The sequence below is a fragment of the Chlorocebus sabaeus genome, chromosome 29 (assembly GCF_047675955.1).
Source record: "Chlorocebus sabaeus isolate Y175 chromosome 29, mChlSab1.0.hap1, whole genome shotgun sequence".
NCBI lineage: Eukaryota > Metazoa > Chordata > Mammalia > Primates > Cercopithecidae > Chlorocebus > Chlorocebus sabaeus.
Genome location: NC_132932.1, coordinates 1,710,515 through 1,775,592, shown reverse-complemented (window position 1 = coordinate 1,775,592; position 65,078 = coordinate 1,710,515). Strand labels below are relative to the sequence as shown.

General features: G+C 43.8%; 2 protein-coding genes across 3 annotated transcripts; one reads left to right on the top strand and one right to left on the bottom strand.

Annotated features, from left to right (window-relative positions):
* Nucleotides 1-5,771: 5,771 nt before the first annotated feature.
* Nucleotides 5,772-28,904, bottom strand: DAD1 (defender against cell death 1). 2 transcript variants are annotated; one of them, XR_496905.3, is made up of 4 exons: nt 28,600-28,889; nt 15,654-15,828; nt 7,953-7,986; nt 5,772-6,000 (listed from the first exon to the last, which is right to left on the bottom strand). XR_496905.3 is itself a non-coding variant. In XM_007990770.3 (3 exons), exons 1-2 carry the CDS (start codon nt 28,808-28,810, stop codon nt 15,698-15,700), a joined length of 342 nt encoding a protein of 113 aa, XP_007988961.1. In that variant the 5' UTR covers nt 28,811-28,904; the 3' UTR covers nt 5,772-6,000; nt 15,654-15,697. The 2 variants fall into 2 exon arrangements, 1 of the variants encoding a protein (XP_007988961.1); XM_007990770.3 differs by lacking the exon at nt 7,953-7,986 and having other exon boundaries at nt 28,600-28,904.
* An 8,959-nt stretch (nt 28,905-37,863) lies between these two features.
* Nucleotides 37,864-52,180, top strand: ABHD4 (abhydrolase domain containing 4, N-acyl phospholipase B). The gene is made up of 7 exons (XM_007990771.3): nt 37,864-37,959; nt 41,250-41,338; nt 42,963-43,335; nt 43,498-43,652; nt 45,652-45,763; nt 48,938-49,124; nt 50,091-52,180. The coding sequence occupies exons 1-7, from the start codon at nt 37,937-37,939 to the stop codon at nt 50,178-50,180; spliced, it is 1,029 nt and encodes a 342-aa protein (XP_007988962.1). The 5' UTR covers nt 37,864-37,936; the 3' UTR covers nt 50,181-52,180.
* The last annotated feature ends 12,898 nt before the right edge of the window (nt 52,181-65,078 follow it).

The window sequence follows — 65,078 nt, the reverse complement described above, 5'->3', positions numbered from 1 at the left end:
AAGCGTAAGAAGACAAGGTTGGCAGGACCTAAGTCTAGGTAGATGAAGGAATATGGTTTACATAATGGGGAGCACCTAGTCTCCATTTCATGCCTCCAGCCTCGATGGGAGGAAAGTAGGTAAACCTTAAAAGGGACTTCTTTCCAATGGAGGCTGCAAGATTCTATTTTTACCAACCTCTAAGGTGTCCACCTTATCCTTGCTGACCCAAGTTATTCCAGTGACTTACCAAGGGACATGGGTGGAACGACATCCTTATCTGGACTCCTTATTAACAATACCCTGCATCTGTACAACACCAAAGCAAACATCACCTCTTTTGATCAGAATGATAAACCCAAGTGGTAGGCAGAGTATTCTCTCCCCTTTTACAAATGAGATGCACATGGAGCGGCTTGCACAGGATCACGGTGAACTAGGCCCTGATCCCCACCAGACTCAGATCCCAGTCTTTCCACCAAACTCTGTGGACTCAGAAATACCAGGTGGTTCCAGATTCAGCCATCAGAGGAAGGAGCATGAACTGAGTGGCATTCCAAGGCCCCCGAAGACTAAGTGTCTTGTTTCCTGCTTCCGTGGCCCTTCCCTCTTTCTGACTCTGCCTGCGTGGATTTGATCCCCCTTCAGGATAAGATCAGAATGGCAAAGCACAGTTCTGTACCTTTAGGAGGCACTCCCTCAATAAATATCTGATGTTGCCAGGCGCAGTGGCTCACGCCTGTAATCCCAGCACTTTGGGAAGCCGAGGCGGGCAGATCATTGAGGTCAGGAGTTCAAGACTAGCCTGGCGAACATGGTGAAATCCCGTCTCTACTAAAAATACAAAAAACTAGCCAGGTGTCGTGGCAGGCACCTGTAATCCCAGCTACTCGGGAGGCTGAGGCAGGAAAATTGCTTGAACCCAGGAGGCGGAGATTGCAGTGGGCCTGGGCAATAGAGCAAGACTCCATCTAAAAACAAACAAAAAATAATTATCCACTACTCACGCATATGCCAATGGGGATAACTAAAGTAATATCCAGACACACTCCCCATGGCTGGTCGCTTCGCTGACTCTTTCTCAGCTGTCAGATCTCAGCCTATAGGTCACCTGGTCAGAGAGGTCCTTCCTAACCACTCTAAGCAGCTCCCTCCCCAGCCCCATTTACTGTCACATTATATTGTTTACTGCTTCTTTCCTTTACTCCACTCACAACAAAATTATTTCATTTATGTAATAATTTGGCTCTCTTCCCTACGGGAATTTAAGGCTCAGAAAGTGAGGCGCCTTGTCCGTTCTGATCACTTCTGTAGCATTTAACTCAAGGTAAGCAAAAATTGAAAGGAAGGGGTAAAACAGAAAGAATAAGCTCTGCCATCAGATGTCTCTTATTTATACCCTGACACTAGATTGGGGTTAAATGTTGATGATCATTGAAGCTGTTAGACATATGGGAGCTTGCTAGCCTTTTGACGTGTGTGTATACGCACACATGAGGGAAAATTTCAATTAAAAGTTAAAAACAAAGTTGTTTATCCCTGGGTTTTAACAGTCCTGAATAGCAGGCCTCAAAGGGGGCTCCTAGGGAGGTCTCTCCCCTTCTCCCAGGGACAGCCAGGCCTGCCATTGGCCACCACAGTGCTTTAGCTGAAAGTCAGTGAAATGGATGTGTAGCTGAGGGAGAAAAGCAGTATGTCGTGGAATCCTCAGAGCTTCTGGTGAGCGCTGAAAGGAATGAATGACACATTTGTAGAGCAATTACATTAACATGTTTTCACGTACGTTTTGTTGGGATAACCACAGTATGAAGTATTATTATCCCCATGCTTATTTTATGATTTATCTCATTCAAAGTTTAACCCAAATGCTTTCAGCTAGACAGAAATAAGATTCAAACCTAACACTTGCTGAGTCTCCATCTCCTCATCAGGAAAATAAGAATGCCACCCACCTCCTTCATGCAATGATAGGGAAACGTAAGTAACAGGAGGGTGCTTAACAGTTTGCCAGACATGTGGCCCACGCTCACTCACTCCTCAACAGGAAGGGCTGTGTCTTATCTTTTCTAATGCCATGCACTACCTAGCACAAAGCCTAAGTGTGTAATTATTTGCTAAATTTCAGAGGCAAAAGGTCAACAGACAGTAAGTAGCAGAACAAGTCCTTGAATCAACACTTTCAGATCAAAGTGTTTTCCACAACACCAGGCTGCCTCTCTGGTGGTTTGAAAATACTTTTTTAAAATCCCATTGACAGAACTTGGACCTACCTATAAATTCAATGTAAGCAAATAAAATACTTTGTTTAGTCCTTCAAAAGCTTCCTCCCACTTTTTTCCTACTCCCTCCTCTAAGATCCTTGTTCTAGAAAGTGTTTTCTCCCACAGGAGAAATCCATTTTTTATATTTGTTAAAAACTTTTAAATAAACAGTAGTTATTAAGTCATTTCACACTCAAACTTTTATTATAGACTCCCACAGCCGAGCTGCAACCCAACAAGACAGGAGAGCAGCAGAGTCTCCCGCTAAGTCTGTAAACAAGCTCCCTGGCCTCTATAACCTCCAACACCGGGGAGCACGCCTCTGTGACTCCCCAAGTATTCTCTAGCCATCACAACAAAAGTGTTTTGAAGCCCAAGATGAAAGGATGTGATCACAAGAGGCCGAAGGTATAGGCTGCTAAGAGAAGAAAACAAGAGAGATGGTTTCCATGTGATAGGGGCCAGGAAATGTGTGGGCAGGAGGTGCTCAGGGCTGGGCTTCCCACCACTGCAAAGAATGGCAGGGAATAGACTTTCCACAGTGTTTGTGGTGAATGGCTTCCGGCCCCATAAAAGAGCACAGAAAATAAAAATAAACCACCCCACAGAGGTGTTAAGCAAGGGGGAGCAGGAAATGCTAGGGTCTACCTCACTCTCCATGCAGTAGTACTCAAAATCAAATCCTTCAACATACTTCAGCTGAAAAAACACCAAAGAATCAGAAACGCAATGGGGCTTGGGGGTATGTCTTTAAGTTCGAGACAGGGTCTTGCTCTGTTGCCCAGGCTGAAGTACAGTGGTGCTATCATGCAGTCTCTACCTCCTGGGCTCAAGTGACTCTCCCAACTCAGCCTCCTGAGTAGCTGGGACTACAGAGGTGCACCGCCATGCCCAGCTAATTTTTTTTGTTTTTGTACAGACAGGGACTCACTGTGTTGCCCAGGTTGGTCTTGAACTCCTGGGTTCAAGCCGTTCTTCCGCCTTGGCCTCCCAAAGTTCTGGGATTACAGGTGTTAGCCACTGCACCTGGCGTTTTTTCAGTGTTGTTTCATTTTTTTTTGTTTTTTGTTTTTGTGACTAAGTTTCGCTTTTGTTGCCCAGGCTGGAGTGCAATGGCACAATCTTGGCTCCGTACAACATCTGCCTACCAGGTTCAAGCGATTCTCCTGTCTCAGACTCCTGAGTAGCTGGGATTACAGGCACAAGCCACCACGCATGGCTAATTTTTGTATTTTTAGTAGAGACGGGGTTTCGTCATATTGATCAGGCTGGTCTCCTGACCTTAGGTGATCCGCCCACCTCGGCCTCCCAAAGTGCTGGGATTACAGGCATGAACCACCACGCTTGGCCTTTTAAGAACAGGGTCTCACACTGTTGCTCAGGCTGGAGTACAGTGGCTACTCACAGGTCCACAGTTAATTCTTCAGTACGTGTGAAATTGAGAACCATAAAGCAAATCAACAGAAGCATAAAAACAAGACTTACCTATAATGAGCCTTTAACTAAATCTAATCCCAAGACTTCGAAAGCAGTCTGTAGGTTTTACCCCTGAAGCGAATATTGAAGACACACCAAAGATGAATGTTCCCTGTTGATGGTAACTGGCTTGGGTAAATCACAACCTCTGAGACCACAGCTGACCTGGCAAATGGGAATTTAATGCCTGTCCCATGTACCTCAAGATCATTATGAAAAAATAAACAAAACCTGTATATTAAAGACTCTGCAATTACAATGTCTTCCTTCATAAAATTACTATTATTCCCAGTTTTCAACCCATGTCTCAAAGTTCAGATGCTTATCTTATTCAAAATTCCAATTTCTCTAGACTAAAAATTATCCAGAAGCCTCCTGATAAGGTCTATGACATCTGTATATAAAACAGATTAGGCCAGGCACGGTGGCTCACACCTGTAATCCCAGCACTTCGGGAGGCCAAGGCGGGCGAATCACCTGAGGTCGGGAGTTTGAGACCAGCCTGACCAACACGGAGAAACCCCCCCCTTTACTAAAAATACAAAATTAGCAGGGTGTGGTGGCGCATGCCTATAATCCCGGCTACTGAGGAGGCTAAGGCAGGAGAACTGCTTGAACCCAGGAGGCAGAGGTTGCAGTGAGCCAAGATCGCACCATTGCACTCCAGCCTGGACAACAAGAACAAAACTCCGTCTCAAAAAAAAAAAAAAAAAAAAGCAGATTAAACTGCTCAATCATAATCTCAGTGAACTAGTATCACTTAAGAATGGCAAACCATGACCCACATAGCCACAGCCAATTTTCGTAAAGTGACAGCGGAACACAGCCATGCCCATTTGTTTAAGGAAAAGCTTGCTGACTCCTGACTCAGTGTGTTATCAGTTAGGCAAAGAGCTAATAAGGAACACACAGGCCCAACCTTTTCACCAAGTTCCTAGGTAATCTTGAGACACACCAAAATGTGAGAACCACTGCTCCAGATCAGGGCTTCTCAAATCTTATTGTCCACATAAATCACCTGAGGACCTTGTTAAAATGAAGATTTTGCTTCTGTAGCGTTGGGGGGGGGGGGGGGGGTGGCCTGCGCTCCCAGGTGATGCCAATACTGGTAGTCAATGACTACATTTTGAGTAGCAAGACTCCAGAGCAGTGTTTCTCCGATTTGCTGTGCTCTGGAATCACCTGGGTAGCTTTACAAACTACAGATGCCACCCCGAGAGATTTTTACTTAATTGGTCTGGGGTGTGGCCTGGACGTTGGGATTTTCTTTTTACATTCCCCAAGTCATGCTAACGTGCAGCCAAGTTGGAGAAGCTCACATCTCATCATTCTCGGTAGTTGGCTAAATTTAAGTAGTGGCATTCTCAACATAGCTTGCACCCCATATATAGCAACCCGACAGCACCCAAGATGAAAACAGGGCTGCGAGCATGACACACATCGATAAGCCCAGACTTCAGCCAGGAGACCTACGTTCTACCCAAGCTTTGTCATGAACTCTGATCTTAAGCAAGTCACAAATCTGAGTTTAAATTTCCTCACCTAACTAATGAGGACAGGAACCCCTAAGGTTATTGCAAGAATAAAATGAGAGAATATTTGTGAAGGTGCTTTGGAGAATATCGTATCTTATAAGTCAACATACACATAACCCCCATTTTTCACTCTGTTTACATTGCCTAAGAAAAACATACTTCACTTTTACCAGTAAAACATGTTGAAACAGATGTAAATGTGGAAGCACATACTTAGTTCAATTTCTGGCAAAGTGCTTAATGATGCAGTTCCAGGAATGCACTGTCATAAGAGTGGAAGCACCTGTAATAATCGAAGGATTAGTAAAGGATTACCTGCTCCAGGAAGAAGACAAAGGACTGCCATTTCCCAGGGTTGTCAGCACTGCCTTTTGCCATTCACTTCAAATACTCTTAATGAAAACAAGGAGGCAGGTTCACAGATGTAAGTTACCAACTCATAGAGTTCAGCACAGAGGACCGAAGGGAAAAAAAGGATTCTGATACCAGTAAAGAACAAAAACAGAGCCAGAGGCATAAGGAGGAGTGGCATGGAGTTCTTTAATTAGGAAGGCAAAAGGTTACATTTAATGAAAGGCAGGTTGGATTAATAAATGTTTGTTAGAAAGTTGTTCTGACACAGAGTGAACTCTGGGCTTTTCTCTTGCATAAAAATCAGAGCTAGCAGTAAGTGCAAATCTGAAGAAAATCCATGTGTCCAACAAGCTGCCAGCTCCAGAACTCTTATCCAGGAAATTCAAAGAGTGAACCTAGAAGAAAAAAGCAGCAAGGTAAAATGTCTTATGATACTAGAGACAGGGCCCCAAATCCTTCCATCTAAAGTCTAACCCACAAGACAGTTACGGGGTTCCTACACTCAGGACAATATTTAAACCAGGCGAGAAAAACTAGAAAGAAGCAAGTATTTCTCACAGAACATTTTATGGGAATAGTATCCAGAAAAATTAACGTTCAAAACTGAATTTCAAGCACACCAAGGCAAAACCAACTAGGAGCTGGGAGACGTGTGTTCTAACTCCAGCTCTACCATTCATTAGCTGCACGACTTCACAGAAGTCACTCTGACTTCCCTGGCCCACAAATTCTTTGAGGTGAGAGGGTTGTAGTTCAACCTAAAGAGCTTTCCGGAATCTAAAATGCTTATAAAGCACAGATTTCCATTGGCAGGGAGGCAGGGTAGGGAGTAAGGATTCAAGAAAGAAAGAAAAATTCCCAATCTCAGCTGTAACAAAGGACCAAAATACAAGACATAATTTAGTTCTCATTTAAAGATAAGTTTATTTTTGGCAAGAAAAAGGTGAAGAAAGAGTAACCCCAACATAAGTGGCTACATTGCTGCTAGAGCCAAATGGAACTGAGATCTGTGAGTTGTAAGGTGGAACCCTCACCACAAGATACAGGCTTCCTTTAGTCCCTCAAAGCACAGCCTCTCACCTACTGGACTCCAGCACAGGCCTGGCTGGAAAACCTCCGGCCCTAGGGGCTCCACTGTCTCCAGCCATAAGCAACTGATTTTCCCAGTGTGCCATAAAAATACTGTTATCTCCTATGTGTACCATGACTCAAAAAAGGCTGGGAAATACTACCTTTCAGAAGAACCGGGCTGCCCCAGGAGGTAAAAGGGCACTGCCTTATTTGGTATATTGGGTCAAGTAAGTAACCTGGAGATTCTGGCATCAGAGCTTAAAGGAGAAATGTTAGACTTTCAGCCAGAATGCGTTTATTTCACTAACAATGGTATTTAGAGAAATGCTACATAATTGCAGAACATTGCTGAATCAGTGGTATTATAAGAAATGTGTAAAAGAGTGAGCAGTAACAGGAAGCAAAAGGTGTTCATAGTGCCAAACAAAACCAAACAGACCTATTCAAACTCAACTATTCATTCCATCAAATTTCTTAAAGCAAACTCTCTGGCAATAGACTATAAACCAATGCAACATTACAGTTTTTTTCAAGACAGATTTTTGTGCTTATCGTCCAGGCTGGAGTGCAATGGCGCGATCTCGGCTCACCACAACCTCTGCCTCCTGGGTTCAGGCAATTCTCCTGCTTCAGCCTGCTGAGTAGCTAGGATTACAGGTGTGCACCACCACGCCCAGCTAATTTTTGCATTTTTAGTAGAGATGGGGTTTCACCATGTTGGTCAGGCTGGTCTCGGACTCCTGACCTCAGGTGATCCACCTGCCCCAGACTCCCAAAATGCTGGGATTACAGGAGTGTGCCACCGCGCCTGGCTACATTACAGTTCTAATGGCCAAGGTGAGAGAGGACTAGAGCATAAAGCCATTTTCAGGGAACAAAGCCTTGCCTGACACTTTTAGAAATATAAAAGAAATCCTAGTTTAGTACAAAATCAAAGTTTCAAGATTTTATGATATTAAAACATTTAAATATAAGATGCTGAGGCCAGTCCACATGAAAGGCAAAAATTGACTCATGAGAGTAAGTCTCTTTGACAGTGGTTTTCAGAAAATCCTATTTACAAAGATCTGTCCCCCTCTTTTAAAGCAGATCTATTTACCAGACACTATTCTAAAAGCAGAGGTTCTAGGACTCTGAAATGTTAGCTCACACAATTGATTATTCAACAGCTAAGAAGAATGGTTTCAGCTGTTAACCAGAGCATAAAGGTTTCAGGAAACTGACTAATAAAATCTCCTCCCCTGATATCAAGACATGCAAAATGGATGATACCTACTGAGAAAAGTTAGCGTGACTTCAGTCTATTTCACCTGTGCAGAAAAGACAGTGCCATTTAATCAGTTTGTTGTAATCATCTTAAAAGAAAGCAAGGCATAACACAAAGAACTGTTAAAAATGACTCTATAGAGATAGAAAAGATAGTGCCAGCCAGGGTCATTTCTATCTGGAATCTGTATTCTTCTCCAGCAATATCTCTATTCAGACACTAGCAATCGGCAGACAGGTTCAAATACTGATTTTCCTTCAAATTCATCTCATCCTGGATCCTCGTCACCCAATTAAAACTGAAATTAGAAATAATGTGAATCAAAGACCATTCTGCAGAAATTCTAGGTTTACAGCTCAATTTGAATCACCAGTTTTAGAAGGCACAGACTGTATATTTCTAAAAAATGAAAGGAGCTTTAGCGATCAGCTTCTTTAATCCTTTCATTACAGAGATGAGAAAACTGTGACCTGACAGTGTTGACAAATTTGTCCAGAGCTGTGCTGTCCAACACCACAGCCATTAGCCACAGGTGACTATTTAAACTTAGTCAAAGTTAAATTAAAAACTCAATTCTTCAGTCTGTTGGCCACATTTCAAATGTTCAATAACCACATGTGGCTAGTGGTTACCATAACGCACAGTGCAGACCCTGAATGTTTCCCCACTGCAGAAAGCTCTATTGGACAGTGCTGGTCCAGGATCACCCTCAGTAGCCAAAGTCAGGTCTCCTGACCTGCATTCTCCTCCATTTCTCCTGGACCATATTAAGCATGGCCAACTATGCAGAAACATTTGAGATAGCCAGCCTTCATCCTTTCCTATCAATCTCTCCCAAATTTTTCCCATTTAAAAAAGAAAAGCATCCAGTCTGATGGTTCTGATGAAAATTTAAAATAAATAAAAATTTCTTAAAGAGAAAAGCAAATTTAACATTTTTAATGAAAACCCTCTAACATGACATATATATAAAGCCATCATCTGAAAGTCCTAAACATAACAGGAAGGAATATAAAGGTTCAGAGTCCAAATGTCTGTTATCCAGTTCCCCCTCAGTCACTTATTAGTTCCAGGGCCTGGATACATCAACTTAAGTTTCACCAAGGTGTAATTACCTAGGTGTAAAATGAGAATACTACTATTTGTCTATCTCCACATCACTGGGTAGGAAGGAAGAATCACATGAGCTGATGTATGTAAAAGTATATGTGGAATGTATGTGAATCCTACAAGCTTGTTAATGTGGGAACTATAAGACATTTTACAAAGGTTTATTCTTGTAAAAGGTTTCATACAAATATATGCATCTAGTTATAATCACATTTAACTTTCTACCTCCTATAAATTGATAATGGGAATCTGAAAATATGAATAAAAAGCAACAATTAAGGAGAAAACAGAAAGCAAAGCCCAATTGAGGAGCCACAAAAACAGTACAATCCTCCTCAAACACAAAAGAACCATCAAGAATTATGCTGAGAGGCATTAACAGTGGCAAGGGACTTTGATGAACATCCAGGCCAATCCTCCCACAGTGCAGACAGAGAAACTGAGGCTCAGAGGTAAGTTTATTTGTCCATTCAACTAGTTAACAGAGCAAAGGCTACAATACAAGTCTTCTGATTTTTTTTTTTTTTTTTTTTTTTGAGACAGGGTCTCACTCCATCACTCAGGCTGGAGTGTAGTGGCATGATCACAGTTCACTGCAGCCTTGACCTCCCATGCTCAAGCAATCCTCCCACCTCAGCCTTCTGAGTAGCTGGGACCACAGGCACACACCACCATGCCCCTCTAATTCTTTTGATTTTTGGAAGAGACAAGGTCTTGCTATATCGCCCATGCTGGTCTCAAACTCTCGGGCTCAGGCGATCCTCCCACCTTGGCCTCCCCAAGTGCTGGGATTATAGGCCTAAGCCACCGCACCCAGCCCCTCCTCTGACTTCTTGTCTCATGCTCTTCCCCACTCCAGAGCCTCTCCCATGAATCTCTGCCTTGGCTTTTCTTTCGTAGCACTTTCCATGTTTTAGCATCCAAGTAACTTAATAACATAACTTTTCCTTGCAGTTAAAAATTGTCTATTTGGTCGGGCACAGTGGCTCATGCCTGTAATTCCAGCACTTTGGGAGGCTAAGGTGGGCGGATCACAAAGTCGAGAGATTGAGACCACACTGGCCAACATGGTAAAACCACATCTCTTATAAAACTACAATAATTAGCCAGGCATAGTAGCACATGCTTGTAGTCCCAGCTACTCGGGAGTCTGAGGCAGGAGAATCGCTTGAACCCGGGAGGCAGAGGTTGCAGTGAGCTGAGATGATGTCACTGTACCACAGCCTGGGCAACAAAGCGAGACTCCATCTCAAAAAAAAAAAAAAAGAACAAAAAAGGTTTATTCATTCATACACTCATTCAACAAACACACACTGTTACTGTTCACAACTGAGTCCAGTGGGAGAGAGAAGAAAGTGAATGAATAGTTTCATAACAATGTGATAAGTGCAGCATTGGAGGTATGCAGTAGACTAAGGGCCCAGAGAAGAGGCTCTTATGCAACCTGAGGGGTGGGAATGACTTGGGTGATAGGAGTCATCCAAGCTGGGAGGATGGAGAAAATAAGGCAGGAGAGTTAGGGCAGCAATGAAATTCATAAATACAATTCTATTTCAATATTCTTTTTTTCTTTGGTAGTCTTAAAAAGTAGACCAAATATAAAATAGAGTTCAATAAACAAGTAGAGTCATCAATTAGCACTTTTTAGCAAATAAAACAGTAGATTCAAAGTTTTAAGAATAAAAGGTAAAGAACTAATCTCAGAGCCAGGCACTGTGACACACCTGTAGGTCCAGCTACACGGGAGCCTCAGGCAGGAGGATCACTTGACCCCAGGGAGTTCCCAGCTTGGGCAACATAGAAAGACCCCATCACATAAAAATATATATATAATTAATCTCACCTTCTAAACAGAGAAAAATGAGTTGAAAAAAGTTATGATGTGACCACCTCAGAAGATTTCCTACAAATTTAGGACAGTTCCCTTGGAGAGGGCTTATTTGGTGGCAGGACCTAATTCAATATAAGGTGGAAATATCAAAGAGAAAATGAAATAAAAACTAAATGGGGCCCTCCACCAACAAAAAATTAAAGATTATTGCCTGTAGGAGGTCACTACTGAGTATAAAAGATGTAGAACAAACAAAAAAAGGAAGCTCTCAAACTGACAAGGTGAAAAAAAGAAAACAAAGGGTCTATGTGCACAGTCTTGGTCTTCCCCTATGAAACAAAATCTAGGGCCACTTTAGGGTTCTATGCCCTTTTGTTCCTAACTCAACATTGCCCACTTCTGGCCAGAATGTAAAGCAACCCCCAACCCAGCATCTAAGCCCACCTGGACCTCTGCTGCCCCCCAATGACTGGAAAGAAACTAGGTTTTATAACACAGGTATCAGTAGCTTCTTCCCCCAAATTCAACTCCTCTTATGTTTTGTAGCAGTCTCTCAACACATGAAACATGCAATCCACTAGGTGGCAGCAAAGCCTACAGATTAACATCAAGATCCCCTTCCAGAGGTAATTTTCTAGATTACTATACTTAACTGAATTCGAAAAGCCAACACAATTGCATGTTTGTAAACAGTGCTGCCAGTCAGTTTAAAATGTTCTGCCCAACCCTTGTTCCAGCTAGGATCAAACACTGAATTTTTTAAGACTTATGGGAGAATGGTATCCATTATAAAAACAAAACCATGCTAACCAGGCACAGGTATTTGGCAACTATCTCCCTGGGAGTTGAGCACATTTTCAAGCAAGGTTTTGTCCCTTTGGGCCCAGTTCACGCTTCCTTCTGATTCAGGGACCAATTCATCAGGAACTTTAATTCTCAAACTGTGATCCAATACAGTTCTGTCCTTCTTTTCCTCATTACCCTTCAGAACACCTAAGATGGACTGAGATTTTTTTTAAAAAAGAATTTCACAGGCCAGGTGCAGTGGCTCATGCCTGTAATCACAGCACTTTGGGAGGCCAAAGCGGGCGGATCACGAGGTCAGGAGTTCGAGACCAGCCTGGCCAACATAGTGAAACCCCATCTCTACTAAAAATACAAAAATTAGCCAGGCATGATGGCAAGTGCCTGTAGTCCCAGCTACTTGGGGAGGCTGAGGCAGGAGAATTGCTTGAACCCGGGCGGCAGGGCTGCAGTGAGCCAAGATTACACCACTGCACTCTGGCCTGGGCAAGAGAGTAAGACTCTGTCTCAAAACAAAGCAAAAAAAAAGAATTTCAGAAAGAAACACAGAAAAACAAACATGGAAAAAACTAAAGTATATAAATTTTTAAATACTGAAATCCACTGAGCTTCTTTCTGTCATGCATTCATTCAAAAATATGCTGCCGCCTACACACCAAAAACTGATCATCATTTCAGGTGTGCCCTGGGATTTCTGGGAGTCAGAAGCCCACTGGGAGCATTTTTGCTTTTGTATTTTCATTTGTATAGTCTAAAAAATACTGAGTCTTTCTTGATGACCTGGATAGAAACATTAGTTATAAGATTTCTAGCAAGGCGCTCTTTTTTTTTTTTTTTTTTTAAAGACAGAGTCTTACTCCTGTCAGGCTGGAGTGCAATGGCGCAATTTTGGCTCACTGCAACCTCTGCCTCCTGGGTTCAAGTGATTCTCCTGCCTCAGTCTCCCAAGTAGATGGGATTACAGGCACCGGCCACCACGCCCAGCTAATTTTTGTATTTTTAGTAGAGATGAGGTTTCACCATATTGGCCAAGCTGGTCTCGAACTCCTGACCTCAGGCGATCTACCCGCCTCGGCCTCACAAAGTGCTGGGATTACAGGCGTGAGCCACCACGCCCGGCCGTCCTAGCAAGGCTCTCTCAACTTCAGTTCCTCATCTGTAAGTGAGAACAGCAAACCTATCTTCGTGAAATTATTCCGAAAATAAAATGATATAGAACAAGAAGTACTTAAAGCATAGCACACACTGAGCACTCATTCTCTGTTAACTTCCTTACTTCCCCTTGAATTATTTTTTTTAACCCAATGCCATTTTCTTTTGATCTTCCTCTTTCAGAGTAGTTCAGAGTTTGTCACCCCCAAATTCATGTAAGATCAGCTATATTACAGATGTTTATTTTTTTAACATCAAACTCTCAACTTAGTTGGAAAATAGGAAGACGTTCCATCTGTTTTGTTCTACCTTCTGAGCTGGTATAAATATTGAGAATTTACTTGGAACTGTTTTGAAAGTGCTATGGCACACTGCACATATAGCTGAGTTAAAAGCACATAAAAGGAGCAAATAAAAGTATATTTTTAAAAACTGAGAGTAGGACAGTGTAGTATATGTCAAATGAAGGATCTCTATGAAAAATAATCTGGGCAATCCCCCAGAGAGAAGGATTTTTCTATGAACATACTCTCCATAGAATGATTTAACACTGCAATCTGGGATTGAGGATTTTGCTATGCTTTGGACCCATAATTCCCAGCTGAACAGGTGGTCCTAGGTTGTTAATATGGTCTGCAGTACACAGTTTCTGCTGAGACTGCTTTTTTGTCTCTGCTTTTGTCGTAATTTTGAAATACTAAGCTCTCTGCAGTAGAGTCCTCCTCCAATCATGACAGCCCTAAGAAATAATTTTCCATGATTTGGTATCTCCCTGAGACTAGAAAACATCCTTGAAATGTTTGCTCTGTCCCGTTCCTAAGTACACACCATGACTCATCTAGAAAAAAAGAACTTCAGAAATCTAGAGTAAGCAATCAGAAGACTTAAGACCTTTCCAGAAGGCTCTACCAGGAAGCCCAAGGGTTACTCATAGTTGCAAGCGTGAGAAGGTCAATGTTGGTGGGTCAGTTTTCTACCTGCATTCAAAGTTATCCACTGGTAACAGTTAATTGTAACTGGCAATAGTTGTTATCCATTGGTCAGATAACTCATCTGCTGCCCCAGCTCCCAGATGGTACAGCTGCTCTCTTCTCTGGATTTATTGCAGCACTTTGTTCAGACCTTTACTGAGGCCCTAACTGGGCTGTATTTTAACTGTTATGTTTACATATTCTCCCCACTAGACTGTACATGTCTTGGAAGACAGAAGCCAGTTTGGGGTTTTTTTTTAAATTGAGGTAAGGTCTTACTATTTTGCCCATGCTAGCCTCAAATTCTTGAGCTCAAGCAATCTGTCCACCTCGGCTTCCCAAAGTGCTGGGATTATTAGGCATGAGCCACCACACCCAGCCAACAATATTGTTTATATTCCCAACAACAAGACATTGGCTGGTACATAGAAGGGGAGGGAGGGAGGGAGGGAAGAGGACAACTCAAGTCTTAATCAGGTCTCTAAGGAGTTAAACTGTATTAAAATAACAGAACAAAGTGGTTCTTAAAAGTTTTTCACTGAAATAAACCTCTCTGTCAACTTACCACTACCAAAATGATACCTTACCTGAACTAACAGAACCGTTTTTGAGGCAGTATCAAAGGAAAGGATTTATGTAACATATTATAAGTAAATGACTAACTCACGTCAGAAAATGAAGTATAGTCACTGTCACATTATTGCATCCACTTTGCACACAGATGCTCTAAAACTCTTGTACTAGATTTCTGCTGATTAGTATAAAAATGACAGCTTTCCAAGTGGTGACAGGAAGAGGCTGGTCCTAGGATATCCTTCCCCCAAATAGGATGAGATTTCCTAAGGTTCTCTTTTCTCTACCACCCAGAACATTAAATTTTGCAATGCAAAGGCAAATATTGCATGCATTCATCAGTAAGCTACATGGGATACCAGAAGGAGTACTGGGCCAAGAACACCGCTAGACTAGGGCACTTCACTGCAAACACTTAACTATGCCACCAGGGAAGGCCCATGGATTGTTCTAGGCCTCTGTTGTCTCATATATAAAGTAACAGTGTTGACATACGGTATGGAAACAGCCAGGTATTTATTAAAGCTTTAGAACTCTGCTTGGGAGGGAGGGATGCAGGGGAGGGCATACCATACATGAAGAGAAAGGCCAAGCAGAGAGGGCTTTTCAATTTCTGTCCATCAAAAAAACTCCAATTCTACCTCTGCTTTACATACCAAGATTCTTTTTGTAAGAGTTTGTTTGGGAGAAGGGAGAAAGAACTCTACTGCTAAAAAAATGGAAAATGGCAAATGAACCAAGCAGCATCCCATCTTACATTTTAAAGTCTTCTCCCAAGTTAACCCAATTTCCCCATTTATTTCTACTTTAAGGCACATATTAGCAAATGCCCACAGTCATTCATTCAACATACACTGGATGCTATCAAATTTAAGTGCTATGAAAACAATGGTCCAGCATTTAAAGTCATCTGAGATCAAAATCAGAAAAAAAATAACTAACAAATCTAAAGGCAAAACCTACCATTTATGTCTCTTCCAAAATCTCTGAGTTATTTTCATGGAGTTATTGGTGCAGAAATTATTGTACTAGCTACAAACACTAATTTCCTGTTATCTTAATGATTTGAAGAACAATAAGACAAGCCAATGACCACGAGTGGTAGCACTGATTAATTATGATATTAATGCATATTTTGCAGACCAATGGAAAATTCTGCAAATGTCAACAGCAGTATGGGAGACTTGCCAACCACAATCAAAACCAGTCCCATCCAATTTCTCTTCCTAAAATCAACATTACAGGACAAGGACTATGATCATCACTTACATTCTTTTAGTCTCCTACTCCTCAATTATGTAAATGGGAATGATTCAGCCAACAAAGTTCATGACAACAAGGTGCAGGATGGTGCTGGCAAAGAGAAAATCAGCAAAGGCTCGCTCTGGGGAGATGCCTTGGAAGTCCGCTTTGTTCTGTGGGTTGATCTGTATTCTCAGGCAAACTGCACAAGAAGCAAAACAAAAAAAATGATTATATGGAAGTATGAAATAAATATGACTGCTAATGAATACAGACATACCCTAGGACCCAACAATTCTACTCTAACAGAAATGAATGCATACATAGATCAAAGGGCATATACACAAATGATACCCAGATAGCCCCAAACTGGAAGCAATCTAAATGTCTATCAACAGTAAAATGGATAAATTACGGCATATGCAAACAATAGAATATTATACTGCAATGAAGAAGAACTTCTGCTATACACAAAAATGGATGAACTGCACAAGTAAGTGGGGCAACACAATCAAAACTTTATTTTTTTGGAGGGCGGGGACAGAGTCTTGCTCTGTTGCCCAGGCTGGAATGCAGTGGCACAATCTCGGCTCACTGCAACTTCCACCTGCCAGATTCAAGCAATTCTCCTGCCTCAGCCTCCCAAGTAGCTGGGACTACAGGCATGCACCACCACGCCTGGCTAATTTTTGTATTTTTAGTAGAGACGGGGTTTCACCATACTGGCCAGGCTGGTCTCAAACTCCTGACCTTGTGATCCACCCACCTCGGCTTCCCAAAGTGCTGGGATTACAGGTGTGAGCCACTGCGCCCAGCCAAAACTTTATACACACTGGCTGGCCAAACCAACTGGAACCCGGCAGGTCACCCAGAGAAAGCCAAAGCCAGAAAAGCCCGGCTCCCACACGGAGACCACAGGGCAGAACCTAAGTAAATATGTTGGGGGAACAAATGTACCCCCTCAATTAGATGAGGAATATTCTGGGATGCAGCCACATGGAGCCACTGTGAACTTGGCAGGAGACAGGGTCTGGTTATGATGCCCAGGCTGGACTGGAACCCAAGCGATCCTCCCACCTCAACCTCCCGAGCAGCTGGGACCACAGGCATGGGTGAACGCGTCTGCCCAGCTCCATGGTATTTTTAGTGTGACCTTCTATTTATGGATAATGATTCAGGTTCTCCATTATAAGTTTATTTTAAAAGTACATTTACTACAGTTTAAAAATGAATCAATTTAATTACTTTGTTTTTTAAGAAATGCACAAAAACCCTCGTATACAAAATCAAATTATTTTCAACCAAAGTGACAAAACCACTCAATGGGGAAACAAGTCTTCTCAACCAATGATGTTGGGAAAACTGGATATCCACAGGCGAAAGAATGAAGCTGGGCCCTTACTTTATACCATATACTACAAAAATTAACTGAAAACGGATCAAAGACCTAAATGTAACACCAAAAACTAAAAAACTCTTAGAAGAAAACAGAGCAAAAATTTTATGGCATTGGATTTAGCAATGATTTATTGGACATGACACCAAAAATACAGTCAACAAAGGTAAAAATAAATTGGACTATATCAAAATTTAAAACTTCTGTGCACAATAAACGTACAATAAAGAGCACAATAGTGAAAAGGCAATCTATGGAATGGGAAAAAATATTTGCAAATCACATATCTGATAAAGGGTTAATATCAGAATATATTAAAGTACCCCTACAATGCAATAACAACAAAATAATAACCAGATTTTAAAATGGGCAAAGGACTCGAACAGACATTTCCCCAAAGAAGATATAGGAATGGCCAACAAGCATATGAAAAGATGCTCAACATCCCTAATCACTAGGGAAATACAAATCAAAATTACAATGAGATATCACCTCTCAGCTATTAGGATGTCTAATATCAAAAAAACAAGAGTTGGCAAGAATGCAGAGAAATTGAAACCCTTGTGCACTAACGAGTGGGAAAATTAAATGGGGTAGCACTGTGAAAAACAGTACGGAGTTTCCTCAAAAAAATTAAAAACAGAATTACCATATGATCCAGCAATTCCACTTCTGGGTACATATCCAAAAGAAGGGAAAGCAGCATCTCGGCCAGGCACAGTGGTTCACGCCTGCAATCCCAGCACTTTGGGAGGCTGAACCAGGCAGACCACCTGAGGTCAGGAGTTCAAGACCAGCCTGGCCAACACAGTGAAACCCCACCTCTACTAAAAATACAAAAATTAGCTGGGCGAGGTGGGAAGGTGCCTGTAATCCCAGCTACTCGGGAGGCTGAGGCAGCAGAACTGCTTGAACCCAGGAGGTGGAGGCTGCAGTGAGGCGAGATCATGCCATTGCACTCCAGCCTATGTGACAAGAGGGAAATGCCGTCCTGGGGAGTTGGGAGGGTGGAGGGTGGAACCAGGCTCTCAAGCGATATTTGCATACCCATATTCATAGCAGCTTCAGTCACAATAGCCAAAAGGTGAGAGTAACCCAAGGGTCAGCAGAAGAATGAATAAGCAAAGTGTGATGTTTACATACAATGGGATACTCAGCCTTAAGAGGAAGGAAATTCTGGCACCTGCTACAACATGGCTGAATCTTGAGAGCATTATTTTAAGTGACATAAGCCATCATAAACAGACAAATACTACATGGTTTCACTTATATGACATCAAGAGTAGTCAAACTCCTAGAAACAGAACGTGCAACAGTAGATCCCAGGGACTGACAGAGAGGAGGATGAGGAGTTATTGTTTAATGGGGATTGAATTTCAGTTGCAGAAGACAAAAAAGTTTTGGACATGGACAGTGATGATGATTTTACGGCAATGTACATGTACTTAATGCCACAGAACTATACACTTAAAAATAGTTAAAATGGTAAATTTTGTCATGTTTTATCTTGATTAAAAACAAGAAAAAAAGGCCGGGTGCAGTGGCTCACGCCTGTAATCACAGCATTTTGGGAGGCTGAGGAGGTCGGGAGTTCAAGACCAGCCTGACCAACATGGAGAAACCCCATTTCTACTAAAAATACAAAATTAGCCGGGCATGGTGGTGCATGCCTGTGATCCCAGCTGCTTAGGAGGCTGAGGCAGGAGAATCACTTGAACCCAGGAGGTGGAGGTTTCGGTGAGTCAAGATTGTGCCATTGCACTCCCGCCTGGGCAACAAGAGCAAAACTCCATCTAAAAAAATAAAAAATAAAAAAACAAAAATAAAAAACAAGGGCCAGGCACGTGGCTCACTCCTATAATCCCAGCGCTTTGGAAGGCCGAGGTGGGCAGATCATCTGAGGTCAGGAGTTCAAGACCAGCCTGGCCAACATGGTGAAATCCCATCTCTAATAAAAACTACAGAAATTAGCTGGGCATGGTGGTACGCACCTGTAATCCCAGCTACTCAGGAGGCTGAGGCAGGAGAATTTGCTTGAATTCAGGAGGTGGAGGTTGCAGCATGCCAAGACGGCGCCACTGCACTCCAGCCTGGGCAACAGAGGCTCCATCTCAAAACAAAACAAAACAAAACAAAACAAGTGTATGCTATATGATTCCATGTACAAAAAGCTTAAAACTTGGTAGAACCGATCTATGGTAAGACAGTGGTTTTTATCTTTCACAGGGAGAGGATGACTGGGAAGATGCAAGGCGGCTTCGATGGTGCTGATCATGTCCTGTATCTTGATCTGGATAGTGGTGAGATAGGTAAATTTAAAAATTCATCAAGTTGTACAATTAAATTTTGTACTCTGTTAAAGGAAGAAAACATTTGACTGTCAGAGTTATACTGAAACCTAGAGGCTTTCTCAGAGAGAAAAAAAAAAACGTATAAGCAAAAAACCCACAAAGCTCTCTTATCCCCTGATTTAAAGGTTTCTAATTATACCTAGATGGGGATGCACTTGAGGCAACAACAAAGGGTCTGGGCTGAATGATACAAAGTTACAAAAATGTGAATTATTTTCTAATAGAATATTCACTTAATGGGTAGCAGAGTTTATAAAGATAGCACGCTCATTCACGAGGACCTCACAGTTCTCGATAAACTATCTTTGATCTCGAAGTTCCAGCAGCTGCTTATTTGTCTCAAAAAAGGCAGAAGACCTAAGCAATATAATTCATGAGAACTCTCCACTGCCACACTCTATGCCCTTGAAGATCCTTACAGTCACCATTGACCAAAAAAAAAAAAGGTAGTTCCAGGAATACACTCTTCCAAAGTATCTTCATGCCTGTGATAAATTATTACGCTGCTTAAGAAAACCTAAACTCGCTTCAGGCTAGCATCATCCCATCATTAACTAAGAAAACGCAACAAACAAATCTAATCCAAAGGCCAGAAAACTATCAGACTAGTTCTCCAGAGCCTGTCACCATGGCGACAGTTTTCATTATGCTTAAACATGTAAACACCATGGAAGCACCACTGATCTTTTCAGGTATCCAGGCCCTTAAAAATATTAAAGACAATGACTGAAGCAAGGGTACCAAGTAAACCCCTGCTGTAGAAAGGACAGATTCATTCATCCATTTGGGAGAGCAACTAGCAATATCCATTAATATTTAAAATGATTTTACCTTTTGACAAAGGAATTTATCTTACAGAACAAAGACATTCTGAAAGTATGTTTGTAAAGTCAAAAAAAAATTAAAACAGTCTAAACATCATATACTACTGACATGCAATGAAATCCCATGCAATTATTCAAAAGAATAAGGTAAATTCTCTGTACATTGACAGCAAACATATCTAAGATTTATTAAGTGAAAAAAAGCCAATCTTTTTTTTTGTTTTTTTGGAGACAGGGTCTCACTCCATTGCCCAGGCTGGAATGCAGTGGTGCAATCATGGCTCTCTGCAGCCTCCACCTCCCGGGCTCAAACAATCCTCCCACCTCAGCGCCCCGAGTAGCTGAGATAACAGTCATGCACCACCATGCCTAGCTAATTTTTTTGTTTGTTTTGGGTAAAGACAAGGTCCCCCTACAGTTGCCCAGCAATCCTCCTGCCTCTGCTTGCCTAAGGGCAGGGATTACAGATGTGAGCTCCCACACCCAGCCCATTCCTTATTTCATTTGGCCAGAGCATGGTGGCTCACAACTGTAACCCCAACATGTTGTGAAACCGAGGTGGGAGGATCGCTTGAGCCCAAGAGTTTGAGACCAGCCTGGGAAAGATAGGGAGACCCCCGTCTCCACAAAAAAAAAAAATGTTCTAATTAGCCATGTGTGGTAGCACACACCTATGGCCCCAGCTACTGGGGAGGCTGACATGGGAAGACTGCTTGAGTCCAGGAGGCAGAGGTTGCAGGCTGCAGTGAGCCACGGTCATGCCACTGCACTCCAGCCTGGGAGACAAAGCAAGACCTCGTTTCAAAAAAAAAAGTAAAATATTTCATTTATATATGATATGCATAATTATCTTGTCATTTCAGTTAGAATCTAGAAAAAAAATCTGAAGAAACAGAAAACTATTAATACTGGTTATTGGGGTACAGAACAAGGTGTTGAGTTTTGAGGAAATACGAGGGAAAAAAAGAAAAATTATCCACGAAGGTGGATAAGGTAATAAATTGATGTTATCATTATCGTGATCATGGTAGCCAGATTATTTCAATGAAAACATAGGAATCAGAGTCCCACAAAGATGAAAAGGACCTCAGAGGTCATAAACACCAACACCCCATTTGATGCATACAATGCCCAAGACATGTTGGGGTGGGCATGCTGGGGGAGGCTGTACTAACCACGCAGGAAGCTTTCCAAAGTATACTCACCATGTACAGAATCTGGTAAGCTACCTCCAGATGGAGAATTATCAACTTTCCAGAGCCTGTGTTACTGATAAGGGTATCACATCTCTCAGATGCATTGGAAACAAAAAAAGCAAAAAAAAAAAGCCTGTTCAAAATGCTCCACTACAAACGATCCTTCAGTCTCTCCCTGGGCACTTCCAAAGATGGAAATGTACTACCTCTTCAAGCAGCCTGTTCCATTTTAGCAATTCTGATTTACTCTATCCCCTTAAATGTCCACTTATTCCAAGAAATATTTACTAAACATCTACTACATGATATGCATCATTTCAGGTGCTAGGAATATGGCACAGAACAAAACAGTCTGGCTCTCAAGGAACTTTCACTCCTATGGAGAGAAACATATAATCAATAAGTTAACAAATAAACCAGGAACTACTAGATAGAGATATGTACTATGAAGAAAATAAAACAGGATAATAAAGAGTTACTGGGAAGCTTTTCTTAAACTCAATCATAACAGATGGTCTCTTTAAGAGGTTGCTATTTAAGACCAATATTTGAAAGATAAGGAACCAACCATGCAAAAATTTGGGGGCAGAGCATTCTAGACAGTAAGAACAATCTTGACATGTTATAAACACAACAAGGACAAACGCCAGGCACGGTGGCTCACACCTGTAATCCCAGCACTTTGGGAGGCCGAGGCAGGTGGATCACCTGAGATCAGGAGTTCAAGACCAGCCTGACCAACATGGAAAAATCCCGTCTCTACTAAAAATACAAAAAATTAGCTGGGTATACTGGTACAAGCCTGTAATCCCAGCTACTCGGGAGGCTGAGGCAGAAGAATTGCTTGAACCCAGGAGGCAGAAGTTGCAGTGAGCCGAGATCATGCCATTGCACTCCAGCCTGGGCAACAAGAGCAAAACTCCATCTCAAAAAAAAAAAAAAAAAAAATCAAGGACAGACTAACAAGACTATGGTGATCAAGGGGAAAGGGACAAGGGCCAAATCCTGAGGGGCATGGTAAGCCTTAGAAAATAGTATAGATTCAGTTATAAGAGCAGTGGAACAGTATAATGGTTTGCAAGGTTAAAAAGCAGAATTACTTAGGACGCAAAGAGCTCAGGGTAATGGTAATAAAAATGAACAGAAATGAAGACATACAGGCTATATTTTTGAGAAGACAGAGCTTGCTGATGAAACCAATACAGGAGATAAGAAAAATCAAGGGATCCAGGAAACTTAAATCTCTTCATTTAAAAACACAACCAGCCAGGCGTGGTGGCCCACACCTGTAATTCCAGCACTTTGGGAGGCTGAGGCGGGTGAATCACCTGAGGTCAGGAGTTAGTGACTAGTCTGGCCAACATGGCGAAACCTCGTCTCTACTAAAAATACAAAAATTAGCCAGGCATAGTCGCGCTTGCCTGTAATCCTAGCTACTCAGGAGGTTGATGCAGGAGAATAGCTTAAACCCGGGAGGTGGAGGTTGCAGTGAGCTGAGATTGTACCACTGCACTCCAGCCTGGGTGACAAGAGTGAGACTATGTCTCAAAAAAAAAAAAAAAAAAAAAAACCCGCAACCAACATTGATACCATGTACTAACTGGTGAAGAGGCAGATGGCTGGATGAGCAGGTTTGATCTTGGACATGTTAAGTTCAAGGTACATATCAGACATCAAGTGAAGACATCAAGTTGGCAACTGGATTTACTAATTTGGAATTCAGGGGACAGTTCAAAACTAAAAATATAAAGCAGTAGTTGTAGGTATACAGGTGTTATTTAAGTTTATCTATTTAAAAAAAAATACAAAGTGAAGATATCTACAACCACGCTCTCAGAGACGTGCCCAGCACAAAACAGCAGAAAGGAAAAAGCAGTGAGGTGAGACAGAACAAGCACGAGAGTATTATATTCAAGAAGAAACTTTCCTTTTACACAGAAGCCGATGCCTAAGTTAAATGCTAAACATGGCAAGAGTAGTTTCAGTAAAGTAGTGAGGACAGACCAATACCAAGAGTGGTTAAGGAATGAATAGTTAAGGAAGTAGGAACATTAATTATTCTTTCAAAAATTCTGTAATGATGGAAAGGAAATGGGATGGTAGCTAGAAGAATATCTGTGGTCAAACGGATTTTTTAAAAATGGACAATATTAGAACATGTTTGTATGATGGGAATGATCCAGGAGAGAAACAGAAATTAATGACACAGAATGGAGGAATAATTGCAGAAGTGGAGTCCCTGAGTGAGCAAGGGACGACCGGATCCTCTGCACAGGTGGAGCTTTCACAGGAAAGAGACACATCACCCATCATGAGAAGTCCGAGAGTACGGGTATAAAAGCAGGTGATCTGTTATGATTCAGTGGTGAAAAGATGAAGGAATTCTTACCCACTTCTATTTTTTTAGTGAAAAAATAAAAGCAAGATCATCAACTAAGAATAAAGGAAAAGAGGAAACATAGAGTGATTTATGAAGCCTATTTTGGGAAGGCGAATATATAAGAGAAACATTATTGCAGGACCACTGGCAGGGTTGGGTGCACATTGTGTTCCCATTCTCACCAATAATTCTCCATCAGGACCATATCCATATTTACTCGTCTGTATTTCCCACTACATTACAAACTCTGTGAGAGTAGAAGCCATATCTGTGTGCTTCACAAGTTGAATTCCCAGCACCTTGGCAGAGAACCTAGCATATCATTGCTCAGTATCCTGACTTGACTATATGCCTGCTCACCATTTAACATGTACAGTGTTCAGCACTGAAGATGAAGAGATGAGAAGACAGCCCCTGCCCTCCAGGGCTCACCTTCCAGAGGGAAGGCAGACACCCAAATACAGCACAGTGCCTTATCTCTCTCACACACACATACAAGGTGAAAAAGGAATAAAGTGGAAAGACCTCAATCTGCTGGAGAGTCAGGTAAGGGTTTCAAAGGGCAATAAGCCAGGCATAGGGGTGTATGCCTATAGTCCTAGCTACTCAGGAGGCTGAGGCAGGAGGACTGCTTGAGCCAAGGAGTTTGAGGCCAGTCTGGGCAACACAGCAAGACCTTGTTCTCTTTAAAAACAATAACAAAAAAAAGGAAATGGCACTGAGCTGAGAAGTCTAAAAAGCGAAAGAATTTTGAAGGCAGTCAAGCAAAGGCAAATAGTTTGACACTTGAGAGTGTTCAGAGAATGACAAGTAGTTCAATACTGCTGGAGCATAGAGTATAGAAGAGGCAGAGGCAAGAGATGAAGCTGCAGACAGAGAGGAAGCCAGATCATGAAAGAGCCTGTATGTCAAAAAAACATTTTTAATTTTACTTTGGGAAACACAAATTGTACATGGGAGCGACACAATCAGATTTGCAAGTCAAATCAAGCCTGCAAACATAGTAGAAGATGGACTGGAAACCAGAGGCTGGAAGACCAGTAAGGAGGATTACAGTAGTCTACATAAGAGATATTGAGAGGCTAAAACAGAGGATGAAAAAGTAGCAATGACATGAAAGATATTTCGAAACAAGACTATCAGGCACAAGGGTGGCAAACTTCTAATCTCTTGGATAACAGTTATGGGAGATAATATTAGGATCCACAGATCTGATGGATAATTCCAAAGGAAATGCCGGGCCCCAATTCAAAATAGCCCAATAGCTTCCATGAGACAGAAAACTCTGGACTAGGCCTCCTTGCCTTACAGATTCAAATTGGTTTTGAATTTGTAAACTAGGAAAAACAAAACTATTTTTTAAGACAAAATTACCTCATATAGATTAGAGAACAGAACAGATGATAGTTGGGAAATGACTTAAAAACTTGTTTCAAGACCAAAGATTTCTTTTGAGGACAGTCAATGTTTTCCACTTATCCCTTCGAAATAGCACTTTAAATGAGCACAGCTTTCAGTTGGGCAAAAAAGGAAACTAAAGGGCTGCCAACACTGGAACATAATTCTAAAAAAGGGACAGATGTCCTCTTCTAGAGATATCTAACTACAAGATAAACAGCTAACTGAGGATGTTTGAAATCTGTCTGAAATAAGAAAAATATCCCACCTCTGACGTCCTTTTAAAGCCAATATATTATACTCTGATGATCAAAAAAAAAAAAAAAAAGGATCTCTCAATGGCAACTTTCTACCTCTGGTTCCTTCTTGAAACCATGGGTAAGTCTCTCAGCTATGAGGGAATAGAAGAAAACAGACCATTTTCATACCATTAGGCCCAATAACAACAGGTTTTTAGACGTTTGGTAGCATTCTGAATTGGTTTAAAATGTACTGGTCAATTTCCAAAGAGCATATGCTAAACTAACACATGCAGAGGGAATAGAATAGACTGCCAAAAAAAAAAAAAAAAAAAAATTAGGGAAGATTAAAGAACTTTTCCCTTCAATTCATCCTACATGCTAACACCAATTTTAAATCTCTCCCTTTAAAATAGCATCCTCAGAAGCTTTACTGTTACCTACAGGATAAAGTCCAAACTCCTGGCTGGGCGTGGTGGCTCACGTCTGTAATCCTAGCACTTTGGGAGGCCGAGGCAGGCAGATTACCTGAGGTCGGGAGTTTGAGACCAACCTGCCCAACATGGAGAAATCCCGTCTCTACTAAAAACACAAAATTAGCCAGGCGTGGTGGTACATGCCTGTAATCCCAGCTACTCGGGAGGCTGAGGCAGGAGAATTGCTTAAACCTGGGAGACAGAGGTTGCAGTGAACCGAGAACATGCCATTGCACTATAGCCTGGGAAAAAAGAGTGAAAATCCAACGTGGGGGAAAAAAAAAAAAAGTCCAAATTCCTTGGCCTGGCATTCAAACATCTAATAGCCAGCACTATCTAACCCTTCAACAGTATCTCCTACATTTCCTTCTCCCAGCTCACCGGACTCCTCCATTCTCTTGCAACAGGAAACTCCACAGGAAAGTTAGAAACCCCAGCACCATAAAAAGGAACAAGGCTACCTTTGCCAACAATCAAAACAAAGGATAAGCATCCAAATTTCCCATTAAAATCAGTCTCCAGTTGATGATCTAGGCTAACAAATGGCAGATTAAAACCAGTCTCCAGTTGACAATCCAGGCTAACAAATGGCAGAAGAGGCAGGATTTAGGAAAGTCAGTGCTGTCAAAAGAAGTATAAATCATACCCTTCTGTGGCAAATAAGAATTATCATGAATCCCTTCTTTTCCTGAAGTTGCTTTATTTCTCTGGCTCTATTACCTGTTATCTAATAGATCTGGAAATTCTAATCCCCCTTATTGGCCCCATTATTAATATGCCCTTTTACTAGGTTTTTCTTCAATGACAAGCCACCTAGTTCCTGTTGGAGAGCAGAAAGGCAGTGCAGTCTGCCAATTCAATTTCAGCCACAACGGGCTCAAAAACAGGTCTTAGCATAAGCAAAAGTCATTTGCTCAAAAAACCTTCTGGCTTTATTACACTGATAATCTGTAACTCGAGTCCATGCCCACTCTTCAGCAAACCACATTCTTCAAAGCGTCCATGAAAAATCATTCTTAACCCTAGACGCTTATGAAGGCAGGGTGACTTCTACATGGAGAAGGCATCTTTTTAAACTCAGCTTTCAGACCCTGCCTTGCTCCTACTCTTCCAGACCTGGAAACAAAAACATCAAACAAAATTAATCAGAAGTTCTCATCAAGGTTTCTTCTCCGGGCTGGCTAATAAAAACATTCAGTACTGTGGTAGAAGGTGGTGGATGGGTGATGGAGAATACTTAGAGCAGAGGGTAATGTATCTGGTCTGATGATGGTTAACACATCCTGAAGGCAAGGATGCCACCACAGACAACCAGGTCTTGGTCATCTAGGACACAAGTCAAAGATGGTAACTAAATATCCAATCAAAAGGTTAATCTGCAACTTCAGTACACAAGTCATTAGATCCTCAGGCCTGTTTTAAATTCTGAGAAGTATCTCTGGTGTGTCAGAACTAGCAATGCAAATGTATAAAAAGCATTCTATAGGTCTCTAACTTTAAGCACAGCACCACTGTCTCCAGACTTTTTTTTTGAGGCTGAGTCTCGCCCTGTCACCCAAGCTGAAGTGCAATGGAACTATCTCGGCTCACTACAACCTCCACCTCCCGGGTTCAAGTGATTCAAGGGATTACAGGCGTGCGCCACCATGCCCAGCTAATTTATGTATTTTCAGTAGAGACGGGGTTTCACCATGTTGGCAGCTTGGTCTTGAACTCCTGACCTCAAGTGATCTGCCTACCTCGGCCTCCCAAAGTGCTGGGATTACAGGCATGAGCCACTGTGCCAGGCCTCTAGACAATTCCAGTGCTGTATTTTGTCTGTATCCCAACTAGACCATAAACTCTTTAAGGACAAAGAACACGTGCCTGATGTATCCCCAAAGCTTTTACCATGATGCCTCATATTGGACTGAAAATATAACTGATGACCTGACTGATGATCACACTGAAAAGAAACCATGAATGCTGGCATGTTTTCAAAGTCAAAGTAGCAGGTGATACCAGCGATAGAGGCCACGCCTGTTTTCAGTATTCACTGAATCCCCGTTGGGCAAGAAAAGTCAGATTTTGACAAAAATTGATGGAGACAGTTCTCGCTAAATATAGCAGTCCACAAGGTTACCAAATCCTGGAATCAAAAGGAAAAATAAGGCTAAAATAGAATTATGTGAACAAAAATTGGGTTTAGGACAGTGAAATAACAACTTCCTCTATAAGAAAAAAAGTAGTAGCAGCTAAAAGGCAAAATCAAGTAAAGGATGATTCAATAAGAAAAGCACCAGCATTTATATTCTTTGCACTTTCATTGAAACATTTTACCGAAGATTGGTAGTGATTAGGTCAAGATGACAGAGATGATTCAAGGTTGGGTTTTTCATTTGAAAAGTCTACTAATTTTAGACTTTTGTTAAACCTAAGTTAAAGTTGGAATAGGGTTTTCCCCGGACCAATATTAAGTGAAGTGGATCACCAGGTGGAGTAGCAGCACGAACGTGGTTTCTTTAGACATTTAAGTCCAACTCCTACACAGCCGTTTGGTATTAGGCATGTGATCTAAACTTTCTGGGCCTCAATTTCCCCATTCACAAAAAAAGGGCAATGCAGGCTCTTCTCATAACTTCAAGGGGCGGTGGTCTGATATAGAGTACTATGAAAACAAAAGCAGCACACCAAAGTAACACATTATTATTATGATCACTTATAGAACCATTACCCGCTAGGATGAAACTCCCCACACAAGAGATGAAGCCCGAGAGAAAAGAGTTGAAGGGGAAGGTTCCCACGAGGAGACAGTAACCGAATTGCAGCGCCCCGGTCAGCAGTATATACAGCAGGTACGCGTCCAGCAACTTCAGACGCTGCGGAGTGGAGCTCAAGTACTCTTCTAAGAACCGCGAAATGACAGACACTACCGACGCCGACATAACTACACGCAAGGTACTCCAGTCCGCGCGCCCAAAACTCCTAGAGGACCCGTCGACCACACCGGATGTGCTGTTTGCGCATGCGCACCGTCGTGACCTACCTCCGCGCCCCCGGTGTGCCAATTTGCGCAGGCGCTGAGGCAGGCCAGGTCGCGTAGCAACTACTGCGCAGACGTGGACTGCGTCAATAGCCCCAACTGCGTCTGCGCAACGGCCCTATCAATGAGCTGGGGACGTGTACTTTTTGTTCTGTTTCCGCCCGTCGGATTGGTGACGCCCACAGTTGCCCTGGCAACAAGACACAGTGGGAGGAAGAGGGGAATAGGCTTTACTGCGGACGGCGTAGCTAACCAGAGGGTTCCGGCTCTCTCTGGTCCTGAGTCCTGGAAGATTTAACGGTTTGCATCTACTTTGAGGCAATGCCTGGCGTTCCTGGGGTTTGATAACAGCCTGATCCTAATTCTGTTAAGGGCGCTGTCTGCAGATGTCTGTCACAGATCATTGGAACAAATCAAGTTCATCCGCAGTGAGACCCAGCGCGGCCAATAACTGTGCAGGCCCCAGTTTAGACTTAATTACTTGGGGGAGTGAGTGGGTGTGGTGAGGGGCGGAAGGCAGGGAGGAAGCCTGACCTCTGCAGGGTTCTGAACTGGAACTCGGGATTTGGCTCTGCAGTGCCAATATTTATTGGGCGCCTCCTTGGGGCCCGATGTTGTACTCACTTGTAGGGACTCTCACGTGAGTCAGATATATTTGCAGCCTTAAAAGAGCTGGTGAAGTGAGGGATAGTGGTCGAATATCGTGCAAACAGCATATGGCCAAGTTTAGCAGCTCTCTTTCCACAAGCTGGTATCTTGAACCTGGTGTAATATCCCAGGACGTCAGCGCCGAAAGGCCCAAAAGAGCATTCCTGGTTAAACCCTACTGTCTCCAACTCAATTTACAGAAGAAACTGAAATAGTTTCAGGTTTTGTATTTTAACAAGTGGGATTAGTTTGAGCGTTTTAACCTTTTTTTTTTTTTTTTTTTTTTTTGAGTCTTGCTCTGTCGCCCAGGCTGGAGTGCAGTGGCGCGATCTTGGCTCACTGCAACCTCCGCCTCCCTAGTAGCTGGGACTACAGGCGCGCGCCACCACGCCCGGCTAATTTTTGTATTTTCAGTAGAGACGGGGTTTCACCATGTTGGCTAGGCTGGTCTCGAACTCCTGACCTTGTGATCCGCCTGCTTCGGCCTCCCAAGGTGCTGGGATTACAGGCATGAGCCACCGCACCCGGCCCGTTTTAACTTTTTTTTAAAAAAAACTTAAGTTCTGGCTTTCGTGGCCCTTTTAATTTCACATCAATCCAACCTTGTAGACCTAGTTCATCTCACCTTTTAGCTGTAAGTTTTACTATACATAACCAGGTACTTCATTTTCAGCTTCTAAATAATTTGAACAGTACGTGAGCAAAATTCCTAAAACAGCAAGTGAACAACAGCATTCCAACCTTTTCACTTTTTTTTTTTCAGATGGGGTTTTGCTCTTGTCACCCAGACTGGAGTGCGATGAATGGCACGATCTCGGCTCACTGCAACCTCCACCTCCTGGGTTCAAGCCATTCTCCTGCCTCAGCCTCCTGAGTAGCTGGGATTACAGGCACCTGCCACCACGCCCGGCTAATTTTTGTATTTTTAGTAGAAACAGGGATTTTGCCATGTTGGCCAGGCTGGTCTCAAACTTCTGACCTCAGGTGATCTGCCTGCTTCAGCCTCCCAAAGTGCTGGGATTACAGGAGTGAGCCAACCTGCCAGCCCCTTTTCACTTTTTATTTGCCTTTAGACTGGAAACTGTATACACATTAACTAACAAATGTATTATCAGTGGTCAGCAAAGCCTTACTTAAGTTCTAGAAATAAGAGAAATAACCTAAGAAACCTTTACAGTCTATTTGAAGAGATAGATTTATATTCATACCCATGGAGATTTGTGCAGCTATTTGAACATAAATTCAGCCTAAACCTATGTTGCTGAGAAGGAAAAAAAAAAAAAAAAAGAGTAGATAACAAGCTGGTTCCTATTTCAATATAATATGGCAGGAAGCATAAATTTCTCTGACAAGTTGAACTTTTCTCTCTGCCTCATCAACAAGTAGGAGGGTAGCTTCCTCACGAATATTCAACTTCAAACTTTACAGGCTAGGCTGATGCTTTTTAATCATTCAGGTGTGGATTCTTCAGGGAGTTTCTGTTCCATCAGCCAGGCTCCTTCCAGCGGTTTCTCCCTTAATGTTTTGTCTGCCTTTGATCTATGTCAACTATCATCATTAAGATCTCCCCAGGAACTCTCACAGGAAAGAAGAAGAAGAGATGAAAAACATCAAATGCACTCATCGAATGCATTTGTTTCTGAGACCTGCTAGTCACACCAATATACTACACTAGGGCTTTTCTGAACTACTTAAAACAGCAAGAAAAGGCCTATTCGGTTTATGATTCTATAATCATTGAAACATTTTTAACTGATTTTAATTTCAATAGGAAATTGCTAACACTAGTGTTGATTTCAATTAGTTTAAATTGGAATATTAATATAGTTAAAAATTCTTGTCCAGAGTAGTGGATAAGAGTGCAAGCTCTAGAATCAGACAATCCTAGGTTTGAACCTTGATTCTGCTGTTTACTAGTTGTCTAATCTGGAATAAGTTATTCAGTCTCACAGTCTCATTTTCCTTTTCTATAAAACAGAAATAATACCTGTCTCATTGAAATGATGTGAGGATTAAATGAGATAATGTTAAGCATTAAGCACTTTGCATAGTGTTTGGCAGACAGTAAATGTTCAGTAAATGTTTGCTCTTATTAACTATCATTAATCCTAGTAATTAGCCGTGTCTGCTTCTCCTATTTCTCTGAATGATTAAAAGTTGGCCAAACTACAGTGCCCCCAATAATTTGGGTATGCAAAAGATAGCACTGGAGGGACTGCAACTCAAATGGCTCTTAAAGGGCAGATCTAATTTATAAGCTGAAACTGAAGTCAGAGTATACTTTAGGGGTTTCATTACTAAAATAATATCATAAAACAATGGAAGAGTGGAGGAACAAGAGGGTTCCCTTAAGGGCAAAGTCCGTGATTTTACATCATTCATCTCTCTACAAAAAGAAATCACTTTATTTACCAAAAGAAACACAAATCCTCCAAAGTTTAAGTAGAAAATGACTCTTCTAAAGAAAATCTCCACATGGAAAAGAATGTCTTTTCCAATTCCTTTCCCTTGTGTTGTCACTTTTGCCTTAAGATTCCCCCCTTTGCTTCTGTTTACTACTATTGCATATATCACCTCTACCTTTTAAACTTTGGCCCTAGCGTGACCAAAACCCCCTCTCTTTGTTGCCTAATAGAACCGATAAAACAGGTTATTATTTTCAAAAATAAAAATGTAAGGAGAATCAAGTTGCAAACAGCACAAAGTCAAATTTTTGAAGTATCGAATTTCTGATCAAGTCCTAGTAAAGCAGTAAATATCTTCAGTGAACCTATATCCCTTCATCCTTTCAGTTTCTGATGAAGTGGAACAAATTTTCAGCTCCTTTGTCTGGTTTCCCTCCCTCCTAGCTGTTTGGGAGTCTCACAAAAACCTCAGTTTTGCCCCCTTGCTGGCACCCAAAAGTGAGTCCACCACATTGTCCTTTCCAAGAACAGATCACTCACCACAACATGGGGCTAAAATCATCAGTTCCTGAGCAACACTGTGCAATGGAATTTTCTGTGATAATGTCTCTGCACTGCCCAGTATAGTAACTGCTAGACATATGTGGCTGTTGAGCACTTAAACTACAGTTAGTGTTGTAACTCAAATGCAGGTTCAGTCTCTCGCTGCTTGCAGAGTCCACTTAACAAGAGTGAGATCTGGTGTAAAGAAAATGATATTTTATTCCAAAGCTACCTTAGGGGAGGAAGTATAGGTTTTCTGCCTTAAGGGTACCACTTCACTTTTGGAGCAGAAAGAGGGTGCTTTTGAAATAGGGCCTGGAATACTGGCATGAATGGCACACAGGGGAGGAATCAAGTGGTTGAGGGGTCTGCATACTACCTTCAGTGCCTTGTCTACTGGACGGTGACTGCTGGTGCCTTTTGTGGGCAGGACTTGGTTGTAAAAGTGGCCAAAACTCTCCAGGTAAGAGAAAGCTTTGTAGCAGGCATACTTTGGGTTGTAGATGGACTGTTGTCTCTCAAGGCAACCTCTCAGTGGGTGAGAGTTCCTCTCTGGAGCTTCTAAGTAATAGTTAGATGAGCCTGCCCCATAGGGAGTGTCTGGTAAAGAGGAGGTAAAAGGCTACCATTGCATTTCTAAAGAGCTAAGGAAGAAGTGAGGAGAAGGGGGAAAAGAAGAGAGATTTTTTTTTTAATCATTAAACTATCTCTTAGAAAAATGGGGATACTTGGTTACAATGTGACTAAGGAAATTTTATTTGGCTTTTATTTAAATCTAAGTAGCCACTGTGGCTAGTGGCTGTCATTGGACAGAGCAACTTATGAGCTATTCCACGCATTTCTAGGTTCAATCAAAGAGATATATCTTGTTCATAGTTCATTCAAATGGCAGTGATACCCATTTGAAACAAAAGAATAATCTATAGCTGCCAGGCCTGAGCTATGAGTTTATCAGCCCCACCTATTTTTGGAATACTTAATGATGACTTACAGTCATAGAAAGAGGGTTTGTAACCTCCCAAGGAGTTCACCTGGCCCATTGCCTAGACAGAGCCGGTTCATCAAGACGGGGCAATTAGAATGAAAAAAGAGTAATTCATGCAGAGCCAGCTGTGCAGGAGACTGGAATTTTATTATTACTCAAATCAGTCTCCCCAAGCATTTTGGGATCAGAGTTTTTAAGGGCAACTTGGTTGGGGGAAACCAGGAGTCCTGATGGTCAGGGATGAAATAATAAGGAGTTGAGGCTGTCTTCTTGCACTGAGTTCCTGGATGGGGGCGCCACAAGATCAGATGAGCCAGTTCATCGATCTGAGTGGTACCAGCTGATCCGTCAAGTGCAGGGGCCGCAAAATATCTCAAGCACTGATCTTAGGAGCAGTCCAGGGAGGGTCAGAATCCTGTAGTCTCCAGCTGCACGACTCCCAAACCATAATTTCCAATCTTATGGCTAATGTTAGTCCTACGAAGGCAATCTAGTCCCCAGGCAACAAGGATGTCTGCCCTGGGAAAGGGCTGTTATCTGTCACCAACCACAAACTCTTAAGTTTCTCCAAAGTTAGTTCAGCCTATGCCCGGGAATGAACAAGGACAGCCTGGTTAGAAGCGAGATGGAGTCGGTTAAGTTAGATCTCTTTCACTGTCTCAGTCATAATTTTGCAAAGCTGGTTTCAGATTTGTCAAATTAATTTCCATCCACACTTGTTGGAGTCTCATACTTGCTCATGGTGTGCTTTGTCCTGATGATAAGGAGAAAAAAAAAAACTTCATTTTCTCCCCAGAGGCCTGCCTAGAATAGGCTCCAAGAGTCCTCTTTACTCTGTATAATTCTAGCAGATCCATCCCAATCCTGAGATATATCAGCACTGGGGATTAAAGGCATTTTCCGTCCATTCAAGTTTCCTACTTCCAAGAAACCTCTACTTTAAAGCTGATTTCACACATGGAAACAAAATATGAACACTTCTCTGCACTGCCTCCTGAGAAATGGTCTAGAGAGCTCTAATACCAGTTCATGTGCAGTTGTCCTTGCCTCAAAAAAATCTCACAACTCACAGGTTTTCAGAAAAGTGGGAGATTTTATTGTCCTGTCTAGGAGTGATACAGTATAGAATTTCCTATTTGGTACAATTTAGAATGCAGCTCCCAAAGCCTTTGACACTTAGCATATTGTTTCATAGGTAATTGTGTATGCTTCTGCCTCTTCACTAGACTTTTCTTCATTTACCCAACAAATATTGAGTGCCTACTCTGCCACACCTTGTTCTAGGTGTTGGGAGCACAGCAGATTACAAGACAGAGAGGGTCCCTCAGGAAATTTAGTCTCTAGTGGAGGGAAACTGATAATAAATGAGTAAAAACAATGCAAGATAATTTCAGATAATGTTATGTGTTATGAAGAAAATAAAAACAGGGTAATGTGACAGAGTGATGGGGGGGCTCTCTTTAGATCTGTGGTCAAGAAATGCCTCAGATGAGGGCAAGTTTTTGCTGAGCTCTGAATATAAAGTTATCAGCTCTGCAAAGCCAAGAACAGCCTAGGGTAGCAATAGCTAGAAAGTCTGTGTTCACCACTAGAGCAGGTTGTTTATTTCCTTTTGATAACTGCTTTTTTCTTTCCTTTTTTAAGAGACAGCGTCTGACTCTCACCCAGGCTGGAGTGCAGTGGTGGGATCATAGCTCACTGTAACCTCTAATTCCTAGACTCAAGTGATCCTCCTGCCTCACCCATCCGAGTAGCTGTTACTATTGGCATGCATTGCCATGCCCAGCTAATTTTTTTCATTTTTGTAGAGACAGAGTCTTACTATGATGCACAGGCTGGATAACTGTATTTTTAGTGCTCAACATAATTCTTGGCATTGAATAATAGCAACAACAAAAATAAGTAATATTTGTAGCACAAGTAAGTATACCACGTGTTTATTTGAATTATCTTGGTTAGTTCTCACAAGATACAAGCCAGAGGAAGAAATTAGGAGATGCTAAATAACTTGGCCAAGGATTTACAATGGATAAGTGGCAAAGCAAATACTGACCTTAACTAGGCTTCTGACTCCAGAATCTATACTTCTAACTAACAAGTGAGTCTCATGGAACACCAGTATCTGTGGTGCTTCCTAATAATGCAGCTTTCTAGCATCAAACCAGACAACTGAATCCGAATCTCAGAGAGTAGGGACTAGAAATCTGAATTTTTTTTTTCTAAGATGGAGTGTTGCTATGTCCCCCAGGCTGGAGTGCAATGGCATGATCTCAGCTCACTGCAACCTCCTCTTCCTGGGTTCAAGCAATTCTCCTGCCTCAGCCTCCTAAGTAGCTGGGATTCCAGGCATGTGCCACCACACCTGGCTAATTTTTGTATTCTTAGTAGAGATGGGGTTTCACCATGTTGGCAAGGCTGGTCTCGAACTCTTGACCTCGTGATCTGCCTGCCTCAGTCTCCCAAAGTGCTGGGATTACAGGCGTGAGCCACAGCACCCAGCCCAGAAATCTGAGTTTCTGATAAATCCACCAGACGATTCTTATGCATACTGAAGTTTAGAACCACTGTGCTTTGTTGAAAGGTTGAATGAAGCCAAGTTTATTGGCTCACCCCTGTAATCCCAGCACTTTGAGAGCCCAAGGCGGAAGGATAACTTGAGCCAAGGAGTTTGAGACCAGCCTGGGCAAAACAACAAGACCGCATCTTTACAAAAACTAAAAAAAAAAAAAAAAAAAAAAAAAAAAATTAGCTGGGCACCTGTAGTCCTAGTTGCTTAGAAGGCTAAGGCAAGAGGACCCTTGAGCCCAGGAGTTCAAGGCTTCAGTGAGCCATGATCATGGCACTGCATTCCTGTTTGGGCAACAGTGAGAATCGGTCTCAAAAAAAAAAAAAAAAGTTGCATGAAAGAGACAAGTCCTCTGCTAGTTGTACTGCTTTGCACCACATCTGGCAAATTCCTAAGCCCCTAAACTCTATAAATGCTGGTTCTCCTAAACGTTAAGTCTTTATAATGATCAGCTTAACACTGTGTTGCAACAAAGAAATCTCAGAATCATCTGGGTCCTGCAGGAAGGCTAAAGAAAACTGCCTTGATAAACCCCTGTGCACCAGCATTCTCTTACCCATCCTCCACCACTCCCCAGCCTGGTTTGTTTGTTTGTTTGCTTGCTTGTTTGTTTGCTTTTGTTTTTATTTTTTGAGACGGAGTTTCACTCTATCACCCAGACTGGAGTGCAGTGGCACAATCTTGGCTCACTGCAACCTCTGCCTCCTGGATTCGAGCAATTCTTCTGTCGCAACCTCCCCAGTAGCTAGGATTACAGGTGCCTGCCACCACACCCGGCTAATTTTTTGTATTTTTAGTAGAGATGGGGTTTCACCATGTTGGCCAGGCTGGTCTCGAACTCCTGACTGCAAGTGATCCACCCACCTTGGCCTCCCAAGGTGCAGGGATTACAGGCGGGAGCCACCGCGCCGTACCCCTAGTCTGGTTTTAACTAAGAGGGCGATCTGAAATCTGACAGTTCCAGGGAGGTCAGGCCCTGTTTACCAGTGCGAGCAAATTCTGCAGCCAGCCCCAAGATTTAGCTCCTGTGCTGAGCAAACTGAAGTGTGCTCAGGACCTTGGGCCAAGCCAGCCTTATATCCCTGTCCCCACACTTACATACCTAAAGCAGACCTAGGCTTATGGGTGAGTCCTTCAACTGTTATCCTCCAAACTGAGGGTGACCTGGAGTTGAGCTGTGTTTTTCCTGGAAAATAGGTTGGGGTCAGATTCAACTCCAGAGCAGAGATATGCCCATTTTTGCAGATGTCATATAGGTTTAGGTTTGCCAGAGAAAATACAGGATGCCTACTTATGTCCTAAATACTGCATGGCCCATACTTACTCTAAAAAATTATTTGCTTCATTTAAATCTGGAATTTACATTTAACTAGATGTCCTGTATTTTAGTTTCAAAATCTGGCATCCAGGCCCTTTGTAGGAGCATTCAACCAATGGTGTTGTCTCCACAAACATTTAAGCCTCTTATTAGAAGGAACATTAACAAGGGTCGATTTCAGGAGGACACAGTTATAATAGGAAGCCCAAAGAGTGGGTGTGAGTGCAGGAGTAGTTCTATCACTTTTTAGTTATGAGAGAACGGAGGGCTGTTGGAGCTCCTGCAGGGACTCCCCGAAATGTGTGACCAGGATTAACATCCTATACTGAGACCCTCAGAGACATCTCCGCCGGGACACATGCCAGTAACTGAAAACATAGCAAGGGCCCCACTAGCTCAAACCAAGTTGCAGAGTTTGAGAGTCCCGCCCGCCGGCCGCCCGCCCGCCGCGAGCCCCGCCCCCTGCGCGGCCACGCCCCCTTTTCCTCGCGGCCTCCCGGGTCAGCTGGTGCTGGCGTCAGGCGCTGGGCGGGCGCGCCAGGCCCTGGCAGGGCTTGTTTACTATGGCCGATGATCTGGAGCAGCAGTGAGTTAATCCTGTCCCTTTCTCTCTCTCTGTCTCTCTCTGGGCCATGATCCTGGGACTGTCTGTGGCTGAGAAACAGTTGTAGACACCTTCCCGCCCTTCCTTTTCCAGGTCGGCCTCCGGGGAGGGCGGGGGGTGGGTGCGTTGCTCGCTTTGCATTTGCCCAGAGGAGGCAGCGGCTGAGCCTGGGGAGCCATGGGAGATCCTGGCTTCCTACCTTAGTCCTCGCGAGTGCCCTTCATTCTCCTCTGGTCTCTGGAGAGATTCCGTGTTAATGTGTGAGATCCCTGAAAGCAAGCTTGTGGGACGCGGGTGCGGAGGTAGCAGCCAGGCGTGCTCGTCTCGACTCGCCCCAGAACGGCGGTCGTGGGGATGGAGGGAGCCTCCTCCCTCCGCCGGGCAAGGAGAAGGTGTGGAGAGACTGGAGAGGTCTCCACCGCGCTGAAATTGGTGTGGAGCAACGGGCTGGCAAGTTTCTTTAGCTGTCGCCCACCGAGACACGTAGGCGCGTGTGATCCTAGTTGATAATGCTTTTAATAATCATAACATTTTTAATGCAGTGGTTTCAGATTTAGAGCTATTGGGATTTGCTACCACTCTCTCAAGGGCATCAGGTTTGGGATACCACCTGTAGGTGGTGTGACTGGCAGTTCGCAATCTGATAGGAGCAAGAAAAAGTTGCTACGAGAAGAATGACTCAGCTCCCAGTCGAGCCTTGGTTTCACCAGAACTGGGCCTTTCCTGGACCCTACTGGGTCCTGCAGAACTGGAAGTCCGGGAAACTAATTAACATTATGACCATAATTAATAGCTTGCTGGGCTTGAAAGAAATGTCCAGGGGAATGTTTTACTTTCTAAGATGACTTTTCCAAGAGGAAATCTGCGATGCTTTAAAGGACTTAGGGAAGCAGAATATTAGAACTGGAGGACATGCAGCTAGTTCAGCTCCTTTTTACAAATGAAGAAGCTGGTATCCATAGAAATTAGGAGACTTGCCCAAGATTACAGAGGTCTAGAACAGGATTCTCTCCCAGCACAGAACCCCTTGTGCTTCACCATCAAGTTGACAGAGACCATCCTAGCCAGGTTAATTTAATGGCTGAATGTCTTTTCTGCTCCTGGCCTCAATTTCCCACCCCAGCCCTTACCTCCCCCATAGTTTTGAGCACATACAGTGTGCCAGACACCATTTCCAGTGCTTTACTTGTAACATGTTTGGTGAAGAAGGAAAGCAAAGTAATTCTCCCACCAAGGACTATCTGCTGAGCAGTCCGTGATGCTGTTCCTTGGGTAGCGTTTCTCCTTAACTCTGCTTTGGACAGTAACAAGACAATGTGGGATCCAGGTGTTATGATCTGACTTGTCACAGCCTGTGATTTGGAGAGAAAATTTGTCTCTTAAGGCTGGCAAAATCCTGTGGTCTTGGTCCCCATGCTTCAAGCCTACAAGGAATTCCAGTAGAATATTGAAAGGATTCTGAGTCTCCCTAGGATTAGATCGATTGATATTGACAACTCTCATCTGGCTAAAACCATTGATGTATCACTCCCAGTTGCAACCCCAGTTTTTCTTTCAAACTTCAAACATCCACTGAGAGTTGCTACTTGCAAAACACTGGGAATGTAGACAACTTGTGATTTAGCTGGGGGGAAGGAAAGTTTATTGGGAGTTTATCTTGTGCTAGGCATTATTCTATGTGCTTTAGATGCATGAACCCATTTAATCTTTATAGCAACCCTATGAGGTAGATATTATTACCTCCCTTTTAAAGATGAGGAAGCTGTGACACAGAAAAGCTAAATAATGTGCCCATAGTCACATTGCTGGTAAATGACAGTGCTAAAATTGGAACTCTGGCCTTCTGAGTTTAGATCACACCTCCCTTGAGAAAACAGATAAGTGTAAAAATGTGACTAAGTTCTGTGAATATTTGTATATGACCTTGAAAAGCTGAGGCTTGAAGGTTTAGGGAGAGAAACCTGGATTTGAGATAAGGGGTTCTAGTTCTGGTTCTTTTTTCTAACTTGTATGACCTCTTTGGGCATCAGTTTGCTCATCTGTAAAATACAGAGGCTAGACTAGATGATTCCTAAGGAAACACCCTAATCTAAAATTCTGTGCTTCAAATGATGTATCAGGATGCCCAGTGTGTGCCAAGGGGATTTGGTAATGGTTCCCCTCATTCCCCCTTAGAGTACCCTACCTTGAGTATGCCAGTGTTCACAGGCCCTTCCTATAGCTGTAGATGTCTGTCCTGTAACTCAGGCAGAGTTCAAGAAAAGAGAAATGTCATATAGGGTTAGCAAGGAATAATACGAACTGTCATTCGTTGAGCATCTCATTTGTACTGGGCAACTTACAAGTGTCCTTACATATATAGATGCTCAAAGACAGGTTATTTAATGAGCCAAAGCCATTCTGCTCATCAATGATAACACCATGATTCAGGTCCAGGAGGGGTGTGTGTGTGTGTGTGTGTGTGTGTGTGTGTGTGGTAATTCCAAAGCTAGTGCTTTTAACCTCTACCTTGCAATGACTTAAGGTCACTGGGTGTGAAGGAGAAAGCAGGATGAGTTATCTGTTTTACTGCATGTCATGGGAGGTGAGGACATAGGTGAGCTGTCTACTTATTTTACAATCTAGAAAATAAGACCAGAGGGAACCTGTGTCCTGTCAGTGAACCATAACAGAACTTGAATCCAGGTCTCTCACCTCCTCCTCCCTGCCTACCCCATCTCCATGGGTTGGACTGATTGATTACCTGAGAGATCAGTTGGGCACAACACAGTATTCCGCACTTCTAGGGGCTTGGAAGAGGGCGCACATAAACACCAACCAGTGTCCTGCCAGTAGGGGAGATGGCATGGGAATTTGTCCTACTGTTAAGAAACAGCTAGTACTGGGGACAGCAAAAGATAACTGAAACATTAGTTAAAAGATGCCTCTTCCTTTAATCTCCTTGAACATAAATTATGATAATCAGTAACAAAGAGAAATTAGAAAGCTGTAGCGAGATAATAAATGTTACAGAGCTTTGTAAACTGTAAAGTATTGTATACAGGATGTTCTGAATATCTATTGAAACAAGGGGCATGTTGTTAATATCCATTTACCAAAAAGAAACAGTCTATCAGGCAGCTAGGGAACTGCTGGCTGCCATGGTGGGCAGGTCTCCTGAGGCTAGGGAACACCCTGCCTCCTGAGAACCCTTTTGTAACTCTCAGCAAGGCTAAGAGCATCAATGTGTCTTTCCATTGTTGCCAATGAGTGTCTCTGTCTCCTCCTCCCAGGCCTCAAGGCTGGCTGAGTAGCTGGCTGCCCACGTGGCGCCCCACTTCCATGTCTCAGCTGAAGAATGTGGAAGCCAGGATCCTCCAGTGTAAGTAGAATGGACAGCTTGTCCCACCTCCCTCATGGGGCCCAGGAAGGATTCAGGATCTTCCCAGAGCCTGCTACATTGAGCCCACTGATTCCTAATTAACAGCGTGTATGGAGTGGGAGGAAAGGATGTCAGTTGTGTGAGGGAAGAGGTGCATACAGAAGGCACCCTATCCAATGATAGTGCTTCCTCAGCATCTCCCTAGCCATGTGGATGGTTCCTGTCACTTCCTGCAACTTCACCTCAAAACCTATGCCAGTGCTAGCTAACATACACAAACACATATGTTCTCCTGTTCCTCCTTCCTTCTACCCCACTTCTCTCTTCCTCCTTCTCTCCTTCTCTCTTCTCACCACACAAGTACTTCTTAGATTTACCACCTGCAGACCCTCGGACCAATAATCTTGCATTCTCTGATATTACTATTCTCGTGTTCTACCTGGTTTTGCCCCCCAACCCCCCATCTGGTTACCACAGTAGTTTGTGATTTGCAGACCAGCTGTCATCAGCACTGTTATATTGCAGCAGGGCATCCCACTAGCAGCAGCAACCACTCGCTCAAACAAGCCCCTCAAGCCACTTCTTCCCATATTTCCCATATGATCTTCTCCACCACACCCCTACTGCCCCAGCCATAGCTACCCTTTCTCTTCTGGGCCCGAGTAAGTGCAGACAAACAACAGCCAGAGCTTTCAAGCCTCTGTCCAGGACCCAGGCTGCTTCACCCAGGCAGCTCTGCCCAGGAGACTGCTGTCACACCAGCAGAATAAGCACTGCCCCACCTCCGTCTCTCACCTGAGGCTCAGTCCACACCCATCACCCCCTCCAACTGGCTGGACCACAGTTCTGTCCATCCATCAAGCCCCAAGCACACACAGGTTCAAGAGCAATGGATGCAAGAGCTCTGTGTGGTTGGTGGTGTCACTACCACCCTAGGCCTAAAGGGAGCTGGGCACACTGTTTCAAGGGTTAAGACAGTCCCGCTTACTACATACAGACTAAATGATCTACAAATGTGATTGGAATTGAATTCTTTAAAGTGTGTAGTGTTAAAGAAAAAGTGATTTTGACAGATTAAATCAGTAAAGATCATTCAAGACTATTGCAATAGAGGAGAGAGATCAGGCTCAACTCTTGAATACAGTAAGGACTAGTGGGGATTTATAACCAAGCAGCAGGGTGAGGGGGGTCAGTGGATAGAAAATTACTGAGGAAATACCAAAGATAAGGAGAGTTCTTTTCAAACCAGTTTAACAGAATCATTGCTGAAGGAAAGGTCAAAGGTGAGGGATGAGGAACTTGATCAGATATGAAGGAATTCTTACTAACTGACGTAGTATGACTTACTAATCCTGACTTAGCAGGATTCTTGCTAAGACTGAGCTAGACATTTGGAAGACAGGGCAGGGCCAGGGTCAAAGCCTAGTCAAGAAGAGGGCTCAGAAAGGCTTGCCTAAAGTTTGGTTCAGGAGAGAGTCGTTTTCAGTGGTCAGAGGGTTGTGAAAGGAAGGAGCTGAGGGAAACTGGGGAGGGTTGGGGATGTGAAGAGTGTTAGTCCAGGCAAAATGATGATACTGTCAGGAAACAGACTTGTTGACTTGCCATGGGATTCTTTCCTCCCCAGGTCTCCAGAATAAGTTCCTGGCCAGATATGTGTCCCTCCCAAACCAGAATAAGATCTGGACGGTGACTGTGAGCCCCGAGCAAAAGGACCGCACCCCCCTGGTGATGGTGCATGGTTTTGGGGGCGGCGTGGGCCTCTGGATCCTCAACATGGACTCACTGAGTGCCCGCCGCACACTGCACACCTTCGATCTGCTTGGCTTTGGGCGAAGCTCAAGGCCAGCATTCCCGAGGGACCCAGAGGGGGCTGAGGATGAGTTTGTGACATCGATAGAGACATGGCGGGAGACCATGGGGATCCCCAGCATGATCCTCCTGGGGCACAGTTTGGGAGGATTCCTGGCCACTTCTTACTCAATCAAGTACCCTGATAGGTAATAAGGAGATGCCTCCATCCCTCGTGACCTAATTCCTGACCTTAATGGGAATTTTCCAGTATTCGTTTCCAAAGTTCTCTCATTCCCAGGCAATTTAAGGGGCTATGGCACCTACCAGAGAATATAATGTGTCTTCTCCTCTTTCTGCCTTTAATATAGAGTTAAACACCTCATCCTGGTGGACCCATGGGGCTTTCCCCTCCGACCAACTAACCCCAATGAGATCCGTGCACCCCCAACCTGGGTCAAAGCCGTGGCATCTGTCCTAGGACGTTCCAATCCATTGGCTGTTCTTCGAGTAGCTGGGCCCTGGGGTGAGTAGCCTGTAGTATCTCCTTAAAGGAAGGCTGTAACATTCTAGAAGCCCTATTGTGTCTTTCCCACTTATTCCTAAAAAGTGGGAATGGGCCTAGCCTTGTTATTTAAAGCTGTTAATCTGAACCAGATCACTTTGTTCAAGGTTTGAGAAGTTTTTTGTTTTTTGTTTTTTATATTTTTTCCCTTCATTGGCATGGGAAAAGCTTTTCCTATGCCAGGAACAGGTGGAACAGAATAGCTACCAGAGTTTCACTGTGTCTCCCAGGCTGGTGTGCAGTGGTATGATCTCAGCTCACTGCAACCTCTGCCTCCCGGGTTCAAGCCATTCCCCTGCCTGAGCCTCCTGAGTAGCTGGGACTGCAGGTGTACCCCATCACACCTGGCTACTTTTTGTATTTTTAGTAGAGATGGGGTTTCACCATGTTGGCCAGGCTGATCTTGAACTCCTGGCCTCTAGTGATCCATCCACGAGGATGGATTATGGGCATGAGCCACCACACCCAATGTGTGTGAAATTTTATGAAAACCTGCTGGTGATTCATGCTCAGTAACCACTAAATCCTATCCCTTGGTTCACCCAACACCTGCAGCAGGGAGAACCAAAGCCTCCAACATAACCCACAGTGGCAGGCAAGCCCCTCTGAACCATGCACTTGTCCAGGCAAGCACCACATCTTCACCTGCTCTGTATCACCTAGCATTTAGTAACTGTCAGCAAATTCTGTGGGTAAAAGGGAGAAAAGGAGGTGGAGGACCATGGGGAGCCGGCCATAATGAATAGTGTCAGTATCTCCAGCCTTCTGACCTCACACTGCCAGCACCCTTGTCTGCTGGGGAGGTTTTTACTCTGATGACGTGAAAAGCAGATTCCGTTATGGAAAAGATTGATGATGCCTATCTTGTACTAATGGTTGTGATTACATAGTAATATTCAGTAGCCAATTATTATGAGTTAATTGCTGATGGCTAAGTAAGAGTTATCTCTCTAGGTCCTTCAATAAAAACAGAATGATTCCAGATAAAGAAAAAAAGCATTCGAGTAGAAGATAGCAGTTTAGGAGTTCTGAGAGAGAGGGAGGACACCAAGACGCAGGTGCCAAAGGAGAGTAAATGGGCAGAGGTTCCCAGCACTGTGGTCTCCAACAGACTCCATAGTCCTTTGCCAAAAAGAAGGCCTACTCGAGCTACTCTCCCTTCTTCTCACCTCTGGCCAGGCTCGTGCAGGAGCATCAGAGCTATCATGGTTGTGGAAGTTGACCTGCAGCCGTGAAGGACTATGCAGCAGGGAGGGCCAGGCCCATGCAGATCCTCATGACACCCCCCACCCAGCCCCTTCTTACCCCCCTCTTGCTTCTCATAAACAGAGAGAAGACCAGAGAGGAAGAGAGAGATCAGAGATCAGAAGTTGATCAGTAGACCCAATTTTTACAGTCTGGTTGGATGTGTGTATACCATAATGAGGTGAAAGGAACAGATCATTGTAAAACAATCTGAGACACGAGGCACGACTGTGTTTAGTTCACCTCTCCGCATATTCTACTACAGGCCTGAAAATGAGAGCGCTCTTGGGAGATGGTCTAGTTCCATCTGCTACCATCAGAAGATTAAAAGGCCATAAGGGTGTCTGGGAGAAAGAGAACATAGCTCAGGCTCTAAAAGAAGAGCATCTCAGCCATGGATTCTGATGGGGAGGGCTTGTGATTCTTACAGGGATAGATCTTGGGACTTCATTGAGCTGAAAATAACCTGGCTCCTCAGTGATGTTAGACTGTCTCTAAATTCTTTGGTAATGAGCTGACTTTGTCATTTGAAGTCACCTGGAGCTTGCCAGTAGATTCCTGCACTCTTTCTGCTGCTGTAATGTTAAATGAATAAAGCAAACAAACCCTTAGGAGAAATAAGATTTAGTTAGAGTTGTTAAAACATACACAGGCAGGAGTCTTCCCTGCCTCACCTCCCAAACTGGCCACTCTGTGTTTTTCTATCCCTTCCCAGGGCCTGGCCTGGTGCAGCGATTCCGGCCGGACTTCAAACGCAAGTTTGCAGACTTCTTTGAAGATGATACCATATCAGAGTATATCTACCACTGCAATGCGCAGAATCCCAGGTGAGGGCAGCTCCCCAGGCTGGCTTGGGGCAGACAGTTGTTAGGAGAGAAAACTCTTAGCTGCTGGAGTTCTGGGCTTTATTTCTTCTTCAATAAAGCTCTGACTCAGGGAAACATAGTCACTAGCAAACCTCATCATTTCCAGAGAGTTCCCCAGGGATAGACCCAAAGGAACATAGAAGATAATAGATTCATTAAACATGCTGCCCATCTCTAGAGGAAGGCCCTCCCTGTTCCCTACAGGTATGCAATTGGCCTGATAAACAAGAGTCTGGAAAATACTAATCTTTTTAAAGATGTTTTTAATAGAAAAGGTGATACAAACATGGTTTTTTTTTTTCGTTTTTAGGTCAAAAATAATTAGCAAAAACATGATATTTTTCAAAAGGAAGTCTTCTCCTGTCCCAGGCATATAGTCCCTAAATTTCCTTATTATTTCCAGTCTAAGATAGCACGTGTGCCATTTCTTCAGAGGGCCTCCATGTACAGATTCCTTTGTACACACATGTGACTGTATCTGTTGAACACATTACTACAAATAGAATTTCTCAATGAAAGAGCATGCATTTTAAAATTTAATTATGTGCCCTTGAAATGCCTTATCATTGGGACAGAAATTTCTTTGCATCTTTGGGAGATTAGGGGATGTCCTGAGAACTCTGAAAAGTTCCTATCTGGTGCTGCTTATTGACACCGCAGGCCCCACAAGCCTACCTCCCTGCAGTCTGGGCAGCGTGGATGGCAGGGCCGCCAGGAAGGCGATCCTGTTACGTGGAAGTGCCCTGTGACTGGCTGATACCACGAGGCCATGTTGGTGACACCCCGAGCTGCTGGGAGGCATCTCAGCAAAGGCAGGCTTACTGCCCTACCCCTTTCTAGGGCTGTCCAAGTCACTCGTTGTGAGCCCAAAGCCGTGAAAAAGGCAGAGATTTGCATTCCAGCAATACTGTCTGAACGTTAACCTCAAATCCAGACAGCTGTTGGGCAGTGTGTGAGCTGTCTGTCCAGCATTCCACATGAGCTCAGCTAATTAAAGAACCCTGATCAAACAGTAGTATAGAAACTCCCAGCTCAGTAGTCACATCTGGTTCCCCTGTCTTCCTGCCCTTGGCCCTTCTCTTAGCCCCCATGGGCTCAGTGCCTGTCTCATACCTACCTGAGGCCCCACAGGCCCAGCCCTAGCTCTTTCCCCAGAACTTTCCCCACCCCAGACCTAGTTCTGTACAATGTCCTCCCAACCTAAGCCACAGAGTATATAAGTCTGCAATTCATTTGTGTCCCAGAGGAAGCAAAGGTGACATCAGTGACAACCAGTTCCCTCACCCACAAACACCATCACTCAATTTTGTAACTCCCTGAGTTTTTTTACTTTGTAACACTGACAAGCTCATGGTAACGCTTATCATTTCCTTGGAAAATGTGAAATTTGACCAACGTGTTTAAGGGTATCTACTTCACCTCACCTAAACTTAGGGGCTTTGTATATATTTTTATTTTCCTAATGATGTCCTAGTGAAGTGGGTGTAATACTCTACATTTATAGATGAGGAAATTAAAGTATATTCTGTTTGCATGACTTGGTAAGGAAACACAGCCGAGGATTTGAATTCATTTGACTCCAAATTCCATGCTTTTTCTGCTATGTTACAATATCTTAAGGAAAAATTATCTATTTATGGTGGCCTGGGCAGAACTCAGGTTCCTGTTCATCTGTACATGTAAAAGAGGATGGAGATCTAACAGTACTAAACAGGCCAAGCCTAGGAGGCAGCAGTGTCCCCAACCTGCCCTGTCTCTAGCAGAAGCTGCCAACCAGCCCTCTGTCCCAGCCTTGTGGACGCCTCATGATACGGCCTCAATTCATTCTACCTGAGCAAATGACCAGGGGATGAAATAGATTACATTGGCATTTATTGCTTCTTGCTTAACAGAAACTGCTGCTCCCCCAGTCCTTGGACGACTGATTTTTAATTCCAGAGTCTTCTCAGGAAGCCCTTTTTACTACTATAGTACTCACTTTTAAGCGTTCACCTCAGATGAACTTCTGACCATCTCTCTAGACCCCCAACAGGCTAAATCCCCAGGCTGTGTTTTCATAGCACCCAACCACCTTTTCACCCTTCTGGGGAAATTTTAAGTTGTATTTGTTTGTTTGTTTGTTTGTTTGTTTTTGAGATGGAGTTTTGCTCATTGCCCAGGCTGGAGTGCAATGGCATGATCTCAGCTCACTGCAACCTCTGCCTCCCAGGTTCAAGCAATTCTCCTGCCTCAGTCTCCCAAGTAGCTGGGATTGCTGGCATGCACCGCCACGCCCAGCTAATTTTGTATTTTTGGTAGAGATGGGGTTTCACCATGTTGGCCTTGTCTCGAACTCCCGATCTCAGGTGATCCGCCCACCTTGGCCTCCCAAAGTGCTGGGATTTTAGGCATGAACCTCCATGTCCAGCTGTTTGTTTGTGTTTTTGAGACGGAGTCTCACTGTGTCGCCCAGGCTAGAGTGCAGTGGCATGATCTTGGCTCACTGCAACCTCTGTCTCCCAGGCTCAAGCAATTCTCCTGCCTCAGCCTCCTGAGTAGCTAGGATTACAGGAGCCCAACACCACGCCCCACTAATTTTTGTATTTTCAGTAGAGACAGGGTCTCACCATGTTGGCCAGGCTGGTCTTAAACTCCTTTCCTCAAATGATCCGCCTGCCTCGGCCTCCCAAAGTGCTGGGATTACAGGTGTGAGCCACCGTGCCCAGCCCAAGAAATTTTAAATTAAATAACAATTAATCATATGCCTATTTACATAATGCCTACCTCCCTAACACAGGAGCTAAAGTGTGTGAGCTCCAGGAGGGGCAACACCCTACCTTTCTTGTTCATGTATCCCCTTTCCCAGCCCAGGGCATGACAGACAATATTTGTTGAGTCAATAATAACCCATTTCATTCTCAGGTTCTTGGACAATTCGTACTGTCATGGGGTTGTTCACAAGTGTTCCTCTGAACTCTTCTGTGATAGGAGGCCTCTGGAATTTTGGTCGTCTGCTAATCTCACCAATATTTAATGAGCCCAGTGTGGGGCTTTGACAGGAATACAAAGATGACTAAGATTCTGTCTCAGTCTCTGAAGAGACCAACAAGTTGACATATTCTGCTGTGAAGTTTATTGCTGTTTGTCTTCTGACAGTGGTGAGACGGCATTCAAAGCCATGATGGAGTCCTTTGGCTGGGCCCGGCGCCCTATGCTGGAGCGAATTCACTTGATTCGAAAAGATGTGCCCATCACCATGATCTATGGGTCCAACACCTGGATAGATACCAGTACGGGAAAAAAGGTGAAGATGCAGCGGCCAGATTCCTATGTCCGAGACATGGTATGTTGCACCACCCAAGGAGTGGAAATGATGACTGAGAGTCAATCAGCTGTCAGCCTTGGGGTAGAGAAGGGTGATCAAGAAGAAAGAGGAATGGACAAACTGAGATAGGGCAGTAGATTTGAGAAGTTTGGAAACTCTCTTTGTAATATCTTTTTTTTTTTTTTTTTTTTTTGAGATGAAGTCTTGCTTTTGTTGCCCAGGCTAGAGTACAATGGTGCAATCTTGGCTTACCGCAACCTCAGCCTCCCGGGTTGAAGCGATTCTCCTGCCTCAGCCTCTCGAGTAGCTGGGATTACAGGCATGCTCCACCACACCCAGATAATTTTGTATTTTTAGTAGAGACGAGGTTTCTCCATGTTGGTCAGGCTGGTCTCGAACTCCCGACCTCAGGTGATCTGCCCGCCTTGGCCTCCCAAAGTGCTGGGATTGTAATATCTTAATTAGGAGCTTCCTACTTTTAGCCAGTTCAGCTAAAAGGCTGGTTATTGTCTAGCAGCCAGGTACCTGCTGCTACTCCAGCCCCCATGAAGTTCGTACCCCAAAACCAGAGCCATGGGCAGTAGAGTGAATAGTAGAGGCTACCATGAAGCCTCCCAACCACACCTCCTCCCCTTTTTTCTTAGCCCTCTCCACCATGTGCCAGTGAGTGTGCTTAATGAGGCTGGGTGCCAACCATGGGCCCAGGTTTACTGGACCTTTGGATTAAATCAGCAGATCATTGGTGGGGCTAACATGGAAGGAAAGACATAGTGAATGTTCATCAGATAGATAGAATGGGATATTGGGATTCATTGGCTGTCAAAGGAAAATACCAAGATCCAAGCGAGAAAGGTGGAGCATTATTTCTGATAAGAGCTGGTGGGTGGCAGGCAAGCAAGTCTAAGGGGAAAATAAATAGTGTGAAGGCTTCCCAGCATCAGGAAATAAAGGGCCATCCCATCCCTGCGGGTCCTCTCTCCACAGGAGATTGAGGGTGCATCTCACCACGTCTATGCTGACCAGCCACACATCTTCAATGCTGTGGTGGAGGAGATCTGCAACTCGGTTGATTGAGCCACTCTCTGAAGAGGAAGAGGAGAAAGCCAGAGAGTCACTCTTGCCTCCCTGTCTGCTTACTCACCCACTCTGTCCTTTCCTCACCAACTAACATGTGCCAGTCAGGCAGAGTCTTAGGCTGTTCCCAGAACAGGACCACAGTGAAAAGAACACTCTTGATCCCACACTGAAGGCTGAAGGCAGAAGCCACAAGAAGCCTTGAGTGCCACCCCCCGGGGAAGAACATAAAGGGTTGCACAATGTCACCCATCCACTCCTTGCCAAGTGTTACCCAGATGGTGGAGGATGTGAAGGGATCGCACCGAGCCACATTTGCTCTCTCTGCGGCCTTTCTTCCTCTGGGCAAAGAAGGGCTTCCAGTGGCCTTTCCTAGCTCTGCAGTGTTTGTGGGGATAGGTTCCATGCAAGAACACTTTCCTCCTCCATCCCCCACTTCACCTCATCCCATACCAGTTCCATCCAGGGTCTGGTTAACCGCCAAGAGCAAGTCCTGGAGTTCCCTTCACCTGCAGAGTCCTTTTCATGACCTAGAAGGTCTTATTCAAAGTCCTCATTGACAGAGGAGGAAACAGGCCAAGGCAGGACATGGCTGGACCATGGTGATACAGCTCTGTGTGATTCAAGTTCTGGCTAGGGCCCAGGTCTGCCGACACCTTGTGCTTGTTGCACACTTGATTTGCTAAGGCTCGAGACAGGCACCATTGCCAAAGGGCTGGTCCTGGTCACTGGCTGAGGATAAGCCCGTCCCTGCCCCACATTCTAGCCCCACTATGTGGGGGTGCTGCTGTCCTGCCTGTGTCTCATCCCTGGCTGCCTAAGCTAGGGACACTCAAGTGCTTCCTTCCTTGCCCCATCTTCCTCCCAACTGGAGGCCTCTGAGCCTCCCCTGTGCCTTGGGCCCTGAAGCCCCACATGTAGTATAGAGCAAAGGTGGCTCCTGGTGAAGAAAGGGTGGAAAGGCCCTTCAGTCCCAGGGCCATGTCTGGGTTCTCCATGCCCATCAGTCTCTGCAGTTTCTCTACCTGCCCCCAGAGCTGAGGCCATCTGCAAGCCCCTGCCCCTGGCCCAGCGGGGAGCCTCCAAACACCAGTTCCCTGTCCTTATCAGCCACTGGGTGGTTCCCACTGCATGACCCTCTGTCCCTCCCATCTGTCCCCATGGTTTCCAGCTCAATCCACCCCCGACCCACCTGTCAGCCCTCTCCCAGGGAGCTGTTTCAGGGGTTCTGGGCAGTAGGCTGGGCCTGGCCTCAGAACCTGGCAGCTCCTGCCTGCTCCTTCACTTTTGTAAAAACAACCCTGTCACCAGAATGGCATTAACTCCTGGTGCTTTGTACTACTGGTCCAGCTGCCCTGGGCTCCTTTTCTATATTAATAAACAAATGAGTAAAAACTGCCGGTGGCGATGATGTTTAAAATTGCTCTGACAAGAGCGCTGGTGGTGCTGAATTCGCAATAGCCTGTGTGATGCCTGAGAGAAGGGAGTCCTGAGGGTTGCCTGCCTACCCATGACTCCTTCTCCTTTTAGCGTGGCATTTGCCCGCTAGACCCAGCCAGAGTCCAGGTCAGCACAGGCCCTCTCAGCCAACCACTCATGACAAATGAGGAGTCGAGACCCAGAGTGTGGATGAGCCAAGCCCCAGTTCACAGGAGAGAGGCGGAGCTTAGTACTTCCTGCTGCCCATTAAGCATCCTTTCTTCCTAAGTTCCAGGGAGCCCAGCCTGTACTGCTCCCTACATCCTGTTCTAACTTCTACTCATCCTCTGGATCTCAGCTCAAATATTCCTTATGCAGAGACGCCTTCCCCTGATTCCCTAGACTAGACTCAGACCCCTCTGTTCTGCATCTCTGTGGCATATCATCTGCCCCTTTTGTAAAACTTATAAACTTGTGGTTACTTATTTAATGTCTCTTTCCTCCTCAGACCATAAGCAACATAAAGACAAAGGGCACATCTAGCACATAGTTCATGTTCAATAAATGTTTGTTTTCATCAAGCCATGGGAAGTGAGATATACCAACTATTCAAAAAAAGTGTTCAAATCATTGCTAACAGTGCTTGCTCTGTGCTGGCTAAGTCCAACTGGGCCTAGAATTCCACAGTTCTAAATGGCGCATATCCCATGTGCATAGGCTGATTGAAAAAGTATTAAAAATAAATTTTTAAAAAGGCACATGATACTGCACATGTCATGATGAATGAATAGATAGAACTCCTCCTGAATATAATTACAAAGTTCTGATCCATCTCAGGACCCTGTGTCTTCTCTGAGGATTGTTATAGGGAGGAGAAGACAGGTATTTAGAGCTTACTAAATGCCAACCACTACGGCTACAATAGTGAAGAAACAGATAGTCTCTGCCTTTGTGAGAAATTCCAGTTCACTCAGAGAGATGCACCTAGTCAAAATTTATGTAAATCAATGTAAAATTGCTAAAGTGCTACCCGTGAGAATTGAGAAAACCTCCTGCAGAAGTGATGGCAGCTGTGCCTGAAGGCAGGACCAGGGAAAGGGGAAGGAATGTCTGGAGAGAGGGGCAACTGCACAGGCAGGTGGCTGGGAGAGAAGTCTGGTGAGATCAGTAGGGACCAGCTCAGCAGATCCTCTGGCCACATGAAGAATGTTGTGTTCATTCTAAAAAGCAATGGAAGGAAATGAATGAGGGTCAGGGCGGGGTAGGGAGTGATTCCACAGAAGCAGCCTGAGATTGAAACAGCCATTCTGGCTGCTCTGTGGAATTCAGATGAGAGGGGAATGAGAACTTTGAGGCTGCTGCAGTGGTCCATGCCAGAGTTGCTGGTAGTTTGGACTTGGCTAGGGGCTGATGGACACAGAGAGGGGAAAGATTCAAAAGATGCTTAGGAGGTAAAATCTAAAGGACTTAACATCAACACTGCATGACCCTCCCACCCTCTTGAAGAATGGGCCAAGTGAGGCAGTAGTTACCAAATCCAGTCACATAACAAAACAACCTGGGGGTATTTTTTTTAAATAGAGATTCCTGAGCTGTATTCCCTAGAGTTTGATTTGGTTAACCTGAATAGAGTCCGACCATGAAATCTGCATTTAAACACATTCCTAGGAGATTCTGGTGCCCTGTGTCTCAGGAACTGGTCTAAGGGACTCTGTCTCTGACATTTGACCCAGAAGGCTGGGTAGAGTAGGGCCTGTGCCCCTGAGAGTTCATTCTGCTTGCTCCAGAATCACTTTGTTTTTGGAGGTAGCACATGTGCCAATCTGCTTTTTCCAACTCAACACGAGGCAAACACATTCTTCAGGAGCAGATGCAAGAAGAGTCTGAGAAAGGTCACCCAGAGTGCCCTGTTTATACTACATGGTCTGCACACATGGACACAAGCCAGCGCGCAGACACGCACCCCATCTGACAGGAACATTCCTAACATTCCACTAGGTGGGACTAAGAAATTACTATGAACATTCCACCCAGTCAGCACAGTTTCTGGGTGGGCACTAAGGATTTAGGGTGACAGTTCAAACCGTAAATCCAGACTCCTCAAATGCCTAGCAGTTTAAAAGGAGAGATTCCACAGATAGACATTAAGGACTGTGACTGAACTTAAGACCCAGGAGGTACTGCAGTGTTCAGCGACTAGTGGGAAATGTGCTAAATTTAACTTCCTCCTCGGTATAGACACCAAAGTATGTGTGCTAAAAATGTAGTCTGGTTTCATTGCCAAAAGGGTGGTGAAATCTTGATGAATACCTCTTTCTACTTTGATCCATGACCCTGCAGGTACAGTTCATGGCCAGAGAGAAGAGACTCCTACTGTTTTTTTTTTTTTTTTTTTGAGATGGAGTGTCACTTTGTCGCCCAGGCTAGAGTGCAATGGCGTAATCTCAGCTCACTGAAACCTCTGCCTCCTGGGTCCAAGCAATTCTCCTGCCTCAGCCTCCTGAGTAACTGGGACTACAGGCGCACACCACCATGCTCAGTTAATTTTTGTATTTTTAGTAGAAACGGGGTTTCACCATATTGATCAGGCTGGTCTCAAACGCCTGACCTCAGGCGATCCACCCGCCTGGGCCTCCCAAAGTGCTGGGATTACAGGCGTGAGCCACCGCGCCCGGCCTAAGACGCCTACTCTTAACTGATAACAAATACAATGTCCAATGAATGGTACACAACATTTTTTCTCATTTTGTGACTTTTCAATTCATACAGAGTCCTTGGATGAGGTCTGGAGGGTCCTTTCTCTCAGTCTCCCTTCCTTTTCTGTCCTTCCTCAGGGTCCTGGTCTATCTTGCAGAAACAAGAAAGACACTTGAGAATTCCGAGGGTCTGTCTCAACCCCATCCTAGTGAAATATCTCAAGATAAACCATCTCCTCTCTTGCTATTATAATATTGACTTTTTCATAGCATAAGTTCAGCATTGTTATGCTTGAAAGATCCTTGTCATCGTCCTACTAAATATCACTCTTCACTAGGGTTAAGGAGGAAAGACAATCCTCATTCCTGGACAGAATACTAAGGAGGATTAGCAGATGTCAGCAGGTGTACAGTCTGTTCCCCCATGCCACCGAGGACCCCATTCTCTTGGATGGTGACTCTGCTAAAGTCCTAGGAGATCTGCAGACCTCACCTTACTGGTAGTTGGTGCTCCTTCCTCCTGGAGTATTCTGAGGCCTGATGGAGAGTTTGTGATAATTCAGCAACCACATATGTTAGTTGGTATATGTGTGTCTTAGTCTGTTTGTGTTGCTATAAAGGAATACCTGAGGCTGGGTAATTTATGAAGAAAAGAAAACCTGTCAGTTCAGTAGGCTGTACAAGAAGCATGGCATCAGCCTCTGCTTCTGGTGAGGGCCTCAGGAAGCTTCCACTCAAGGTGGAAGGGTGAGGGGAACTGGAGTGTGCAGAGATCACATGACAAGACAGCGCGGGCAAGAGAGAGACAAGTGAGGTGCCAGGCTTGTTTTAACAATCTCTCCCAGGCACTACTAGAGCAAGAACTCACTCATAACCACACAGACAGCACCAAGCCATTCGTGAGGAATCTGCCCCATGACCCAGACACCTCCCATTAGGCCCCATTGGGGATCAAATTTCAACATGAGATTTGAAGAGTCAAATATCCAAACTATAGCAATATGAGGTCAAATTATACACAACCAGAAGAAACCTGGGACATGCTAGTGGCTGAAGAGGATTCCGAAGGATATGGCGTTACAGGTGATAGTTTCATCTTCTCAGTTTGACCAGCTGACAACATGTGTAGTGTCTGGGAACAGAATTTTTGAGAGGGCTCACAACTTAGGGTAGATTTATGGGCCTCTGATAAATTATGAGGTAACTAACACAAAAACTGGGCATCATGTACTTTCTAAAATTTTCAAGGAGATTACAGGCGTGAGCCGAATGTAACTGCAAAACCATATATTATAGCAGTGGCTTCCTACATAGATGTGCAGACTGGAGCTGGTCCATGATAAAGTGTTTCTGGTTCATAACAAAATAGTGCCTTTTCTTTTTAGTATTTTTAAATTCTGAAATTATATCCTTTCTAACCTTTTCAGGATTAAAGTATTGTTATTTTATAAAAAGATGCTGATACTCTATGATTTTTGGGGGGTGAGAGGGAATGTCATTTTTTGTTTCCAAACATACCAATTTTAGAAGTTTTTCCTGTATTTGTAATTAATATTATCAAAATCCTAAAGTCTGGGGAGTGCTGGCTGTATTACAGAAGACCAGAGTGGGAAAGGAACTTGAATTTTATGACAAGATAAATAAGTCAATCATGTGGACCCCATGACTGCAGGAGACCGTGGAAAGATAACGCTGTTCAGAGGAAGTGAATCTAGTTGAAGGCACTCAACAATAGCGTGTATGTCAAAAAGGAAACCACAGAACTGAAGATGGAAATGTTTGGTTGGGGATAAAAGGAGAAACAAACAGGAACAGATACTAAGATAATTGGAGGACACAGATGCTGCTTTCTTCGTTCAGACTGCAAAAGACTGCAAAACATCAAAAGCAAGTTACAGTAGTGCCAGAGGTCTCCAAGAATCAGGACACTAACCCGAGTCTCTTTCTGCCAGACGTAGAGCACCTAGTAAATGCTTGCTCTACTCACAATTGTGTTTACTAGAATGTTGAAAAAAGATTGTCAGATGTAATTTTTATAGATTTCAGGACGTCAGATTTCAGAATGTTCTGAAGAAAATTATCTAGAGTGGTTAAAAGGGACAGGGCGTTCTGAAACATGAAGTTTCAGTTGTATCTCAAAGGATCCTGCTGAGGAAGAATGAAGAGGCTTCAGCAATCAGAAAGCGGCTGCACAGGTTGTTTCCTGACATGATCAAACTGTGGGCAGAGATGAATGTCAGTTCTTTCACATGAAAAAAATGAACCTTGGCCGAGTGTGGTGGCTCACGCCTGTAATCCCAGCACTTTAGGGACTGAGGCAGGAGGCAGGAGGATCACTTGAGCCCAGGAGTTCAAGACCAGCCTGAGCAATATGGCAAGACTCAAAAAAAAAAAAAATTTTTAATTAGCTGGGACTGGTGGCATGTGACTGTAGTCCTAGCCACTCGGGAGGCTGAGGCAGGAGGATTGCTTGAGCCCAGAAGTTCAAGGCTGTAGTGAGCTATAAAGCTATGGAGTGCCACTGCACTCCAGCCTGAGAAGCAGAGTAAGACCCTGTCTCTACAAAAAAAGAAAAAAAAAAAAAAGAACCTCACCCGGCATGGTGGCGTGCACTTTCAGTCCCAGCTACTTGGGAGGCTGAAGCAGAAGGATTCCTTGAGCCCAGGAGTTCCAGGCTGCAGTGCTCTGCGATTGTGCCTGTGAATAGCCACTGCACCACAGCCTGGGCAATATAGTGAGATGCTGTCTCCAAAAAAAAAAAAGATAGAAAAAATGAACCAAACTAGTAAAGCAATGGCAGTTAATGTGAAAAGATTAAACCATTGTGAAAGTTCTGGTGGGCTAGAATCTCTGTTTCTGGCAGTAAAGGAATGAAGCTGCCCCAAAAGCTAATGGAAAGCTAGGTCTCATTCCCTGCATTGACTGGGGGACTCAATGGTTTCACTGTAACCTGATTTGAGTGTTGGGTTCAATTCTGAGAACATTTTTCCTTTATTTAAATGTAAACAAAAATTTTTAATTGTACAAAAATAGGACAAAATTTAAAACACTTTTAAAAATCTATAGTTATACTACCCAAAAATAACCATTTTAAATACATTGGAATATATTCTTTCAGATGATATATATGTTATTGTGTATATAAATATATATTTGCCAGAATGAGAGCATACTAACAAAGTGCTTTATAAAACTTTTTAACTTTATTGTTATAAATCTCTTTCTACACCAATAAATATAGAATCCATAGAAATATATCATCATTTTTAATTGTTGCATCTTCTTCCATTGTGCGGATTTACTATAATTCATTTATCTGCTTCTCTATTCTTGGATTTTAAATTGCTTCCAAATATTTGTATGTTATAAACAACGTACGCTAAGTGCCTTGTACGTACATATTTGCATATTTGACCAATTATTTCCTTCCTTGAGGTAAGATTGCAGGATTGAAGGGTGTGCAAAAGGAAGCTTTTGTTTTTTGTTTTTTGTTTTTGTTTTTTGAGACAGAGTCTTACTCTATCACCCAGGCTAGGGTGCAGTGGTGCAATCTCGGCTCACTGCAACCTCCACCTCCCAGGTTCAAGCAATTATCTTGCCCCAGCTTCTTGAGTAGCTGGGATTACAGGCATACACCACCCTGCATGGCTAATTTTTTGGTATTTTTAGTAGAGACAGGGTTTTTCCATGTTGGCCAGGCTGGTCTTGAACTCCTGACCTCAGGTAATCCACCCTCCTCGGCCTCCCAAAGTACTGGGATTACAGGCATGAGCCACCACGCCCGGCAAAATAAACCTTTTTGATAAGCAATGAGAATAGTTTATAACAAGTGATCAGAAAAGGAAAAGCAACCCAGCAGAAAAATAAATGTTTTATTTTTGTGTACGTGGCAAGAAATATGAGTAAGTAATTTACAGAAGAAGATATACAAATGACCAGTGAATGATCACTTCTCGGCCTTTTGGCTAAAATCAAGTGTACAAATGACCAATGAAGCCAGGCCCAGTGGCTCATGCCTGTAATCCCAGCACTTTGGGAGGCCACGGTGGATGGATCACCTGAGGTCAGGAGTTCGAGACCAGCCTGGCTAACATGGTGAAACCTTGTCTCTACTAAAAATACAAAAATTAGCCAGGTGTGGTGGCAGGTGCCTGTAATCCCAGCTACTCGGGAAACTGAGGTAGGAGAATCACTTGAACCCGGGATGCAGAGGTTGCAGTGAGCTGAGATCGTGCCATTGCATTCCAGCCTGGATGACAAGAGCAAAACTCCATCTTGAAAAAAAAAAAAATGAGGCCAGGTGTGGTGGCTCATGCCTGTAATCCCAGCACTTTGAGAGGCCAAGGTGGGTGGATCAGCTGAGGTCAGGAAGTCAAGACCAGCCTGGCCAACATGGAGAAACCCCATCTCTACTAAAAATACAAAAATTAGCTGAGCATGATGGTGCATGCCTGTAATCCCAGCTACTCGGGTGACTGAGGCAAGAGAATTGCTTGAACCCGGGAGGCAGAGGTTGCAGTGAGCTGAGATCGTGCCATTGTACTCCAGCCTGGATGACAAGAGCAAAACTCTGTCTCAAAAAAAAAAAAAAGACCAATGAACATATGAGAAGATACTCAACCTCACTAGCAATAGAAGAAGTACATAACAATAATAAGATACTATTTTTACATACAGGTTGACAAAAATTTTAAAGATTGACAATAGCTAGTAATGGCAATAGCGAAGAAGATGGATATTTTTATACAATGTTGGTGGGAGAGGAAATTGTTATCACATTTTTGGAGACAACTTGGCAGAATTTATCAAAATAATTACTGAAATTTAAAATGGTCATACACTATTAGCCATGAGTCCTAATAGCAGGAATTTATGCTAAAAAAAATTTAGCACCAGTAACAAAATAGAAGAGATGTGTCTTCATTGGTTATAAAAGTGACATCCAAAAATGAATTATATAACTTTATGGGTACGGTAAGCCAAAAATAAAATTCTAAGCACCCTGAACCAACTAAATGGACCCCTCCGCTCGACCAAGGGCATTCTAAAGTAAACTTGAAATACTAGTTCAGGCCATGATGAGAATGGGTGGTCAGACATGCCTCATTAAACCTTCCTGCCTTTGGAATTCAGGCACAGCTGACCAGCATTAACATTAAAACAGTCTTATACATTAAGACAGCACAGATTCTTGGTAGCAATAAGATACCAATATGACAGATAGCAGGCCCTGGAAGAAACCAAAGTATTTTGCTCCAAAATATATTGCTTTAACATATTTTGAAATAACCCTGCAAAGCTGTCTCTTTAAGCCTGATAAGAAACAGGTTCTGTTCTCTCTGAACCCTGCTACCTGAAGACTTCATCTACATAATAAGAACCTTGGTCTCCACAACCCGTCTGAACCCAGGCACTCCCATTTATTAATTCCAGGGCTTTAGATAAACTGTCGGCCAATTGCTAATCAGAAAATCTTTGAATTCACCTTTGACATGGAAGCCCTTCCTTGTCCCCCCAACTTACTCTCTCCACCCTCAACCCCCTCCCTGCTTTGAGTTGTCCCACCTTTCCAGATCAAACTAAGGTACATCTTACATGTATTGGTTGATGTCTTAGGTCTCCCTAAAATGTATAAAAACAAGCTGTAGTCTGACCACCTTAGGTATATGTCATCAGGATCTCCTAGGGCTGTGTCATGGGCCGTGGTCACTCACATTTGGCTCAGAATAAATCTCTTCAATTATTCTACAGTTTGACTCTTTCTGTTGACAGTATTTACATGAAAAGATTTTAAAACTCAAGTCGCAGACAATTCATATAATGCCTTCTGTTTTGTAAAGTAAAAGTTATATGTGTGAATATGAATGAATATATATATATGTTCTAATATATTCTAAGCATAAAATATGTTTAACTAGGCCGGGGGTGGTGGCTCACACTTGTAATCCCAGCTACTCAGGAGGCTGAGGCAGGAGAATTGCTTGAACCCAGGAAGCAGAGGTTGCAGTGAGCCGAGATCGTGCCACTGCACCCCAGCCTGGGCGACAGAGCGAGACTGTCTCAAAAAAAAAAAAAAATGTATGTATATATATGTTAACTAACAATGTTGACTGCTACAGAATGGAATTGGCTGGCAGGACTTTTCATGTTTTACTTTATACACTTCTGTACTGGCTGAGATTTTACAATGAATGTGGATTTTCATAATTAAAAATATTAAAAACAAAAAAGTTTTCGAAAATTGATTCTAACTTTGGTTTACACCTATGATGTCAGTTTCAGGAATGTTCTCAGATGGGAATCAGGTCTGCTCACCTTGTTTTGTAGGGGTCCTGCACGAACATACACCTAAATTGGCAAAGCAGGCGGACGCAAAGAGCATTGGCAGAATGTCTCCTGCCCCTCCGCCAAGCCTCAGGGCTATGTAACAGCAAGTGCAAATTCAAAATAAGTGGCTTATTTCTCTCTGTTGAAAATAAGGGAAGAAAGTTCTCCCTCTTCACTTTCCTTATGCATTTACCTCAAAAAATTTATGAGTTCTTTCTCTGTCTCTCTGAACTATAAATAAATCTTTTTAAATGGTAACTAATCCTCTGAACAGCATTACAACCCAGGAATGTCTTTCTTAAGGACCTGGGAAATATCTCTTTGGAATCATCAAGGAAGATAGCACCTCTATTCCCAGTCCTGGTGGGAGGGGAGGAACCTAACTTCAGAACCTCTTGCTCCTAAATTACCTCCTGTTACAAAGATATGTAAAGTTTATTTTTCCTTTGGATAAAGCCAATTAGATAGAACAGATGATTCACCCCAATTACCAAGTGAACTGAGGACAAACTGTGTGTGACAAGTGGGGTCGTCAAGTCCTTTTACTTGAGGATTAGTTGTTATTTATCTTGAGAAAAGGTATGCAATTAATTTTATTAGTATGTCTTTATAAAAGGGTGACGTTTATTTCTGTCTTTGCAATCTTTTTAGAAGATTGCCTGTGATGAGCATTATATTCTGGTTCAATGCATATTCAACAATAAAACTGTTTTATTTCTTTTCTACCTTTGCGGGCCAGTTTTCTGAGCTGGGGATAGATTTTGTTTTTAATTCTATTTCCCAACAGTTACAGAGTGCCAGACCCCCTTGCACACCTTCAGAAGCCAAGGCCACCCCCGGCCGCCTAGATTCTGCCAGCTGCATCCTGGAGAAACTCTCTGGAGCCACTGGGAGAGTAAATGAAGGTCACAGACAGATGCAGGCTGTGGAGGCCACAGATCTATTAAAGAATAAAAATCATGTCATAGACTAGAGAGGTCTGTGACACTTTGACATGCTCCCCCAATCCCCAGACTTTCTGGGACTGGACCACTGGCCATCTTTCAGCCTCTGTTTTCTAAGGAGTTTACAGCAGAAGCTACCTCCCATTTGGTCTTGGAACTAGAATGAGTGTAGAAGTGGGAGCAAGTACAGACAGCTAAGGCAAAGTGTGCAAGCCGATGAATTTTGCCCTCGTGCCCCTTTCCCTGTATCTGAACCCATTTCCATTTCCTGATGCTCACTGCCCCTCAGAGGGTCCTCCCGGTGCCTGCAGGCTTCTTCCTCCTTTCTAAGGGGCTGAACTGCTTTATTTAGTGGGAATACCCCAACCCAAATCCAAGCTAAAATTTACATTTTCAAAAAGGACTCTTGCTAAACTGCACATATTTTCACTTTAGTAAATACTTAGCATATCTGGTATGTGAAACACTGATGTAGGTTTCTGGGAGAAAGGGTAGGAGACCCCCAAACTAATATCATCCAATCTTCTGCACTGAAAGGAATTTGCTATTTCTTGGGGAAGATGTTACAGATAGTTAGGCATGAGCAGGGCAGGAGAGGGCTATCCCCCACCCACTGGGAATGTCAGGTGATGGTTCGGCATTTGTCACATTGCCTCTCTAAAAGTGATAAATTGGCAGCCAGGGAGAGGCCATTATCCTGAGGGTTCACATCTGTTACACTAAAGTGTTAATTGAATGCAGATGCCAGGAAGAAGCAACTTTCTGGGCATGCACATTAAGAGACAAACTGGCAGAGTATGACCTTCCAGGGGCACTCCACCGGAAAAGGGAAGAAAGCCTCAGGTGGGCATGGGTACAACTTCCTAAACACGCTGTGTATGCTCACTTCCCAAGAGTAAGGGGGGCACTGCACATACAGGCAGCACACCCTAAGGGAAGAATCATGGGAAAGGGGCCAGCCTATAAAGTCCTAGGATCAAGGTTAAACACTGCACTTTACCTCGGTGCCTGCTTGGGTCTCTTCCAAGCATATTTTCCTCTCTTTGCTGTTGTAAAACCTTTTAAAATAAACTTCCACCCCTGCTCTGAAACTTCCCATGGTCTCTTTTTCCATCTTATGCCCCTCAGTCAAATTCTTTCTTCTGAGGAGGCAAGACTTGAGGTTGCTGCACACCCGTATGGATTCGCCTCTGGTAGCTCAGATGCCTTCCACGGCTAACGTATTTGGTACTGTGAGACTCAAGTATTTGCCACCCCTGACAAAGACAGACAAAAACACACCAACCCCACAAGGCATGGAAAGGCCTATAAGAAGGAAGTGTTTGCTGTGGGCTGAGAATGGAACTGCTAGGCTAAGGGTTCACCAGCGGAAACTTGGACGTATGTTGCTGGTTTTAAATCCAAACTTAGAAGCTTTTGGTCAGTGGTTTGAAAGACTTCTGAGAGAGTCTATGAGTCCCCAGATGTTTTCAGTGAAACATTGCTGGTAGAGAGAGCATGGGTTCTGAGGCCATCTCAGAGTCCTACACAGGGAAACACCGAAGTCTAGCTTCTTCCTCTCCCCTAATCTGATCCTAGAGACTCATAGAAGTCTCCACAGAAGACTGGGCCTCACAGTCTAACTGCTTTGCCAGATGTACAGTAACAGTGGGCTTCCTCTAGAGGCACAAGGTGTCCTCACAAGCCCTACTAGCCAAAGAGTCTAAATCTTGGGACTTGGGGTCCACTCAAAGAAGCAGAGTCTTTGGCACATGCAAGACATCCTCAGTTTCTACAGCTCCCATTCCTGGCCTGCAAACCCCCAACAACGTTCCGTTTACCTGAGCTCACCTTTCATCATCTGTTCTCACGGGATCTGGTTTTCCACTTTGGGAGGACTGTCCTTCTGCTTAGGCTTTAAAATGTTATATGAAATTTCAAGGTTATAAGAACTGAGAGACTGAATATAAAAGTGGACAACAGCCAGATCATATATGACAACAGAACTCTAACGCAGAAACTCCAAAGGGACCCTCGAGGGAAGCCAAACCACAACCAAACCTCTGAAGCACTTGGCCCAGAATGGACAAGACTTGTTCGTGACTGCCCACTTTCCTGATTTCTGAAGCCCCCTCCCCTTCCACACGTCTTTCCAATTCAAGACCAATCAGAGAAAGCCAAATATGCTTCCCAAACCAATCCCCTAAGATGTCCTGCTTCTAGTTAGCTCACCTCCAGCTCCCCATGCCAAAACCCTCCAGTCAGTGGATACCCGGACCTTCCCTGTTTTTTCTACTATGAAGCTTTCCACTCACCTGCCTGCCTTTGACTCTCTGCCAAAGGCAAATGATGGTGGCTGACTCCCCTGATATAGCCAACTCTGAGTAAGTGGTATCTGTGCTCATTTGAGTGGCCTTCATTTATGTCCACAGAACTCTGCAGCAGTTCCTGAGGTATGCATATGTCCTTCTGACCAGTTCCACACGGAGCATAGGGGTTAATTTAGCAAAGTGGATGCTGCAGCACTGGTGGCCAAGCAGGACAAGAAATTAAGCCTCAGAGATTCTGATGACATTGAAAAGCTGGTTTGCACTGAGAGGGGGGCCAGTTAAGCATCCCAGGCAGTGTTTGGGCACCAAGAATCAGACTAGGAGTGCAGTTAAAAACAGATTCTTGGCTGGGCGCAGTGGCTCATGCCTGTAATCCCAGCAGTTTGGGAGACCGAGGTGGGCAGATCACCAGGTCAGGAGATCGAGACCATCCTGGCTAACACAGTGAAACCCCATCTCTACTAAAAATACAAAAATTAGCCAGGCATGGTGGCACGTGCCTGTGGTCCCAGCTACTCAGGAGGCTGAGGCAAGAGAATCACTTGAACCCAGGAGGCGGAGGTTGCAGTGAGCCGAGATTGCACCACTGCACTCCATCCTGGGTGACAGAGCGAGACTCCATCTCAAACAAAAAGCAAAACAAAACAGATTCTTTTTTTTTTCTTTTTTTTTTTTGAGACGGAGTCTCGCTTTGCTGTCACCCAGGCTGGAGTGCAGTGGTGCGATCTGGGCTCACTGCAAGCTCCACCTCCCGGGTTCACGCCATTCTCCTGCCTCAGTCTCCCGAGTAGCTGGGACTACAGGCGCCCACCACCTCGCCCAGCTAGTTTTTTGTATTCTTTTTAGTAGAGACGGGGTTTCACCGTGTTAGCAAGGATGGTCTCGATCTCCTGACCTCGTGATCCGCCCGTCTCGGCCTCCCAAAGTGCTGGGATTACAGGCTTGAGCCACCGCACCTGGCCCAAAACATTCTTTCCAGGTGTATGGAGCCAGAAAAGGGGAGAAGCTATGCTTGGTGGAGAGATAATGAACTTTGTAGTTAAGCTGCTTTTTGGTCACGAGAATCTAAGACCTTCTCAAGATGGCTCAATAAAAAGGGATTTGATTTACAGGTACAGGCAAAACACATCAAATCCAGGAAGAGGAATCAAAACTCTACCAGCTCCAGGCCTAGGAAGCCATGAAAGAAGAGGGCTCTTTGTG

Bases quoted from the DNA above. Each gene is read 5' to 3' on its own strand.
- ABHD4 (XM_007990771.3), top strand. From the start codon at position 37,937: ATGGCCGATGATCTGGAGCAGCA. The intron at 43,653-45,651 runs GTGAGTAGCCTG...ATCCCTTCCCAG, and splicing joins TCGAGTAGCTGGGCCCTGGG to GGCCTGGCCTGGTGCAGCGA. The intron at 45,764-48,937 runs GTGAGGGCAGCT...GTCTTCTGACAG, and splicing joins TGCAATGCGCAGAATCCCAG to TGGTGAGACGGCATTCAAAG.
- DAD1 (XM_007990770.3), bottom strand. From the start codon at position 28,810: ATGTCGGCGTCGGTAGTGTCTGTCATTTCGCGGTTCTTAGAAGAGTAC. The intron at 15,829-28,599 runs GTAATGGTTCTA...CTTCTTGTGCAG, and splicing joins GGGGAGTTTCATCCTAGCGG to TTTGCCTGAGAATACAGATC.